Raw genomic sequence first — 62,397 nt, forward strand, 5'->3', positions numbered from 1 at the left:
GGTGTTGGTAGAACCATCAAGGGAATCACAGAATGAGGTTGGTTAGAAAAGGCCTCTGGGGTCCAGTCCAGCCCTTCCCTAACTGCCCAGGCTGGTGCTGTGTCCCTCAGCACCACACCTCTGTGGCTTTGAAACACCCTCAGGGATGAGGACTCAGCCACCCTCCTGGGCAGCCTGTGCCAGGCTTTGAGGACCTTAAAGCAAGAGTTTTCTTGCAGTGTCCAACCTCACCCTCCCCTGGGGCAACTTGAGGCTGTTTCCTCTTGTCCTGTCACTTCTCCTTTGGGAGCAGAGCCCAAGCCCCACCTGGCTCCAACCTCCTTTCAGGGAGCTGCATAGAGCCTCAGGGTCTCCCCTCAGCCTCCTCTTCCCCAGGCTGAACACCCCCAGCTCCCTCAGCTGCTCCTCCCCAGCCCTGTTCTCCAGACCCTTTACCAGTTCTCTGGCTCCACTCCAGCCCTCAGTGTCCTCCTTGGAGTCAGAGCCCCATCATGGTGCCTCACCAGCAAGACAAACACAGCTCAGGAACCTGCCAAAGGGAGCTCAGGGCAGGTTTTCACTGCCCTGAGAGCCAGCCAAGCCCCCAGGAGGGGCCTGTGGTTGAACAGGAAATGGTTTGAGCTTCCATTCTCACTGGATGAGAGCATGAAAGGAAGAAAATGACCCAAAATTGCTCATTGCTGTAGAAAATTTGCTAATCCAGAGAGGCTGAGTCTAACCCTGGAGTAGACAAGTGACTAACCACAGCCTGCTGAGAAGCAGCCTCTCTCACCTTCCAGAACAAGGGTTCCTGTTGCTGACAGCAGCAGCTTCTCTTTCCTGGCCCTCTTGACCTGTCTGCGACTACTCAGGCTGGTTTACAACGAGGTGGCTTTGCTGGTGGCACCAGGTTGGTAGCAGAGGGGGTGAAAAAAAGCTTCCAAGAGAGCCTTAGCTTCTCTGGGAAGCACTAGAAGGGAATTCCATGGGAGCAAGGATGGAGAGGAGGAGAGAAGAGGCTGGGAAGAAGGTGGCAGAGGGGCCGAGAAGCGAGCCGCGGAACACGGCGGGGCAGGTGAGGTGTCTGCAGCCACAGAGGGACACTCAGTGGCAGTATTTCAGGAGCAGGTGCAGGTGAGGGGGGATGCTGGCTCTTAAGAGCTGCAAAAACACCCCCCCTGCAATTCAGAGAAAGTTGGACAGCCTTCAGTTCAGAGAAGAGCTCAGAGGAGAGCAAACCCTGCTCTGCAGAGGGGAGTTTCCGTGTCTGTGCAGGCGGCGGCGTGTGCCTGCCACTCTGCCTGGATGCTCACCTCCCTTGGGTGCATGGGTGCGAGGTGCAGGGTGGGGGTCTTAACTCCAGGCCTCCTGTGGTTGCAGGTGAAGATGTTTTGCTCTTGAGGCCACGGAGGTCTCCAGCAGAAAGCTGCGGCGGGACGGCCCCGCGGCGAGGCGCCGGCAGGCTCCAGTTCCGCTTGACATGGCCCTGCTCTACTAGCCCTGCCATGACGGCATTCTTCCCCACTGTTCCCAACTGGATTCAAGATGCAAAGCAGGAGGAGGAAGAGACAGGCTGGAAATTAGTCCCCAGGCAAAGAGGAGAAGAGACTGAAAGTCAGGGAAAATGCCAATGTGACCTCTCCGAGACCTCCTTTGCCGGCGTGGACAAGCTGAGGGCTCACGCGCTTGCCCACGGCGAGCAGAGACCTTACAACTGCCCCCAGCTGCACTGTGGCAAAGCCTTTGCCTCCAAGTACAAGCTCTACAGGTAGGTACCTGCCGAGTGCCCCTGCCCACGGTGCTCCCTGCCACAGGGCAGAGGGGAAAACCCCTCCCTCCTGTTTTTGAGTTGAGCTTCTGAGAAGGTGGAGGAGGGGGAATGCCCCTAGTGCCTCACAGCAGCTTCGCTCCCAGACCTTACCGTACTTGGCATCTCTCTGAGCACCTTCTAGAGAGCCTCAGATGATGCTTTATCCTGGGCTCTGGCTGCTCTCTGTTTTACTAAGGAGGAAATGGAAGCAGAAAGTGAAGGTCAGAGATTGAAAAACACAATGAGAAGCAAGAGCAGAGCTGCCATGTCCTGAGCCCTGCCTCGAATCACAGCAGGGTTCCCCACGGCAGCTTTGTCCTTGCAGGACACAGAGGTTTTGCTTCTGCACTAAAATGGAGCAAAGAGTAACTCAATGATGTGGTCACCAGGAAGTGAGAATCATGGGATCACAGAGTCATTTGGGTTGGAAAAGACCTTTTAAGATCATGGAGCCCAAGCCTTAACCCAGCACTGCCAGGGCACCACCAGCCCATGGCCCTCAGCACCCCAGCTCCAAGGCTTTGAAACCCCTCCAGGATTGGGAACTCCACCACTGTCCTGGGCAGCCTGGGCCAGGCCTGGACAACCCTTAGGAGGAAGAAATTGTTCCTCATGTCCAACCTAAACCTCTCCTGGGGCAACTCCTCTTGTTCCTTGGGAGAAGAGACCAAGCCCCAGCTGATTCCAGCCTCCTCTCAGGGAGTTGCAGAGAGCCTCAGGGTCTCCCCTCAGCCTCCTCTTCCCCAGGCTGCACACCCCCAGCTCCCTCAGCTGCTCCTCCCCAGCCCTGTTCTCCAGACCCTTCCCCAGCTTTGTTGCCCTTCTCTGGACCTGCTCCAACCCCTCAATGCCCTTCTTGGAGTGAGGGATCCAAAACTGACCCCAGGGTTGGAGGTGCGGCCTCATCAGTGCCCAGTACAGCAGGACAACCTCTGCCTTGGTCCTGCTGGCCACACCAATGCTGGTCCAGGCCAGGATGAACCACAGCATCAGAGAGTGTAAGATCCAAAGAGCTCTTCAAGGAGAGATCAGTCCACAGTGGCTGTCTGCAGGCACTGCCACAGGCTGGTGCCTGCTGCTGAGCTCATCACCCAGGGCTTTCTCTCTCATTTCCCCCCCTCAATAACCCCAGCAGAGAGATCAGGAGCTGAGGGGACAACCAAGGGAGTGCTGTGGAGGTGGTGCCCTGTAGGGAGCGCAGAGAGCTGTGTGCAGAGAAGCTGCTGTGCAGAGAGCCAGCTGCAGAGGCTCTGTGGCCCCAAACACCTCTCCTCTCCCGCTGTGATCTGTGCCGGTGGCGCTCCAGGGCTGCAGAGCAGGGGGAGAAGGCTGAAGCAGCGGCCAGCGGGCTCCTGGCCGGGGAGGTGGGGAGGGGAGGGGAGGGGTGGGGGCTGCTTGCTGGTCTCAACTTGCTGCTTCCCTCCCCCCCCAAGGCACATGGCCACACACTCTGCTCAGAAGCCCCACCAGTGCATGTACTGCGAGAAGATGTTCCACCGCAAGGACCACCTGCGCAACCACCTGCAGACCCACGACCCCCACAAGGAGGCGCTGCACTGCCCCGAGTGCGGCAAGAACTACAACACCAAGCTGGGCTTCCGCCGGCACCTGGCCATGCACGCCGCCGCCAGCGGGGACCTCAGCTGCAAGGTCTGCCTGCAGACCTTCGAGAGCACCCAGGTGCTGCTGGAGCACCTGAAGGCTCACTCCAGGAGGGCCTCCGGGGGGGCCAAGGAGAAGAAGCATCCCTGCGACCACTGCGACCGGCGCTTCTACACCCGCAAGGACGTGCGCCGGCACCTGGTGGTGCACACGGGGAGGAAGGACTTCCTGTGCCAGTACTGCGCCCAGCGCTTCGGCAGGAAGGACCACCTGACCCGGCACATGAAGAAGAGCCACTCCCAGGAGCTGCTGAAGATCAAGACGGAGCCGGTGGACATGCTGGGGCTGCTGAGCTGCGGCTCCTCGGTGGCGGTGAAGGAAGAGCTGAGCCCCGTGCTGTGCGTGGCGCCCAGAGACGTGATCGGGGGCAAGAGCTTCCCCGGCGTGCTGCCCGTGGGCGTGTACGGCGCGCACCTCCAGGGCGTGCCCGCCTCGGGGGTGCCCCATTCTTTGGTCCCCAACTCCCTCCCCGTGGGGATGAGCTACCCCCTGGAGTCGCCTTCTCCCATCTCCTCCCCGCCGCAGCCTCCTCCAAAGTATCAGCTTGGATCTACCTCATACCTGCCTGAGAAACTACCCAAAGTCGAGGTGGACAGCTTCTTGTCAGACTTCCCTGGCAGCCTGTCTCTCTCCTCCGGCGAGCCTCAGTCCTCCTCGCCTCAGCCGCCCCCCCTGGACGAGGCTTTGCTTTCCAAGAGCCCTGCTAACCTCTCGGAGGCTCTCTGTGCTGCTAACATGGACTTCTCTCACCTCCTGGGCTTCCTGCCCCTCAACCTGCCTCCCTGCAACCCCCCGGCGGCCTCGGGGGGCCTGGTCATGGGCTACTCGCAGGGGGAGACGCAGCCCCTGCTCACCACTTTGCAACATCAACCTCAGGAGTCTCCTGGAGCCGGGGCCTCGCTGAACTTTGGGCCCCTCCACTCGCTGCCCCCCGTCTTCACCTCCGGCCTGGGCGCCACCACGCTGCCGCGGTTCCACCAGGCCTTCCAGTGAGCCGCGGCTGGGCAGCCCTCGCACGGCCCCCCCCGCCCCGGAGAGCCCTGAGAAGGCACAGCTGCCCTGGGGGGGGGGAAAAGCTTTTGCCAAGCTGTTGCAAACAGGAGGTTCCTGATCCCTGGAGGGAGAGCACTCGGAGGCTGGAGCAGCAGCTGTCCCCACGCCGAGCCCCCGGTGCCGGCCAGCGGCTCGCAGCCGAGCCCGGAGAGCGCCGGAGCCAACTCTTCAGTCTGTGAGCCAGGAGCCACGCTCAGCACTGCCCTTCCCTGAGAGCCTGCAGCTGCGTTCCTCCCTGGGAAGGGACTGCCCCTGAGAAGGAGCTGAGACTCTCTCACCTTGGGCTACTTAAAACTTTGCTGAAGAGTCCAGCTCCCGTTTCACCTCAGCAGGCTGCAGCTGTGGCCCAGCAGCCAACACCTCCGCCCGGAGGAGCCTGGATCCCCGCTGCGTTGGAAGCCCAGCGGGGAAGAGGCTGAGGCCTTCCCCTCTACCTCTCTCTCACCCAGCACCTCACACCACTTACTCCACAGAGTTCTCCCTTGCTCCACTCGTCAGTGTTACACAAGGAGACCGTTTACACCCGGAGCTCAGCGAGGTCCCCTCCCTCTCCCCGGCAGGGGGGGAAGCAGGAGGTGAACCTCCTCACAGTTTTCCTCATTGTTTACACAACCCAAACCTCTCTCTGCCATGACAATAACAAGGAGGCACCAGCAGACACTGGGTTGCTGGCTGGTGCAGCTGGAACACTGTTTACACAACCAAGTCAGGTTGCACTGATTTCTCCTCACTCACCATGATCTTCCCCCATGGGGAAATGGCTCTGCTCTTGGACCACTTCAGCAGCTTCCTCCCTTTTCCCCTCTGGTTTCCAGCCCCCCCCACATGTCAAGGGGAAGGAGCAGCTCTTGCAGCTTTGCTTGGGTTTGTGCTGTGCAGGTGGAGCCCTGGTAACCATCTCCCCCCAGGTTCTCCATCCGTGCTGGAAGCCAAAGCAAGTGAGGAAGCAAGGTTAGGAGCTCAGGGCTGGGGGCACCAGGTCCTGTTGTGCTAGGGAGGGCTGAGAACAGGCTGCAGGCCCCACTCTGTGGCTGCCCTTGAGAGGAGACACAGAGGGTGAGTTCCTGAGGGGTGTTCTACCCCCAGAGCCTGGGGAGCTCAGTACCTTCTTGGCTTCTCCATGGAGCAGTCTCAAAAGGCATTGCTTTTACCTCAGTCCTACGAGGGTAACATCCAGGACTTGGGAGGAAAGAGTGGTCCCAGCATCCTGTGCTCTCCAGCAGGGCATCTGGAGCTTCTTCCCCAACACTAACAGCTCCAGCAGGCCCAGAGGCCCGGGGCCTGCAGCCACCCAGCCACTCAGGATCGCTCCCGCTGCCCTTTTTGCTCTCCCCTCCTCCAGCCTTGCCTCCTGCACTTCCCCTGCTCCCTGCCCCCCGCTCCAGCTCCCTCCTGGACTGTCTGCCTGCCGAGGGCAGGGGGGTGGCACCGGGAAGTGGCACCATTTAGCAGCTGTCTCGGCTCCTGCTCTCGTTCCCTGGGTGCTGGCACAGCCAGAGGTCGATCCGGCCCCGGACGCAGCCCCACAGCGCTTCGTACCTCAGCCTGGAGCAACCCTCCCAGGCCAGCAGAGCCCGGGACCCCCACCCAGGACCCCCCCCACCAAGCCAGAAAATGCCAATCTACCTCTGATCTGTCTGCCAGCTCCAGCCAGCTCCCTCCCTGCTCTCCCAGCTCAGCCCAGCGCACGTCACCTCCTGCTGAGCCACCGACCCCCGCCCGCGGCGTGCCCGGAGCTGTGCCTCGGCTGCTCTCAGGCTTCTCCCCCTCCCAGCTCTCCTCCCCCCTCCCCCCCCCCCGGCCCCTGCTGCCTTTTGTTGTTAATTTAGGCGTAGTGATTCCTCCCAGAACGAGTCTGTAGAGCTCTCTCGATTCTCCAGCAGCTAGCTCGGTGGGGCCAGGGCCAGGCAGCCAACGCTGCAGAAGAGACTTTTGTATCAAAATGTAATATAAAGATTTATTTACCTCAGCCCTGCCCTGGGGCAGTGACCTCCTCTCCCCACTTGGGATGCAGTACTTCCTTCCTCTCCACTGTGAAACGTGGTGGTGGCCTTCCGACCTTCCAACGAGTGCCTTCGTCTCTAACACAGCAAAGGTGAAGGAGGGGCTGGGGGCGGCTCAGCCTCTCCCCTCTCCTCTTTTACCACCATGGAATACCTCAGCCTTGTCTTCTGGGCCTGTGCCCTGTGCAAATGAAAAAGTTTCACACTGCTGTCAGCTCTCTGCAGCCTTATCCCTGCCTTCACTTAAGAGGATTTCTATTTTTCTTTCCCTTCCTTTTTTTCCCCCTCCCCTCCCTTCCCCTCCTCCCCCTCTCTTTCTGAGCAATAAAAGGGTCAGAAGTGGTCCCTTGCAAGTAGGATTAGCAGATTTATGCAATGCCAGCCCACAACCTCCTCCTGCTCCACACTGTTCCCCCCTCTCTGGCCTGCCTTGTCCCCCCCCCCCCCCCCAGCAGATGCCATCACTGGAGCCCTTTAGCAGCAGTAGCTGGACTTAGAGCCAGGCCTCTCTTTCCTGCCAGTAGTCAAAAGAATAAATGGATTCATTTTGCTATGACTCTCACGTGTGGTTTGCTTCCCCACAGCCTTCCTCACCAGCAGAGCTGCACAGAGGCTCAGCCCTGCCCAGGGGCAGCAAACTGGAACCAGTGCCAGCTGCTCACTAGGGAATGAATTCAGTGTCCCCTTCTCCAGCAGAGCTTGGAGTCTGCAAGTGTTCTGTCTGCAGCTAGCAGCCTGCTGAGGGCTGAAAGGACACAACTCAGAATTGTTTGGGTTGGGGAAAGCCCTCTGGGAGCATCCAGCCCAGCCAGCAGCCCAGCACCACCAGGGGCACCAAACCCTGGCCCCAGGTGCCATGGCCACAGGTTTCCTGAACCCCTCCAGGAGTGGGGACTCCACCACCTCCCTGGGCAGCCTGGGCCAGCCCCTGACCACTCTTGCAGCTAAGAAATTTTTCCTCACCTCCAACCTCAGCCTCCCCTGGGGCAATTCCAGGCCATTGCCTCTCATTCTCTCACCTGAGACTGGGGAGCAGAGCCCAAGCCCCACCTGGCTCCAGCCTCCTCTCAGGGAGCTGCAGAGAGCCACAAGGTCTCCCCTCAGCCTCCTCCAGGCTGAGCAGCCCCAGCTCCCTCAGCTGCTCCTCCCCAGAGCTCTTCTCACGCAGCAACAGCTCACAAACGAATCCCTGCAGCCAATCTCTGAACGATTTTCACCTCTTTAGAGGCCAAGCCCTTGGAGCATCTGAGCTCCAGCCCTCGGGAATCCACATTCCTTAGGAGCTATGCCCTCAGAGCTGCCAAGCTCCTGCTGATGCTGGTGTCAAACCTGCCACAGGGTGAGGATGAACCTGGGAAGTGGTTCTCTGGGTGGGTGCAGGAGCTTTGGGCATGAAGGAACAGCAGCTGAGCCCCAGGTAGGTGATGGAAACCCCCCCAGGGTTTGTCCCAGAGAGGAGCTTGGGTTTAAAGCAAGGTTGAGGGCTGACCACACTGCTGCCTTCTGTCCTAAGCTCAGTTAGGGTAGGGAACAGGAGGCAGCAGGGCAGGCTGGTGCCTGGGGGACACTCAGCAGCTTGCAGATGACCCCAAACTGGGTGGCAGTGTTGAGCTGCTGGAGGTTTGGGAGGAGCCACAGAGGGACCTGGAACCTGAGAGGAGCCACAGAGGGACCTGGAACCTGAGAGGAGCCACAGAGGGACCTGGAACCTGAGAGGAGCCACAGAGGGACCTGGAACCTGGGAGGAGCCACAGAGGGACCTGGAACCTGAGAGGAGCCACAGAGGGACCTGGAACCTGAGAGGAGCCACAGAGGGGCCTGGAACCTGAGAGGAGCCACAGAGGGACCTGGAACCTGAGAGGAGCCACAGAGGGGCCTGGAACCTGAGAGGAGCCACAGAGGGACCTGGAACCTGAGAGGAGCCACAGAGGGACCTGGAACCTGGGAGGAGCCACAGAGGGACCTGGAACCTGAGAGGAGCCACAGAGGGGCCTGGAACCTGAGAGGAGCCACAGAGGGACCTGGAACCTGGGAGGAGCCACAGAGGGACCTGGAACCTGGGAGGAGCCACAGAGGGACCTGGAACCTGGGAGGAGCCACAGAGGGACCTGGAACCTGGGAGGAGCCACAGAGGGACCTGGAACCTGGGAGGAGCCACAGAGGGGCCTGGAACCTGAGAGGAGCCACAGAGGGGCCTGGAACCTGGGAGGAGCCACAGAGGGACCTGGAACCTGGGAGGAGCCACAGAGGGACCTGGAACCTGGGAGGAGCCACAGAGGGACCTGGAACCTGGGAGGAGCCACAGAGGGGCCTGGAACCTGGGAGGAGCCACAGAGGGGCCTGGAACCTGGGAGGAGCCACAGAGGGGCCTGGAACCTGAGAGGAGCCACAGAGGGACCTGGAACCTGGGAGGAGCCACAGAGGGGCCTGGAACCTGAGAGGAGCCACAGAGGGGCCTGGAACCTGGGAGGAGCCACAGAGGGACCTGGAACCTGAGAGGAGCCACAGAGGGGCCTGGAACCTGAGAGGAGCCACAGAGGGACCTGGAACCTGGGAGGAGCCACAGAGGGACCTGGAACCTGAGAGGAGCCACAGAGGGGCCTGGAACCTGAGAGGAGCCACAGAGGGGCCTGGAACCTGGGAGGAGCCACAGAGGGACCTGGAACCTGAGAGGAGCCACAGAGGGGCCTGGAACCTGAGAGGAGCCACAGAGGGGCCTGGAACCTGGGAGGAGCCACAGAGGGACCTGGAACCTGGGAGGAGCCACAGAGGGACCTGGAACCTGGGAGGAGCCACAGAGCGACCTGGAACCTGGGAGGAGCCACAGAGGGACCTGGAACCTGGGAGGAGCCACAGAGGGACCTGGAACCTGAGAGGAGCCACAGAGGGACCTGGAACCTGGGAGGAGCCACAGAGGGGCCTGGCCAGAACCAAGTGGCAGAACCACCTCTCTACAACCCCCCCAGGCCACACCACGCTGCCCAGCTCAGTTCACCAGGAGGAACCCATCCCAAGCTGTGCTGCTGACGGAGCCACACAGCACAGAGCACCTGGGGAGGTGCTGAGGACGCCGACAAAGGGGCAGGGGAAGAAAAAGCCAAGAGGTGGTGTAGGGGGAGGCAGGAGAAGCAGCACAACAGGACATTGGCAGATTTATTTACAGTAGGACACAAAGGATACATACATTAATTAAAAATTACAAAGGATACAGAGAAAACACTTTGGGGGTGGGGGGGGAGGAGGAGGGAGAGAAATCCCTGCTGGCTGAGCCTCTCCCCTGGGGCAGGGGCAAGAAAGAGAAGAGAGGAGGGATAAAAAAAAAACAAACCCCAACCAAACCAAAGCAAAGAAACAAACAACAACAAAAAAAAAATCAACCAAAATCTCAGAAAGTGACCTCAAAAACCAGCACTGCCAAGGCTCCCCTGCACAGCTTGGCTCTCACTGCCTCTGCTCTTGTTTGCCACCCTTGATTCCTGGCTGATTAAGACTTTGGCCTGATGGAGGGGTGGGAAGTGACAAAAGCTACTGGGGCAAGGCTGGGAGGACTCCAGAGCTGAGCCTCCCAGGTAGCCCCAGCCCCCCAGGAAGGTGCAAGGCCACTGGGAAGAGACACAGGACCTGGTGGAAGCTTATGGCAACTGGGAGTCAATAAGAAGCCACCCCCCAGCCACCTCCTCCCAAGCCCCTCAAAGGCTGCAGAGCAGTGCTGGTAGCAGGGAGGGCTTTGGACAGTGCTGGGTTGGAATGCTGGCAGCTGGTCCTTTGGGGACCTTGCTGCTCACCACAGCAAGAAGCAAAACAAAACCCCAAACAGCAGAAATGTCACAGATCTCACCAGGGAAAAAGAAAGAGAACCACAGAACCAAACCTCTGCCCTGGAGCCCTGACTGAAGCCAGCTGGTGTGGGGACACAGGGAGCCTGACCTGCAGCAGGGAACCTATCTCCTGGTGAAGTGACCAAGAGAAAACCACCTTTGACCTCTCACAAAGAGCTTCCTGTGGGCTGCTGGAGGCACTGAGCCATAGAAGAAGGGGAACCTGCTGCAGCAGAGCCCCCAGCAGCCCCCCCCGGGGTGGCCTTGGATCGCTTTGAGGAGAAGAACCAAAGAGCCCTGGGGGATGTGAACCATCTCTGCTCCCTGGAGGTAGAGTCTCAGAGGAGGAGGAGAGCAGCACGAGCAGCAGAGCTCCTGGCCCTGGGGGAGCTCCTGGGGGCTGCTCCCTCTGTCCCCAGCCCCTTCTGCAGCCCCCCACACACAGCCCAGGCCCAAGGCTGCCTCTGGGCACTTGGCACCGGAGCGGCGGCGCCGCTGCCTCCCCCCGCGGGGCTCCGCGCGGTCCCTGCCCTGCTCCCGGGAGGAGTCCTGCCCTGCTTCCTCAGGCAGCTGGAGCAGAGCCATGGACACAAACCACCCTGGCAGTTACCTCACACACATCCACGTCCTGCTGCAGCACTCCCACAGGGAGGGACTCCCACCCTCCCTCAGCCCCTTCCACAGCAGGTGTCTGCGGCAGCCCCCACGGCTGGGGGGGAGCAGAGCTGACGCTGGAGGTCGGAGTCCTCAGGCTCTTGGGGGGGGAATTGCACTTCCCAGGCTCCACAGGGCAGCTCCATCCCACTGCACACGAGCCCAAGGCAGGGATTCTGCGGGCAGAGCGCTCCAGGAGCCAGCTGGGGGAAGCCTTCAGGCTGCTCTGGTTTTGCCACAGCCAAGCTCCCTCTTCCGTGCAGACACCGAAGGCAGGCAGCAACCCCAGTCCAGGATGTGTCTGCAGAGTCTCTCTCCCTCAATCCCAGGAGCAGCCCAGGGGCTGGGAGGAAGCCTTTCCCCAGGAGAGTTTCTGCTGCTGCCTCGAATCCCTTGGGCATCAGCCTTAAACAAAAACCCCAACCCCCCAAACCCAAAGCCAAAAGAGGATGAAGTAGCAAAAGGCCTTTTGTAAGGGATGCAGAGGGATTGTTCTGTGCTGAGGAGAAAAAAAAACCCAACCAACCAAAACCACCTCCCTCAGGCATGGAACAGGAGAAGAAAGTTCAGGTGTGGGGTAGCTACAGTCCCCTTTGCCCCCTGAAGGAGCCCAGAGGCCAAGTCCACTGTGCAGGAGGAGTCTGCTGCTCTGTTGCTTCTTTCTCTTGCTGCTCTCCCATTGGATTGTTGTTTACTTGGGGGGGGGGACAAAAAAAAGAACCCAACAAAATAAAAAGAGAGGGGGGTGGGGAAAAAGACCCCCAAAAGGGAGCTGGGAGAAGCTTTCCCCTTGGCTGCCTGGGAGGGTTCCCCCCCCTGGGAGGCATCAGAGTCCTGCTGGGCTCCCTGCAGCCTCAGTCGATCTTGACGGCGGCGTAGATCTTCCTCACGAACATGTAGGCTGCATAGAAGCCAATGGTGCCAGTGAGGAGCCAGAAGGAGAGGACCATGAGGGCAGTGTAGCCAAAGTACAGCAAGGAAGGGATGAATTCCACAATGTCCAGCTGCAAGAGGAGGGCAGAAGCAAACACAGGAATCAGGCCAGGGAGAGGCAGCTCCTCAGAGCAGGCAGCGCCCCAGGCCAGGCAGCAGACTCTCCTCCCAGCTCTGCTCTCCAGCTGAAAGGAGATCGAAGGAGCCAGCAGGATCCCCCTCCCAGCTGCTGGGAAGGAGCCAGCAGGATCCCCCTCCCAGCTGCTGGGAAGGAGCCAGCAGGATCCCCCCTCCCAGCTGCTGGGAAGGAGCCAGCAGGATCCCCCCCTCCCAGCTGCTGGGAAGGAGCCAGCAGGATCCCCCTCCCAGCTGCTGGGAAGGAGAGCCAGCAGGATCCCCCCCTCCCAGCTGCTGGGAAGGAGCCAGCAGGATCCCCCCCTCCCAGCTGCTGGGAAGGAGAGCCAGCAGGATCCCCCCTCCCAGCTGCTGGGAAGGAGCCAGCAGGATCCCCCCCTCCCAGCTGCTGGGAAGGAGCCAGCAGGATCCCCCTCCCAGCTGCTGAGAAGGAGCCAGCAGGATCCCCCTCCCAGCTGCTGGGAAGGAGCCAGCAGGATCCCCCTCCCAGCTGCTGGGAAGGAGAGCCAGCAGGATCCCCCCTCCCAGCTGCTGGGAAGGAGCCAGCAGGATCCCCCCCTCCCAGCTGCTGGGAAGGAGAGCCAGCAGGATCCCCCCTCCCAGCTGCTGGGAAGGAGCCAGCAGGATCCCCCTCCCAGCTGCTGGGAAGGAGCCAGCAGGATCCCCCTCCCAGCTGCTGGGAAGGAGAGCCAGCAGGATCCCCCCCTCCCAGCTGCTGGGAAGGAGAGCCAGCAGGATCCCCCCCTCCCAGCTGCTGAGAAGGAGCCAGCAGGATCCCCCCCTCCCAGCTGCTGGGAAGGAGCCAGCAGGATCCCCTCCTCCCAGGATCCAGGGGTGCTGGGGGAGAGCAAGCTGCCCATCAGCCTGCACTGTGCCCTTGTGACCAAGATTGCCAATGGCCTCCTGGGAGGCATGAAGAGTGTGGCCAGCAGGGCAAGGGAGGTTCTCCTCCCCCTCTGCTCTGCCCTAGGGTTGTGACATCTGCAGTCCTGGGTCCAGTTCTGGGCTCCCCAGGTCAAGAGGGACAGGGAACTGCTGGAGAGAGTCCAGGGGAGGCTGCAGAGATGCTGAGGGGCCTGGAGCAGCTCTGGGAGCAGAGGCTGAGAGCCCTGGGGCTGAGAGCCTGGAGGAGAGCAGCCCCAGAGGGGAGCTGAGCAATGCTCAGCAAGAGCTGAAGGAGCTGTGGGGGGCAAGAGGCTGGGGCCAGGCTCTGCCCAGTGGTGCCCAGGGACAGCACAAGGAGCAATGGGCACAGAGTGGCAGCCAGGAGGTTCCATGAGGAGAAAGTTGTTTGGTGTGAGGGAGCAGAGCCCTGGAGCAGGCTGCCCAGAGAGGTTGTGGAGTCTCCTGGTGTGCAGAGCTTCCAACCCCCCCTGGGCACTGTGCTCCTGGGCAGGCTGCTGTGGGTGCCCTGCTGGGGCAGGGGCTTGGGCTGGGGGAGCTCCAGGGGGGTCCCATGCTGGGATTCCAAGGAGGACTCAGGGAATGCTCTCAGGTAATCTGGGCAGGGTCCCAAGGCCCTGGGCAGGGTCCCAAGGCTCACCTGGGCTGGTGGTGAGCTGCCTGGGTGGAGCAGGGGCACAGACCAGGACTAGTTAGTCCCATCCTTTCCTTTCCCAGATCCAACCACCCCCTCCAGCAGGGCAGCACTTCCAGACAGGGGCAGCAACAACTGTACCTTGTTGACAAAGTAGAAGACAGCATAGATGAGGACATAGAAGGCAGATCCTCCAGACACCAGGAAGGTTCTCCACCACCAGCGGTAATCCTGCCAGGGGGAAAAGCTTCATCATCCCACAGCCTCCCTGCCCCTCTGCCACTGCCCCAGGGCAGCTCTGCCCCTCCTGGGGCAGGGAGACCACCACCCACTGCCCTTCAGAGGGCAACCACAAGTCTGGGGCTGGGGAAAGGCTGCCAAAGAAAGAAGGCAAAGAGCTGAGGGCGAAGCCAAGCCAGGTCCAGCAGCACAGCAGCTGCTGCTGAGGGGCAGAGCCCACCCCTGGCCCTGCTTCTGGTTTGGGGCATGGCTGGAGTGAAGCTGTGTCCTTGTGAGGAGAGTCAGAGATTCATGGCATGCTTTGGGTTGGAAAAGACCTCAAGGATCATCCAGTTCCAAGCCCCCTGCCATGGGCAGGGACCCCTCCCACCAGCCCAGCTTGCTCCAGGCCTCACCCAGCCTGGCCTTGAACAGCTCCAGGGAGGGGGCAGCCACAGCCTCCCTGGGCAGCCTGTGCCAGAGCCTCCCCACCCTCACTGGGAAGAATCTCTTCCTCACCTCCAGCCTCAGTCAAAATGTCAGCTCAAAACCTCCTGCTGTGGAACCACAGCTGCCAGCCCAGCAGATGGCAAACAGCCTCAGCTGGGAGCAGCCACACTCCTGAGGCTGGGCCACAGCAGCAGCAGGAACAGCAGCAAGCTTCCCTGAGCTCCTGGCCTGTGGGCACCTCACCTCAGCACAGAGCTGGAAGTAGACCATGACAATGCTGATCTGGGAGCAGGACACCACCAGGATGATGAAGACCAGGAAGAGGAAGCCAAAGAGGTAATAGAACTGATTCTCCCAGATGGCCTGCAAGAAAGACACAGCACAGCCCTGGCTCCAGGCTCCTCTCATCACCAGGCAAGCACAAGGCAACCCCAAAAGGAAAATGAGGAGCCCCTTGTGGGGATGAAACCACAAACCTGCTGCCTTCCACAGCCTTCCTGCAGAGCAATCTGCTTGCAAAAAGGTGTCCAGAGCCAGCTCTGAGGTAGTTTGGTCATCCCACCCCCACCCCCCCAGCAATGGGACAGCAGATTCCTCCCCACACACAGAAGGTGACAGATGGGAGGCAGCTGGAATGGCTCAGTGAACATCTGCAGATCAGGACCCCCCTGGCAGGACACTGCTGCAAGCTTCCCTCTTCAGCACCACAGAGTGCCCCACAGACACCTCCAGGAGCCTTCAGCACCAGGACAGACTGCAGAGACCCACAGCCCAGCTGCCTCTGGAACCAACACTGAGCAGCCTGGCAGGAACCTTCCAGCCCCTTCAGCAGGTACAGGAGGAGGAGACTGCTCTGGAGGAAGCTCCCTCCCCTCCCAAAGGCTTTGGCATAGGGAGCAGCCTCCTGAGGAGGAAGGAGGGTGAGGTGCTTACACTGAAAATGAAGAAGAGCTCAATGAACATAGCTCCAAAAGGCAGGATCCCAGCCATCAGAATCCTGTGGGGTGAAGAGCAGCACAGCTCAGCTGCCTGGCCACCAGCAGTGCCCTGGCACCACCCCAGCAGTGCCCTGGCACCACCCCAGCAGCTCTGCAAGGCTCAGCTGCCCCCAGTGCTGAGCACTGCCCAGGCTGCCTCTGCTACCACCTCACCCCAGGGGCAGAGAGCAGCAGCAGGGGATGCTCAGCGACCCCAGGAGGCCAAGGGGAGGAGGGCAAGCAAGGGCTGGGGGATTCACTCACCCCACAAACTTGTTCATGTACCACCTCTGCTCTGGGATCTGCCTGGGGATCTGGTTGGTCCTCACAGGGTTGTCATAGGGCTGCTTCCGGAAGCCAAAGTAGTAGCCCAGGTAGACCAAGGGCAAGGAGATCCCAAACCACATGCAGAGCAAGGCCACCATGGTAGGGAAAGGCACCTGCAAGCACAGCCAGAGTCACAGAGCCACAGGGGCACAGGGGCACAGAGCCACAGGGGCACAGGGGCACAGGGGCACAGAGCCACAGGGGCACAGGGCCACAGGGGCACAGAGCCACAGGGGCACAGAGCCACAGGGGCACAGAGCCACAGGGGCACAGGGGCACAGGGGCACAGAGCCACAGGGGCACAGGGGCACAGAACCACAGGGGCACAGAGCCACAGGGGCACAGAGCCACAGGGGCACAGAGCCACAGGGGCACAGGGGCACAGGGGCACAGAGCCACAGGGGCACAGAACCACAGGGGCACAGAGCCACAGGGGCACAGGGCCACAGGGGCACAGGGCCACAGGGGCACAGAGCCACAGGGGCACAGGGGCACAGGGGCAGCTGTGCCTGCTCACCTGCCCTGCTCTCACCGCCTGCACCCAACTCTCCCTCCAGTCAACCACAGCCCTGCCCCCCCCCCGCCAAGGGGGACAGGCTGTGACCCCCAGGGTAGGCCCTGCCAGCCCCCCTCCTCCCCAGCAGCAGGCCCAGGGGCAGGTGGTACTCACAGCTCCAGAGGAGTGCTTCCCCCAGATGAAACAGTTCAGCACGAAGCAGATCCCGAAGACCACCCCCGGGTACAGGGTAGCTGTCTGCAAGAGCAAGCACAGGGGAAGAGAGCCCTCAGCACCCAGCAGCTCCTCCTCTGATGAGGCCACTGCTGGCCAAGGCACCTCTGGAGCACTGATGCACCACGGGCTGGGGCCCTGGGGAGGAGCTCAGGCGAGCCCCAGGAGGTGCTGTGGTGTTTGCCCTCATCACAGGCACTCAACCCACAGCCAGTCCCTGCCAGGCTGTGTGCAGCTGTGCCACATCTCCTGCCATGAGCAGCCCTGGGTGGGTGACAGAATCTTCAGGCTGGGAGGAGCCCAAGCCTTACCCCAGCACTGGGCACCTTGCAGGACACAGAGGTTTTGCTTCTGCACTCCAATGGAGCAAAGAGTAACTCCATGATGTGATCACCAGGAGGTGAGAATCACTTGGGTTGGAAAAGGCCTTGAAGGATCATGGAGCCCAACCCTGACCCCAGCACTGCCAGGGCACCACCAGCCCATGGCCCTCAGCACCACAGCTCTGAAACCCCTGCAGGGTTGGGAACTCCCCCACTGCCCTGGGCAGCCTGGGCCAGGCCTGGACAGCCCTTAAGGGGAAGAAATTGTTCCTCATGGCCAACCTGAACCTCCACTGGGGCAACCTGAGGCCATTTCCTCTTGTCTGTCCCTTGTTCCCTGGGAGCAGAGCCCAGGCCCCACCTGGCTCCAGCCTCCTTGCAGGGAGCTGCAGAGAGCCACAAGGTCTCCCCTCAGCCTCCCCTTCCCCTGCACTGAGCAACCCCAGGTCCCTTCAACTGCTCCAACACCAGACCTTTTCTCCAGACCCTTCCCCAGCTTCCTTGCCCTTCTCTGGAGCCCCTCAGTGTCCTTCCTGGAGGGAGGAGCCCAGCCCAGGGCAGCACTCACACAGAAGGCTCCCTTCTTCCACCGGTGTCCCTTCAGCGTCCGGTACAGGCGGCCAGCAAAGAAGCCCCCGAAAACCCTGGGGAGAAACAGGCCAAGGAAAGGCTCTCACCACTGGGGAGAGGGTGAGGAGGGCTGAGCAGCAGTGGAGGCACCTACCCCATGAACATGAAGAGAAAGCAGGCAGTGGTCATCAAGGCCCCCCGGCTGGAAGGCGACAGCATCCCCAGCATGGCCACGACTGCAGGGGAAGGACAAAGAGCAGCTCTGGGAGGGGGCAGACAGCCAGGGCCTGCCCACAGCTGCCTCCTGCCCACAGCTGCCTCCTGCCCACAGCTGCCTCCTGCCCACACCCCAGGGCCTTCAAAGCCCAGACACTTCCACAGCCTCCAGCACTGGCCAGGAGAGGAAGGCTCAGCTTTGATCTCAAGCCACAGAGCCTGTCCAGCCCCGGTCTCCCCTGAGATTCAAGCAGGTGCAGCTCAGAAGCTTCTCCACATCTGCAGGGGGCTCTCAGCCCTTCCCCCCCAGCCCAGGGCCTGCATCTTGCTCCCAGGAAACAGCAGCACAGGAAGCTGCCTTCAGCTGGGAGGTGCTCTCCAGAAAGCCAGGCCTGGCCCCTGCCTCAGCCCTGTGTGACCTCACTCAAGCCCCTCCAGCATTGTTCCTCCTCCTGGGGTAGAGAGGAGCTCCAATGAGCTCTGCCTGTCCCAGCTGAAGGCAGGACACCAGCCCATGCCAAGGTGTGCCACTTACAGATGACAATCAGGATCATACAGAAGAGCTGAATTCCAGAACCCAGGAGGGAGCTGAGGATCATAGGATACTGAGGAGGCCTGAAGACATCTCCATGCACCAGCTTCCACCCAGACTCCTCCATGGTATCTTCCTGCAAATCCAAGGGAAGGTTATTTAGGCACAGTGGAGGTCCTGGCACAGCCAGCCCAAGAGGTTCCTCTCCCTGGGCTCAGTTCTACAGAATTCTGTCACTCCCCTTAGGAAACTTCTCTCCTCCTTGGGCTCCAAACAGCTCAGAGCTGAAGTGCCAGGGTGAGGGCACCACCTGCAGTCATTACTTTGGTCTGAGGACATCTGACCTGAGGGTGGCCTACAAGAAGGCTGGGGAGGGAGTAGGTAGTGATAGGACTGGGGGGGATGGAGCAAAACTGTAAGTGGGGAGATTGAGATTGGCTGTGAGGAAGAAGTTGTTGCCCAGGAGGGTGGTGAGAGCCTGGCACAGGCTGCCCAGGGAGGTGGTGGCAGCCTCCTGCCTGGAGGTGTTTGCAGCCAGGCTGGAGGTGGCTGTGAGCAACCTGCTGCAGTGTGAGGTGTCCCTGCCCATGGCAGGGGGGTTGGAACTGGGTGATCCCTGAGCTCCCTTCCAGCCCTGGCAGCTCTGTGACTGCCACCGGACCCAGAGAGACAGAACTGCTCCTCCCATCCTCGGGGGGGAGGGCAAAGAGGGGGGGAGGGCAAAAAGGGGGAGAGCCACCACATGGCAGCCTCCTCTTCATGCCTGCTTGCCCTCAAGCCCAGCCCGGCCCGGCCCCCCGCAGCCCAGCCCAGCCCAGCCCAGCCCAGCCCGGCCCCCCGCAGCCCGGCCCGGCCCCCCGCAGCCCAGCCCGGCCCCCCGCAGCCCGGCCCCCCGCAGCCCAGCCCAGCCCAGCCCAGCCCGGCCCCCCGCAGCCCGGCCCGGCCCCCCGCAGCCCAGCCCGGCCCCCCGCAGCCCGGCCCGGCCCAGCCCCCCGCAGCCCGGCCCGGCCCGGCGCGGCGGCAGCACTCACGATGTCGTCCTCCTTGTTGTAGTTGGCGATGTCCTTGCGCAGGGTGCGGATGATGATCATGCTGAGGATCCCTGCAAGCAGCCCCGGCCGGCCTCAGCTCCCTGCCTGCTCCCTGCCAGCCCTCTGCCTCTGCACAGCCCCCACCGCCCCCCTGCCCCCGAGCTGTGCCTGGGAGAGGAGGCCCTGAGCCATTCACCACCTTCCCCAGCACACAAACACAACCCCTGGGAGCAGGGAGGGCACAGTCCCAGCAGGGGTCAGGCTCTCTGGGTTTCCTTGGGGGGGGGTTTGCCCACCACAATCCACCCCCTCAGCTCCCCCAGTCAGTCAGAGAGCAGAAGTGGTCATTCCCTGACCCCCTCCCCCACAAGGCACTGGCTGGACCTGGAGGTTTCTGCTCTCACCTTGGTTTCCTGCCCCCAAGGCTCAGATGTGGCCACAGCCTCCTCCTCAGGCCACCCCCTTTCAGCTGGGGCTGAGAGCAAGCTGCCTGCAGAAGGGTGAAGCCTCCTTCAGCCCACAGCTGACTCACCTGAGAGGAAGAAGACCACCACCACGGAGTTGATGATGGAGAACCAGTGGATCTGCACATCACTCATGGTCAGGTAGGTGTCCCAGCGGGAAGCCCACTTGATGTCGCTCTCCTGGAAGAGCAGGGAAGCTCTTCTCACACCAGCACAGTCCCAAGGCCTTCCCCAGCCCCCCCTGGGACACTTGGGAGCTGCACCTCCCAGCCAGGCAGCAGGGGGGTGGTGTGTGTGTGAGCTGCCTGCCAGCCTCCCAGCACTCCCTCACCTCCCAGTGCACAGAGTAGGTGAAGAGCAGCTGGTTCTCCTTGGAAGGGTCAATCTCCTGTGGGGCAGAGCCTGTGGCCTCAGGCAGGGTGCACATGCTCTTCTCATCAGCCTTCAAGTCTGGAAGGCAAAACAGGGCACAGCTGAGGTCAGCCCTTCCCCCAGGCACCACCCCCCCCAGGGCCCACCTTGGCACAGGCACCCTGGCACTGCAGGAGCAGTTCCTTGGGCCTCTCTCCTCTGCTTGGTGCAGTTCCCATCAGAGGTGGGGAACCATTAACACACTTTAAAGGCTTCCCTTAACTGGAGGGGTAAAAGCCAGAGGCTCTGAAGCCAAGGATCCAGGCCATGGATGAATCCTCTGCTTCAAGAGGCCATGCTGAGAAATGAGCCTTCTCCAGCCCAGCCTGCAGCCAGCAGGGGAGGACACACACCAGAGGATCCTGGAAGGGGTTGGCTTGGAAGGGAGGTCCCAAAGCTCACCCAGCCCAACCCCCTGCCCTCAGCAGGGGCATCCTGCCCTGCAGCAGCTTGCTCACAGCCTTCTCCAGCCTCCCCTTGCACAGCTCCAGCCATGGGGCCTCAGCTCCCTCCCTGGGCAACCTGCTGCAGTGTTCCAGCAGCCTCCTGGGGCACAACTTGTTCCTCCCCTCCAATCTCAATCTGCTCTGCTCTCATTTCAAGCCATGGGCACCTCCCCTTCACAACACCCATTCCACCTTTGGCTCCCTGAGGTAGTGTTTGCCCTGAACCATTATTTCTAACACTCAGGGGCCCCTTGCACCCCTCCAAACACTCTGTGGCTCCCTGGCCTGGCACACAGTGTCCCAAGAGCTGGGCCACAACAAGGCCTAGGCTCCAGCCTTTGCTCTGGACAACACAGTGCAAAAAAACCCCAAACCTCACCCTCCAAACCCCCAAATTCCAACCTTCTCCCACTCCCCATGGGCTGCATTTCCAGGAGACCTCTGCTTTTGGTGCTCCCTTAGTGACAGAGAGGTTTCTTGTCCTCACAATTCAGGCTCCCTCACTTCTGCGCCCTGAGACCACAGTGGAGGCAGCAGCTGGCAGCCTGCCCCATCAGAGGGGTTCAACTCTCGGCCCCACGGCACTGCAGGGCACCCCCTGGGCCCCACAGGAGGAGATCCTTGAGCCCTGTGCCCCTCCCCAGGGGTCTCTCACCTTCTAGTTTGATGCTCTGGGGAATGACCTCGAAGCGCACAACCCTGTAGGTGGGCTCCTGGCTCTCTTCCACATCCTCTCTGTGGTAGTAAAGGATGAAGGAGAGGTGGTTGTGCAGGTAGAACTACAACAGATGGACAGCAAACAAGGTGTTAGCACAGCCCCCAAGTGTAGAAGCAACAACTGCAGAAAGCAGCTTGGGGGCAGAAAGCCAAAGGCTCCCTCCCAACCCTCCCCAGATGCTGCAGGGCAAAGTCAGCCCAGGGCCACAAGGAGGAGAGGAGGGAGAGCAGAGCTGTGGAAGAGGAAAGCCCTCAGGCACAGCAGGCAGCAGGGTTTGGTCTCAGCAAGGCCAAATGCCAGGCCCTGCACTTGGGTCACAGCACTCACAAGCAGCACTCCAGGCTGCTGGCAGAAAGGGACCTGGGGGCTCTAACGGCCAAGCAGCTGAAGAGGAGCCAGCAGTGTGCCCAGGGGGCAGAGAAAGCCAAAGGCCTCCTGGCTGGGATCAGCAATGCTGTGTCCAGAGGGGCAGGGAGGGGATTGTGCCCTGGGACTCAGCTCTGGGGAGGCCACACCTCCAGTGCTGGGTCCAGTTTTGGGCTCCTCAGTGCCAGAGCTGTGGAGGTGCTGGAGCCAGGGCAGAGCAGGGCAAGGGAGCTGGGAAGGGCCTGGGGAATCAATCTGATGAGGAGCAACTGAAGGAGCTGGGGATGGTTAGAGTGAAACAGAGGAGGCTGAGGGGAGACCTCCTGGCTGCCTACAGCTCCCTGAGAGCAGGCTGGGGAGAGGCTGCTGCTGGTCTCTGCTCACAGTGACAGGACAAGAGGGAATGGCCTCAAGCTGCCCCTGGGGAGGTTCAGACTGGACAGGAGGAAACATTTTCCCCATCAAGAGTGGCCAGGGACTGGAATATGCTGCCCAGGGGGGTGGTGGAGTCCCCAAGCCTGGAGGTGTTTCAAGGTGGTTTGGATGTGGTGCTTGGGGCTATGGTTTAGGGGAAAGCCTTGCAGAGCAGGGCTCTGGGTTGGACTTGGTGCTCCCACTTGAGCCTCACACACCCCCAGGGACTCTACCTTGTTGCCATCCATAAAGCCAAGCCTGTATCCATGCTCAAACTGCACATCCTTCTCCTTCTTCTTCTCCTCTTCCTCACGATTGGAGTAGAACTCCAGCCGGGTGGCCACGGGGAGGTTATCAGCAATGCTGCAACACAGAGCCCAGCTCAGCCCTGGCCCCAAGCACAGAGCCCAGCTCAGCCCTGGCCCCAAGCACAGAGCCCAGCTCAGCCCTGGCCCCAAGCACAGAGCCCAGCTCAGCCCTGGCCCCAAGCACAGAGCCCAGCTCAGCCCTGGCCCCAAGCACAGAGCCCAGCTCAGCCCTGGCTGCACCACAGGGCCCAAGCCCAGCTGGCAGCAGCCCCAAACACAGAACCCAGCTCAGCCCTGGCTGCAACACAGACCTCAAGCCCAGCTGGCAGCAGCCCTGGCTCCAGCCCCAGCCCCAGCCCTGACCCTGGCCCCAGCCCCAGCCCCGGCTGCAGCCCTAGCCCCAGCCCTAGCCCTAACCCCAGCCCCAGCCCCAGCCCTGACCCTGGCTCTGGCTCCAGCCCCAGCCCCAGCCCCGACCCTGGCTCTGGCTCCAGCCCCAGCCCCAGCCCTGACCCCGGCCCCAGCCCCAGCCCCGGCTGCAGCCCTAGCCCCAGCCCTAGCCCTAACCCCAGCCCCAGCCCTGACCCTGGCTCTGGCTCCGGCCCCAGCCCCGACCCTGGCCCCAGCCCTGACCCCGGCCCCAGCCCCAGCCCCAGCCCTGACCCCGGCCCCGGCTGCAGCCCCAGCCCCAGCCCTAGCCCTGGCCCCAGCCCCAGCCCTGGCCCCAGCCCCGACCCTGGCCCCAGCCCTGACCCCGGCCCCAGCCCCAGCCCCAGCCCTGACCCCGGCCCCGGCTGCAGCCCCAGCCCCAGCCCTAGCCCTGGCCCCAGCCCCAGCCCTGGCCCCAGCCCCGACCCTGGCCCCAGCCCCAGCCCTAGCCCTGACCCTGACCCCGGCCCCAGCTGCAGCCCTAGCCCCAGCCCCAGCCCTGACCCCGGCCCTGGCCCCAGCCCTGACCCCAGCCCCGGCTGCAGCCCTGACCCCAGCCCTGACCCCAGCTCTAGCCCCGGCCCCAGCCCTGACCCCAGCCCCGGCTGCAGCCCTGACCCCAGCCCTGACCCCAGCTCTGGCCCCGGCCCCAGCCCTAACCCCAGCCCCAGCCCTGACCCCGGCCCCAGCCCTGACCCCGGCCCCAGCCCCAGCCCTGACCCCGGCCCCAGCCCTGACCCCAGCCCTGACCCCGGCCCTGGCCCCGGCCCTGACCCCGGCCCTGGCCCCGGCCCCAGCCCTGACCCCAGCCCCAGCCCTGACCCCGGCCCCGGCCCTGGCCCCAGCCCTGACCCCAGCCCCAGCCCTGACCCCGGCCCCGGCCCCGGCCCTGGCCCCAGCCCTGGCCCCGGCCCCGGCCCCAGCCCCAGCCCTGACCCCGGCCCCGGCCCCAGCCCTGACCCCGGCCCCAGCCCTGACCCCGGCCCCAGCCCCCGGCCCCAGCCCTGACCCCGGCCCCAGCCCTGACCCCAGCCCTGACCCCAGCCCCGGCCCCAGCCCTGACCCCGGCTCTGGCCCCAGCCCCAGCCCTGACCCCGGCCCCAGCCCTGAGCCCGGCCCCGGCTCACAGGTGGACGTAGTAGTCCTCCCTGATGCGCTCTGCCATCAGCTTGCTCTGCTGCACGGTGAGGGTGAGAGGCTTGCTGGGCAGGTGGCACAGCACCTCGCACTTCTTCTCCACGTTCATGGAGACCTGGAAGGGAGTGTTCACGATGCGGTCCCCACGCAGCACCTCCCCTGCCAGGAAGCAACAGCAGGGAGTCAGGGAACGCCTCCCACTGCCAGGGAACCTGCCAGAGCAGCCCCAACCCCTGCCCCGGGCAGGGACAGCTCCCACCAGCCCCATCCAGCCTGGCCCTGAACCCCTGCAGGGAAGCAGAACCCACAGCCCCCCCGGGCAGCCTGTGCCAGTGTCTCCCCACCCTCGCTGGGAAGGAGTTCTTCCTCATCTCCAGGCTCAGTCTCCCCTCTCCCAGCCCAGAGCCATTGTCTCTCATGCTGTCACCCCCAGCCCTTGTCCAAAGTCCCTCCCCAGCTGTCCTGGAGCCCCTTCAGGTCCTGGCAGGCTGCTCTAAGGTCTCCCTGAAGCCTTCTCCAGGCTTCACAAGCCCAGCTCTCTCAACCTGTCCCCACAGGGGAGGCTCTCCGGCCCTCTGATCATCTTTGTGGCCTCCTCTGGACCTGCTCAATCAGTTCCATGTCCCTCCTGTGCTGAGGGCACCAGCACTGGACCCAGTACTCCCAACAAGGAGGGCAAGCTGCAGCCTCCCAGCCCTCTGAACGCTGCTCCTGCCCCAGGGCTGGCAGCTGGGGAGTGACAACGGCAAACCCTCTCTGTGACCACAAAGACAAGATCCAAGGAGAGTTTAACTCTTCTGTGGGCAGCATCCAGCTCCACTCCTGAAGCAGCTGACATGCCCTCCCTTCAGGGAAGGCCTTTCCTCTGCCCAGGGCATGGACTCCCCAGTCTGCACGTGGCCAGCACACAAGGAGCAGGAGGAAGCAGGGTCTCCAGCAGCAGATGTTGGCAGCAGCCTTCACTCCTGTACACATCCCCTCAGCCAGGCCAGCTCCTGCTGAGGCACTGAAGGTGTTCAGCAGGCACCTACCCAGGTTCTCAGCCTTGTAGGTTATCTTGGTGGGCTGGCAGAAGGGCAGGGAGTAGTACTCATAGGGCAGCTGGGTGCGGGAGCTGGTGAGCTTCACAGCCTGGGGGAACAACCACACAAAGTCAGGGGGGGGAAGGGACCTCTGGAGCTCCTCCAGCCCAACCCCCTGCCAGAGCAGGAGCACCCAGGGCAGGGCACACACAACACACCCAGGTGGGGCTGGAAGCTCTCCAGAGCAGGAGACTCCACAGCCTCTCTGGGCAGCCTGCCCCAGGGCTCTGCACCCTCACAGGGACAAAGTTTTGCCTCCTGTTCCCCTTCAGCTGCTCTGCTCCAGCTTGCCCCCAGTGCCCCTGGTGCTGTCCTTGAGCCCTGAGCAGAGCCTGGCTCCAGCCCTGCACATCTTCATCCCCAGCACTGAGGGCAGCCCTCAGGCTCCTCTGCTCCCAGCCCCCTCAGCCTGGCCTCCCAGGGAGATGTTCCACTGCCCTCAGCAGCTCTGTGGCTCTCTGCTGGACTCTTTCCAGCAGTTCCCTGAAGCACTTCTTGAACTGAAGGACCCAGAACAGGACACAATATTCCAGATGTGGCCTCAGCAGGGCAGAGCAGAGGGGGAGGAGAACCTCTCTGACTTTCTCACCACAGCCCTTCTGATGCACACCAGGGCAGAGGGCTTAGCCCCAGGCAGAGCTCAGATAGTTTCCTACCCCCTCTGCACCAACCAGGAGCTGCAGCTTCCTTCCAGACCCCTCCCATAAAGCTGACTTTTGGGAGGTGCAGAGAGGCAGAGCTCCAGCTTCCCCCCCTGCTGCACAGCTCCTGCTTGTACCTTCTCTGTGATTGAGCAGCTACTCATTCACCAGCAGAGCAACCCTTGGAAGACAGAAGTGTGGTGGATTGCTTTCATAAACCTGTGCCTCAGTGGAGCTCTCAGAAGCAACAGAGAGCTCAGAAGAGCTCCAAGGGTCACATTTCAGCCAAGCCTGTGGGGATGTCTTCATCACAGCCCTCCTGCCTCACTGAGCCTCAGGGTTCTGCAACTTCCCCTCTGCAGGGCAAGCCCAGGGCTGGCAGATTGGGCAGCCAAAGGATGGTGGCAAACCCCAAACGCTCCTGGAGAGCTCCCACAGATCACAAGGCAGAAGGGAAGTGCAGGGAACACAACCAGGACAGCCAAGGGTGCTCCAAACCCCCCCCCCCCCCATCAAAAACCCCAGAAGGGCTTTGTCACAGAGCCAAGCTGCTTGCCTGGCAGGGCTCTGGCCAACAGGCTGACTTGCCTGATGGCTTGAGGAAGCATTTGGCTCCTGAAACCCCTTTGAGGGCAGCCATTGCAATACCCTCTCCTCCTTCTTCTTCTTCTGGGAAGCTGCCCTGCAGCCACAGGCAAAGTCTCATTAGCTTAAAAATAGCCAGAGCCTGGCAGCCTGTGGCCAAAGAGAAAACTCTGCAGGGCTTCACGTGGGAGCAGCCAACCTCAGCACCCCCAGGGGAGCTGGATTGTGCTGAGGCAGAGGCCACAGCTTTAGAAACATAAATGAAATGGGCTATAAATTGCTGATGCCTGGAAACAAAGCCTGGCTCCCTCCTGGAAGCAGCTCCACCATTCCCCACCAGCCACACTGAGCAGCTCCAGTGAGCCTGGCCTGGGCCATCTGCAGTGCCCAAGGACAAAAGTCTACCCTTGGGAAGGGCTTCTCCTGGCTTTCACTCCACCTGAGGATGCAACATGTGCAAAATGGGGAGGAGAGAGAGTGGGAAAGGTCTGTGCCAAACTTCTGTACTCCACCCCCAGGCCCAACCTCTGTAAGCACTTGGGAGAGGCAGTGCAGTGCTGGAGAAAAGACTCTGACACAGAATCCCAGACTGGTGTGGGCTGGAAGGGAGCTCAAAGATACCCCAGACCCAAGCCCCTGCCATGGACAGGGACACCTCCTACTGGGCCAGGCTGCTCAAGGCCTCAGCCAGCCCAGCCCTGAGCACTGCCAGGCTGGGAGCTCCACAGCTTCTCTGGGCAGCCTGTTCCAGAGCCTCACCTCTCCTCCTCTCCCCAGTGTCTGATCTCAATCCAGCTCCTTCCAGCCTGAAGCCACCACCCCTCACCCTGTCACTCCATGCCTTTGTAGCAAGTCCCTCTCCAGCTCTCCTGGAGCCCCTTCAGGTACTGGAAGGCTGCTCTGAGGTCTCCCTGGAGCCTTCCCTTCTCCAGGCTGAACAACCCCAGCCCTCTCAGCCTGTCTGCACAGGGGAGGTGCTTCAGCTCTCTTGAATTCACTTCAAAACTCCAGGGAGAGAAGACCCTTCTCCCCCTTTCCCTAACTCTTCTCCCAAACAGAGCAACATCTTGAGGGCTCTGGTGCAGCCACTGGAGGAATCTGGCTGAGGAGAAGTGAGAGAGATCCTCCTGATGGCAGTGCAGGGCGAGGCCATGGCGGTGACCAGCTGAGGGCTGCTCACCCCTGAGAGAGGCCAGCAGGGTCCCCAAACCTGCCTTAAGGCTCACTCAGCTCTTAGGATACAGAGCAGGAACCCCCCCCAAAGACAAGAAAAGGCAAACCAAGCAGGCCAAGGGCCTCAGCCAAGCCCATCCTACCTTGATCTCCACAGGGTCGTTGCGGTGGAAGTTGATGGGAGCCACCCCGGGCACGTAGAAGGAGCCTGCGCCGTGCAGCGCCAGCAGCACCACCAGCGTGCCCCTCAGCCTTCCCTGCGAGGAGAAGCAGCACTCAGCCACCACAGAAACAGGGCAGCCACGTGGGGAAAGGCCAGCAGGGGCAGGCAATGGCCATCCCAGGCCTCAGGAGGGCTGCAGAGCCAGGTGATGGAGCTGGCTGACGCCGCTCTTGGTTTGTGACCCTCAGCACTGCCACCCTGGCTCCTCCGCTGCAACCAGAGAAACATCCACCAGGAAAATGCACTTCCCCCCTCCAGCAGCTTCAGCTGGCTGCTGACAGCTGCCTCTCCTACTCCCACCCACCCCCAGCCCTGCCTTGGAGCACTCCAGGGACTACCAAAGAGGGCTGTGGCCCAGGGACTACCAAAGAGGGCTGTGGCCCAGGGACTACCAAAGAGGGCTGTGGCCCAGGGACTACCAAAGAGGGCTGTGGCCCAGGGACTACCAAAGAGGGCTGTGGCCCAGGGACTGCCTTTCTGTCAGCTCTGTGCACCAGGAGCCACCCTGCAGCCTCCCCTGCTGCCTGTGGTTAGTGCAGAGTAAGGTCTGACACCAAACCAACCACCTGCTGCCTCCAGAGGGATGGTCACATCCTGCTCCTCTTCTCCTCCCTCCCCACTCTATGCCACAGCACAGCCAAAGGTTTCCACTCCTTGTGCAGGGAGCTGGCTGAGGCTGGAGGCTTCACTCAGCCCCAGGAGGCTCCCACAGGAACCAGAACCTGCTGGACTCTGCTGCTTCCCCACCCCTGCCATCAGCTCAGGTAACCCAGGAAGGCTGTGAAATGGGAGTGGAGCTCTGAAGAGTCTTGGGGAGCAGCAGCAGCTGCTTGGCTGGGTGAGGCTGGCAGCCCTGGGGTAACCTCCAGCCCATCCTCCCCAGCCCCCTGCTGCTGGGAAGCCTGCAAGGCTGTGAGCCTGGGCTGGGACAGCTCTTGAGCTGCAGAGATGGTGAACCCAGCTGCTGCCTGCCCCTGCATGCCCCCAGCAGGGCTGGCAGAGCTGGTCCCTGGGACCTCCTGGCTGTCCACCTACACACAGGAGAGCTCTGCCACAAGGAGTGAGAGAAATGCAGAAGGGAAAAGGGATGAAGTGACCAAGTGAGGTGGGCTTGGACTGAAACAAGCTCCTGGCACTGCCAACAAACAGCTTCCTCCTGCCTGGAAGGGGCAGGGGCTGCCACAGCCTCTGTGCCTTTCTCATCATGGCACCAGGGCATGGTCAGCACACACACAGTGTCCAGGGATGCTCACAACCAAGAGCAGCTCTGTCACAAGGATCCTTCATCAGGTCAGGGAGGAAAAACACCCCAAAGGTAAACCCAACACAGCCTGTGGTTATTGCCCCCCACCCCCCTGCCTCTTCACCACCACCTCCTTGCCTCAGCCTGAGGCCACATTTGGCCCAGACACCAGTGAGGGTCAGGAGAGCAGCCAGAGTGACTGGAACTGAGCAGGGTTCAAAACCCAGCCACAAACACTGGGGACATTCAGCCTCAGGTGGGCTGAAGATGCCTCAGATGTGAGGCACCTGCAGGAAGTTTATTGACACCAAATTCCCAGCCCCATCTTCTAGCTCCCAAGGGAGCTCTTCAGAGCTGCTCTGAGCACAGCTCCCTGCAGCAGGCAAGCAGCTGGGCAGCCTCCTCCTCGCCCTGGACCTCAACTCTGATCTCCCTCAGAACACTCTGAAGCTTGCTTGCTGTGCTTCACCAGGTTTTGCCTCCATCCATCTTGCAGGAGAGCTCTGGGACACTGAGTGAGTGGGAAAAGGTCTCCTGAGCAGGGGAGGGAAGGGAGGGAAGGGAGGGAAGGGAGGGAAGGGAGGGAAGGGAGGGAAGGGAGGGAAGGGAGGGAAGGGAGGGAAGGGAGGGAAGGGAGGGAAGGGAGGGAAGGGAGGGAAGGGAGGGAAGGGAGGGAAGGGAGGGAAGGGAGGGAAGGGAGGGAAGGGAGGGAAGGGAGGGAAGGGAGGGAAGGGAGGGAAGGGAGGGAAGGGAGGGAAGGGAGGGAAGGGAGGGAAGGGAGGGAAGGGAGGGAAGGGAGGGAAGGGAGGGAAGGGAGGGAAGGGAGGGAAGGGAGGGAAGGGAGGGAAGGGAGGGAAGGGAGGGAAGGGAGGGAAGGAACTCCCCTCTGGGCCTGCAGCAGCTGCCTCACTTGGGCTCTGCAGTGCCAGGCACACAGAGCACAACACCACCTAACAAACCCCAACCCCACCCTGGTGCCACCCTGCCCTGGGGAGCTCCAAGAGGCCAAGGGGAGGACACTCAGGGGACAGGCAGGACACAGGAGATGGCATTTCTGAGGAGACCTTTGGCAGACATGAGGCTCTGTGCCTCCAGAGGGTGATGACTCAGGCAGCAGCAGAGAGAGGGACAGAAAAGGTGGGAGCAGGAGCTGGGCAAGCTGCCATGCAACAGGTAGGGAACTTCTGGGAATGACATTTGGAGGAGACTGCTCCAACACAGGCCCTGAACCCAGCAGCCTAAGGCCTACAGAGCATGAGGGGCCCTTCTCAGCAGGCTCTTTGCTTTCCTATTGCCTGAGGTGCTTCATCCTCCCCAGGAGGAGGCAGCAGCTCAGCACCACCACAGCCACACCAAAGCCTCTGCAGGACTCATGGGCCAGGCAACCAGCTCATGGGGGGAGCTGCCTGCAAGCCACATTCACCCCTCTGCATGGTCCCACCCTGCAGGGCAGAGCTCTGCTTCAGTGCCCCCATGGCAGCCCCCCAGGGCCCCAGCAGACAGGAGGTGTCACCTCTGGCATCAGTGACAGTTCAAGACACGTGCACCCAAACCACAGCAAAGTAAGAAAATCTCTCCCTGGGGTGAGAATCCTGCAGCTGAGGTGCCAGGGAATCCTGCAGGGGGGCAGCCAGGGGCACAGCAAACACACCAGGCCATAAACCCACCCCAGCTGCAGGCAGGCATCCACTCACAGCCAGCTCTGCCAGCCTGAAGAAACCTCTCAGCAGCAGCTTCAGGCAGCCTGTGAGTGCTCTCCTAGGGCTGGTCTTGAACCAGGGCTGGGCTGAGCCCTACAGTTTCATCACCCACTCAGGATGATCATGTTTGCTTAGAGGGAGGAGAGGGAAGGGAAGGAGGAAGGGACAAGGATGGAGCTCACATGAATGAGAGGGCTGGCAGCATCTCCTGTCTTCTGAGGGACATCAAACAGCCACAGCCAAGAGCTTTTAGCTCCCAAAAGGCTGTTTGGAACAACAGGGGAAAAGCCAACCTGAGCAGGGTGCTTTAGCCAGCAGGGTTCACAAAGCTGCTCCACTTGAAAGAAGACCTTTGTGGTGCAGGAGAGGACAGGACAGGGCAGGCCAGGCCAGGGCAGGCCAGGACAGGGTAGGCCAGGCCAGGGCAGGGCAGGCCAGGCCAGGGCAGGCCAGGCCAGGGCAGGCCAGGCCAGGATAGAATAGAATAAACCAGGCTGGAAAAGACCTCAGAGATGATGCAGCCCAACCTCTCACCCAACACCATCTAATCAACTCAACCATGGCACCAAGTGCCTCAACCAGGCTCCTCTTAAACCCCTCCAGGGATGGGGACTCCACCACCTCCCTGGGCAGCACATCCCCAGGGCCAATCTCTCTTGCTGGGAAGAATTCCTTCCTCACCTCCAGCCTAAATATGGTGACAGAAAGGGAGGAAAGGCAAAAAAGCCTCCAAGTGCAAGAGAGCAAACAAACCCTCTCCCACGTGGAGCACCACTTCTGCCCTCAGGCACATGAAGAGGGCTAACAGGAGCTGCTCTTCACCCCCAAGCTGCCAGCCTGAGGCCTGTCCCCCTCTCTGAGGGCTGCCTCTTTGGGTGTTCCTCATGACTGCCTGGACAAGCTCATCTTTATGGCCTCCAGCCCAGCTCCCCCCCAGCCTGAGGAGTCAGCCCTCAGGAAGGAGACAAGTGCTGCATTCACACTGACTGCAGAGAGCTCCTTTGACTCCCAGAGCTGCTCTCAGTCCTCTCTGCCTTTCAGGACAGAGCAGGCTGCAAGAAAACTCCCAGCAGGAGCAGCTCCAGCTCTCAAAGCCAGCTCTGAACTCTCTCCTCCCAGCCTGGGAGAAAGCCAGCAGAGTGTGAAGATGCTTAAAGCACTGAAACCTTCCACTCCTTGCAGTCTCCCTCCCAGTTTCTGCCAGGCTACAGGAGTCACCTCACCCCTTCCCAGCCAGCAATGACCTTTGCCTCCACACACATCACTGCCTCCCACAGCCTTTGCTGAAAGCACCCAGGACAATCCAGCTGTCTACCACAAGACTTCAGGCAGACAGCTAACATCTCACCAGCTCATTCTCTTCCCTGGGAGGTGCTGCTGATGCTTGCCCACCTCAGCAAAGCCACCACCAGAAACACCTTCAGCTCTCCAGGGATTCAGGCAATAACTCAGTGCTAAGCACAGAATGGGTTTGGCTGGAAGAGACCTCCAAGATCATGGAGTCTAACCATGGTCACCACTAAACCATGGCCCTCAGCAGCACAGCTCCATGACTTCGAAACACCTCCAGGGATGTGGACTCCACCACTGCCCTGGGCAGCCTGGGCCAGGCCTGGACAACCCTCAAGGGGCAGAAATTGTTCCTCCTGTGCAACTTAAACCTCCCCTGGAGCAACTTGAGGCCGTTTCCTCTTGTCCCATTGCTTGTTCCTTGGGAAAACAGAACAACCCCCACCTGTCTCAAACCCTTCAGGGAGTAGCAGAGAGCACTGAGGTCTTCCCTCAGCCTCCTGAACACCCCCAGGTCCCTCAGCAGCTCCTCACCAGGTCTGTTCTCCAGGGCCTTCGCCAGCTTTGCTGCCCTGCTCCGGCAGTAACAGCTCAGCCAGAGGGGAGCTGCCCACTCGCCCCCAGCTCGCTGCCCACCACGCAGCAGCCTCTGACCGGGCACAGGCAGCGCGTTCAGGCTGGCGTCCCCCTCCGACAGAACGAGCTGCCCGGTGCCCCTCACTCCGCAGCGGAGTCCCCGCGACCCCCCTGCCCACACACCGCCGCGTACCGGAGCCGGCTTCGCTGCCGGGCAGGGCAGGGCCGGGCTGGCGGGGCAGGGACCCCACAGGCACAGAGCCCTGCCCTCCCCTCCGCTGACACCGCCCGAGCCGCGGGGGCGCCCACGGGGAGACGCTGAAGGGCTCCAAGGCCCCAGGCAGAACCGGGGGAGCTCTCTCCAGCCAGAGACCGGAGCGAGGGGAGGCCGCCGGGGGCCGCGCACAGGGCTCCGCGCCCCTTCCCAGCGCGGGGCAGGCCCGACGCGGAGCCCCCTGCCTGCTGCCGGCTGGCCGGGCGCGGCCGGGGCTGCGCGGGGGGCGGGCGGGCCGCGGCGGGCGCCCGGGGCCGCAGAACTCACCAGCGCCGCCGCCATCTTGGATCCACGTGTCGGGGCGCGCGTCACCGGAAGCGGCGCCGGTTGGCTGCGGGGTGATCGCCATAGCGACCGCGCCGGGAACGGGCCGGGCCCGCAGCTCGGCGCTGCCGGGGCCGGCGCTGCCGGGACCACGCTCGGCCCGGCCCGGCCCTGCTCTGCTGCCGGGCGCGCCGCGGCTCGCCGCTGCTCCGCTCCTCAGAGAGTCACCGGCCCCGCAGGACGGCCACGGGAGGGGCGGCGGGGAGCCGGCGCCGCCATGTTTGTTGAGGGCAGCTGCCGTCGCGCGGGGTATGGGCGGGAATGCTGCGGCCGCCATGTTTGGTGCGGGCAGTGCGACGGTGGGGCAGGGAAGCCCGGGACGGCTCGGCCCGGTCCTTTCGGTCCAGCCTTTCCGTTTCACGGGCATGCGGGCCTTGCTTGGCCCGAGGGATGCTGCGGGCTCTCAGCCTCACCCCACTCGCGTCCCCTCTCACCGGGGCAGGGGATGGAGAGGAATGCCCCAAACCCGAGAGGTTGTTTATCAATTCTTTATTGATTACAGAAAGAAGCCTCCAAAGCTGGCATCAGAGCACGGGAGCGACTGGGTCTGTCTCTTTGGGTGAGGGAAATAGAACGGCAGGCCCAGCAGCTAGAAGAGGCAGAAGGCGAGCTTGAGCACGAGCTGACTTCCGCCGCCGCCGCCCCTGCGTTAAACGCCAGCGGTGAGCGGCGGCGGCGGCGAGCGAGGGCACGGAGCGCCTTGCTCCCTGCCCCCCCTGCAGCACAGCCCCCCGGGCAGGCTCCCAGTCCTGCCTCTGGACACGGCAGCGGAGCTGTGCCTCAGCGGGAGAGGGCTTCCTGGGCTGGGGCTGCCGCAGGCGGTGACCCTGAGCTGGGGAAGTTCCTCCTAAGGCAAGAGGAGGAGAAGGAAGCACCCAGGACCAGGGCAGGGATTGCCCCCCAGTACTGGGCGCTGGCGAGGTCACACCTCCCAGTCCGAGTTCACTCCAAGAAGGGTAGTGAGGGGCTGGAGTGTGTCCAACGAAGCTGGAGAACAGGTCTGGGGAGGAGCAGGTGAGGGAGCTGGGGTTCAGCTGGTGGTGTCCCCAGGGATCAGTGCTGGGCCCCGTGCTCTTTAATATCTTTATTGATGACTGGGACGAGGGGATTGAGAGAGGGGATTTAGGCTGGATGTTAGGAAGAGGTTCTTCATAGAAAGAGTTATTGCCCATTGGAATGCACTTCCCAGGGATGTGGTGGAGTCACCATAATTAGAGGTGTTTAGAAAGAGACTGGATGGGGTGCTTGGTGCCATGGTTTAGTTGATTAGATAGTGTTGGATGGTAGGCTGGACTCGATGATCTCAAAGGTCTCTTCCAACCTGGTTAACTCTGTTCTGTTCTAAAAAGGAGGCTGAGCAGAGACCACCTGGTTCTCTACAACTCCCTGAAAGGAGGCTGGAGCCAGGTGGGGTTGGGCTCTCTCCCAAGGAACAAATGGCAGGAGAGGAGGGAACAGTCTCAAGCTGCACCAGGGAAGGTTGAGGTTGGACATGAGGAACAGTTTACTGCAAGAGTGGTCAGGCAGTGGAAGAGGCTGCCCAGGGCAGGGGTAGAGTCCCCATCTCTGGAGCCTCCCCAAAAAGCACTGTGGGAGATGGTGGTGTTGGCCAGAATGATCTCAGAGCTTTCTTCCAACCTTCATGAGCCTGTGAGGCCATGGTTGGAGGAGCTGCCTTGTAAAGCACCATCTCCATACCCAGCCAGGTGATGCAACACACGCTGCCCCCCTCACCAGGAAGAGTACTGAGGAAGGAAACCCAGGAGGGTGAGGAGAGGGAGAGGTTTTTTTTGCCATACCTGCCATTCAAAACCCAGGTTCCTGTGGCAAGGATGAGCCAACACCTGGCAGGGATGAGCCAACACCTGGCAGGGATGAGCCAACACAGGCCCAGGTGGGAATCCACTGGGATTTCCCCAGTGTGGACTGGGGGGGGTGGGGGGGAAACACAGGCATACAAAAGTATTTCTCCACCACCACCCCAGCTAAAGCACCTACTTCTGCAAATGACCCTGATAAGATCTCAGAGCACTGAAAGAAAATCCTCTGGGTTCTTTCCACTGTAGCTGAAAGAGGCCCAGCTCTGCCCCTTCCTCAGGTGGTGCTGCTGGTGTGGGCAAGCAGCCTCCAGCCAGCACGGCTGCCTCATGGGCAGGCTGGAAGGCACAAGGTTTGGCCCCGGGGTGGTTCTCTCTCCCTCCACCGGCTCCAGAGCGGGGTTGGCCTGAGTGTGGCTTCCTCCTGCCCCTGCTTCCAAGCCCAGCAGCACCAGGAGCGCTTCAGTCCTGGGCCAGGCTGGCAGAGGAAGGCGTGCGCTGGCAGGGGAGGAGCGGGGGTGCCAGCGAGGCGCCCGCTGGCTTCGCCCAGCTCCCTGCCTCACAGCTGCTGCTGGTACTGGCTCTCTGTAGCAGTGAAGAAGTCCTCCAGAATGCTCTGTGTGGACTCAAAGGTTGGGCGATCCTCTGGTCTGGTTTTCCAGCACCTCAGCATGATGGCGTAGAGCTCCTCGGGGCAGCTCTCCGTGCGGGGCATCCGGTAGCCGCGCTCCAGCGCCTTGATCACCTCTGCACTCGACATCCCTGGAGGAGCAGGGCAGGGAATGTTTAGCCCTGCTTTGTTTAGAGGCTTTAGCCCTGTTCTGGAGCCCCTATTACAGGAAGGATCTGGAGGGGCTGGAAGGTGTCCAGAGAAGAGCCACGAGGAGGAGCAGAGGGCTGGAGCTGCTCTGCTATGAGGACAGACTGAGGGAGTTGGGGTTGTGCAGGATGGAGAGGAGAAGGCTCCCAGGAGACCTCACTGTGGCCTTCCAGGATCTGCAGGGGGCTCCAAGAAAGCTGGGGAGGGACTTTTGAGGGTGTCAGGGAGGGATAAGACTGGGGGGGATGGAGCAAAACTAGAAATGGGGAGATTCAGATTGGATGTGAGGAAGAAGTTGTTCCCCAGGAGGGTGGTGAGAGCCTGGCACAGGCTGCCCAGGGAGGTGATGGAAGCCTCATCCTGGAGGTGTTTGCAGCCAGGCTGGAGGTGGCTGTGAGCAACCTGCTGTGGTGTGAGGTGTCCCTGCCCATGGCAGGGGGCTGGGACTGGCTGAGCCTTGAGGTCCCTTTCAGCCCTGACAGTTCTATGATTTAAAGGCTAAACAAACCCAGCCCCCAAACGAGCCACCCTCTGGGCAGGGTCACTGGGGAGAGAAGGGCGGTCAGAGGAGTTGCAAAGAGGGAACTCCTGCTCAGGGAAATAAAGGCTGATAGAATGGTGGTGGTGGGGGGAGGGATGTCCAAAGGTCATGTAGAAGGAGATCCCCTGGTCTGGAAGGTGGAGCAGGTCAGAGGAGGCAGTGCAGCTCTTTACCTGGGTAGGGGATGCGCCCGTAGGTAATGATCTCGGTCAGGAGGATCCCGAAGGACCAGACATCTGATTTGATAGTGAATGATCCATAGTTGATGGCTTCTGGTGCTGTCCATTTAATGGGAAACTTGGCCCCTGGACAAAGGGATCCGGTGGGAAACGTGAGTTCCAGCCCAAGAGCTGAGAAGTGGGCGGTGCAGTGCGGGGAAGAAGAGACAAGCAAGCGGAAGAGGAAGGCCTGAGGTGATGCAAATGAGGGCAGCTTCCCTCATCTGCCTGTTCCCACATCGCTGCCACCACAGTCACACATTGATAGGTGGTTCTGAGGGGACCCCACAACCCTTCACCATCCCACAAAGCATCCAGATGCCCCCCAGCAGACCCTCACCTTCCCGGGCCGTGTACTCATCGTCCTCAATGACTCGAGCCAGCCCAAAGTCTGCAACCTTGCAGACCAGGGTTGCTGCCACCAGGATGTTGGCAGCTCTCAGGTCTCTGTGGATGTAGTTCCTCTTCTCAAGAAAAGCCATTCCTTCTGCAATCTGCACAAAGGGGGAAGAGAGGCATGCAAAGAGCCTGTCAGACGAGGGAGGTTCTCCTCCCCCTCTGCTCTGCCCTGCTGAGGTCACATCTGGAGTATTGTGTCCAGTTCTGGGCTCCCCCAGGTCAAGAGGGACAGGGAACTGCTGGAGAGAGTCCAGGGGAGGCTGCAAAGCTGCTGAGGGGCCTGGAGCAGCTCTGTGACAAGAACAGGCTGAGAGCCTGGAGAAGAGCAGCCCCAGAGGGCAGCTGAGCAATGCTCAGCAAGAGCTAAAGGAGCTGTGGGGGGCAAGAGGCTGGGGCCAGACCCTTGTCAGTGGTGCCCAGGGACAGAACAAGGAGCAATGGGCACGGAGTGGAAGCCAGGAAGTTCCACCCCAACATGAGGAGAAAGTAGTTTGGTGTGAGGGAGCAGAGCCCTGGAGCAGGCTGCCCAGAGAGGTTGTGGAGTCTCCTTCTCTGGAGACTTTCCAGCCCTGCCTGGATGTGTTCTGTGTGATCTGCCCTTGGTGCTCCTGCTCTGGCAGCAGGGTTGGACTGGATGATCTCCAGAGGTCCCTGAGGGTAAGGGGGAGCTGGTCCCCCTCCTCACCTGGGCAGAGAAGTCGATCAGCCTCGGGAGTGGCTGCTTGTTCCCTTCATCACTCTTGAGGAAATCCAGCAAACTCCCTGTGGGCAGGGAATGGCACCAGGGCTGAGCCTGTGCCCACCCTCGGGCTGGCACAGGGCCCTGGGGAGCTGAGCATTCACTCAGCACCAAAGAAACACCCCCGACCCCCTACCCCCAGCCCGCTCATGTGGGTCAGGCAGAGAGGCTGCTGGGGGATCCTTGCTGCCTGTCCCCTGGGTGGCAGGAGCCAACCCAGCTCCCAGCAGCTGGCACAGAGCCCACAGCTGAGCCCCGGGGTGCAGGAGGGGCTGGATCCTGCCCTCCCTGACCCACAGTGGCCACCAGCACCTTTCTCCATGAACTCAGTGATGATGTAGATGGGCTCCTCCTTGGTGACCACGGCGTGCAGCTTCACCAGCTTGTCGTGCTGCAGCAGCTTCATCAGGTTTGCCTCCTCCAGGAAGGCAGCCACGGACATGCTGCCTGGCTTCATCGTCTTCACGGCCACCTTGGTGTGCTTGTTGTAGGTAGCTGGGGAGGGGCACCACAGACCATGCCCGGCCCCCAGGCACCTGGGGGCAACTGGGCTTGGGAGCTAAAGCACCCAGTACTGCAGGTGGAGCTGTTGCATGAGGGCTGGAGAGCAGGCACAGCCCAGGCCCTCGGCAGTCCTGGCGTTAAGGCCAGGGTCAGCTCCACCTCACGGAGTCATGAAATGGTTTGGGTTGGAAGAGACCCCGAAGAGTCCCTTACCCCAGCACTGCCAGGGCACCACCAACCCATGGCCCTCAGCACCACAGCTTTGGAATCCTTCCCTGTGCTCCTCTCCCACAGGTCACTCCCTCCACTTCCTCCCCACCAGCCCTCACCCTTCCTTCTTCACCATCACCTTCCTCTTCCTCCCAGCTGCCTTCCCCTGGCTCTCACCCATCCACACTTCTCCAAACTGCCCAGCTCCCAGCTTCCTCTCCAGCCTCAGCGATTCCCGAGGGATCTCCCAGGCATCCTTCTCCCAGGGCTGCTGTGGTCTGGGCACGCAGCAGGGCTGGGTGAGCCTCTGGCACAGGCCATCACCCTGTCCTGTGGGCAACACCACAGCCCTCAGCCAGCCTGCCCCGCCTGCCGTGCTTCAGAGCAGAGCCCACGGCAGCCTCCACAGCCGGGGGGCATGTCAGGGCACCGGCCTGCCCCGGGAGGGGGAGTCCTGGGCACCGGGGGCATGTGGGGACACTGACCCCTCCAGCACGCTGTGAGAAGGTCCTGGAGCCACTGCTCCTCACAGCAGCGACAGGCAGGAGCCCCTTGGCCTCTGCATGCCCCCAGCTGCCCTGCTCAGGGTGGGAGGAGCGGGCACCCCGGGGCTTACCCTGGTAGTGCTGCACCAGCTCCTGCAGCGTCTGGAAGCTGCAGCGTGAGGAGATGTAGAAGCCCCCGCTGTCCAGGGTCCGGATCCTGTAGTGCTTCACGGAGCCCCCCTGCACGGTGTCCCCGTCCCGCACCGACAGCGAGTAGCAGCCTGGCCAGGGAGGGGGCAGCTGCCAGGCCCCACACCCAGGGCACTGCGCCCAGCCAGCTGCAGTGCCACCACCCAGCAGAACCTGCAGCCCCCGCCACGCCGCCACCACCCCAAGCACTAAAAGCAGCCTCGGAGGGGCACATCCCTGTCCCCTCGCTGGGCTCGAACGCAGGACCTCCAGTCGCTACCCCACAGCAAAGCGGAGGCTGGGGAAGCACCTCCCGAGCTCCTCTGCCGGGCGAGAGTGGGCAGCCGCTCCCCACCCCACGCCACAGACCCCCTGCAGACCTTTGGTGGTCTCACTGTCCCGAATCATGAAGGAGCCGACGCGGTTGCCGGGGCCGAGGAGCTGCCGCTCTGCGTCCTTCCTGCTGATGCTCCGGAAAAACCACCTGCGGCAGGAGCCACCAAACGCTGCTGGGGCTGGCGAGGGGCAGGAGCTGGGGCAGGGCACGGCGCAGCCACGGCCCGGGGGCACCACGAGGGGCTGGGATGGACTCACTCCTCCGTCTCCAGGGAGTCAGCTCGGGCAACGTAGTTGCTGGGGATGAAGCCTTCCCGCCCTGTCGCCAGCGACCGCGCTTGCCACCACTCCCCTGACCTGTGCCAGAGATGGAGTTGGCTCAGCCTCTGGCACCGGGCACTGCTGGCTCCCCCTGGGGCAAATTCCAGACAGGCCCCCACCGGCCAGGTCCACGTGAGCCTGCAGGAGCCCCCAGGCTGGCAGCACTTACTCCTCCAGCACCTTCAGCCTCTCCCCCTTCTGGAAGCTCAGGTCCCCAGCGTGCATCCCCTCGTAGTCATAGAGTGCCAGCACCGTGGTGCCCCCTGAGCCTGCAGTGAGAGAGCTCCCTGGGCACCCCTCTCCATGCTGCCACACGTCAGCAACACCAGCCAGGGCACCTCCAGCACCTGGTGCTTCCGTCTTCATCACACCACGGCCGTGTCTGGCCTCTGAGGCAGCCCAGAGGTCACATCCCATGGGAATGAGGTTGGAGAGGACCCAGGCACGTTCCCCCTGCACACTCCCACCCTGGGCACTCACTGCAGCCCCCCTCCCCTCCTGCTGTACCTACCATCCTCAGGTGGGGACACAGCCACGCTGGGGACATGATTGCTCTGGAAAGGACAGAGACCAGAGAGTGATGCCAGGGCTGGCAAAGACTCCTACCCTGTGGGGGTCTCAGTCTCACCATGGCCCAGGTCCCCAACTCACCTGGCAGCTGCCACTCACCTTGCTGTTGGGGGCTGTGGGGTCCCTCACATAGTGGCCCTGGGGGAGGTTGGGGTCAGGGTCAGTTTTTATCACCTTCTCTTGGACCCCAGCTTCCTTTGACTTCATGCAACCCATCCTGCAGCCACAGGAGGGGAAGTTGTTGTTGTTGCAACAGAGGTGAAAGCCCCATTCCAGTCCCTCCCTAACCCCGCTCCAGTCCCACCCTAACCCTGCTCCAGCCCCACTCCCAGCAGCTCCTGCCCACCCCAGCACTGGCACAAAGTGAGTGGCAGCTGCAGGGCACTCAGGTGCCCAGCAAAGTGCATGATGGAGAGAAAAACATCTCCTGGTGCAGAGAAAGGAGAAGTCACCGAAGGCAAGTTCTGGGTAGGCAGCAACAGCTGTCATGGAGCAGCTGCCCTGAAAAGGCCTTTCCCAGGTGGGGCTGAGGGGCACTGAGCATCGTGGTGGGAGAGAGCAGCTTGGCTCGAGGGAACTCCCATCCCTGAGGGGCTCCCTGGCAGCTCAGGGTTCCCCCACCCGGCATCCATCCTTTGGCATGGCCAGAGCCCCCCTGCTGCCATGGGTCACTGCTCACCACGGCTCCCCAGCTGCTCTGTGCCAGGGTGGAGCTGCCCAGGAGCAGCCATGGGCACAGGGCAAATGCTCAAGTTTTTCCAGCCCCTCGAGAAACAGCAGCAGGAAAATGAGCTGCAAGAAGCAGTGGGCACAGGGGAAACCCACCCCCCACACCCCCTCAGAACCCTTCAAGCTCATCGGCCCAGAGCATGGCTGCCTGGGTCCCCATCCCTTCGCTGTCTTTGTTGCCCTGTCCCCTCGTTGTGCCCCCGCTTCGCTGCCCTGTCCTCTCTCTGCCCTGTCCCCCCGCGGCCAGGGCAGGTCCCCGACAGCCCCTGCAAGGCCACTGCCAGGGACGACCTCCCCTGGACTGCACCGTGCACTCCCGGGAGCCCCCGGCATCACCTTCCCGGGACACCCAGGAGCCGCCGCACCGAGAGGGACCGGCACGGAGACCGACCGAGGCAGCGGCGGCTGTCCCGAGGCAGAAACGGACCTCCCGGGCTGCCCGGGACAGGCACCAGGGCTCCTCCCGTCCGACCCCGCCGCCCTCGGGGCTCAGCGCCCGGCTCGGCTCTTACCTTCGCCGCCGTCCCGGGGCGCGTCCCGGTCCCGCAGCCGCAGCTGCTCCCGTCGCTGCGCTCTACCCGGCTTCACTCCCGCCACCCCGCCCCGGTAACGCCCTCCCGGTAGGGCCCCGCCCCCCGGTACCGGCCCCACTCCTACCCCGCCGGTGCTGCATGACCGGGCGGGTACGGCCGCGACCTCCCGGTACCGATCCCGGAGGATCCAAAAGGGGGTGAGAGCAGGGATCCCCATCACTCACCGAGCAGGACCCCTCCGGTCTCACCGGGACCCCCAAGGACAGAACCAGCTTCCGAGGGCTCCCGTGCCCCCTCAGGGTCATCCTGGCCCCCGGACTGGTTCCTCTGGGGGGCAGTCGGGGGCATGGGGTGAGCCTGGGCTGGCCACGGCATGAGCCTGGCTCTGTGTCCCAGGGAAGGAAAAAGAAACCCTGTGGGTGGTGGAGGGCCTGGGGGGCGTCCCCCCAGCTTGAAAGGGCCTTGGGGGTCCATGGGCTTCACTGTGGCTCTCCTGGCCCTGGTGTTCCTGTGCCAAACGTGCCCCCCCAGGCGTTTTCCCAGCCCCTCCCTGCTCCACTCAGCCTTTGCTCTGCTTTAACTCAGAGCACCCCTGAAGTGGGGCTGGGGCCAGCAAAAGGACCTGTGGCTCCTCCGTGACACTGGCCACCACGGGTGGCTCAGGAGTGGCTCAGGAAGCGGTGAGCAGCTCCGTGAGCATTTGCATATGCAAATTTTTAGGAGGCAAACATTAATTGTTGCAGGCAGCCCCCAGCATCTGCAGAGCCATGCACAGGCCCCTGCCAAGGGACAGGGGCTGGGGGACATCAGCCAGGAACCATCAGGCCAGGGGACAGTGGCTGGGGAACACTGGCAAGAGGACAGTGGTTGGGGGCTACTGGCCAAGGGCCATCATCACAGCACACCAGGCAAGGGACCCTGGCCAGAGGACAGCTGCTGCAGGCCATCACCTGGGGACCCTGGCCACAGGATGCTGGCTGGGGAGCAGTGGGGGGAGCCAGGGACATCACTCCTGGGAACTGGGGGCTTCTGACAGCAGCATGGCTGGTGTCTCAGTGTCCCCCAGCCCCCACTCCCCACACCAGTACCCCCTCAGTGGCTCCCCTGCATTACTCTGAGCTCTCTGGAGTGCCACACTGCCAGGAGCATCCCCCCGAGGCCAGCCTGAATCAAGGAGAGACCTGCGTGTGGCACTGGGGTGGACAGGGTGCACAGAGCGCCTGGCAGGACTGCCAGCAGCCTCCCCAGCCCAGCTTGTCCCCACCCCAGCAGCCCTCCCACCCTGGCTCCTCCTTTCCCCAGGATCTGCTCCACTCCCTGCACTGGCATTTAATTGCAATCCACAGAAATTCATCACCTGGCACTGCCAGCTGGAGAGGTCCCCCCCAGCCATGGCCACCCTGTGATGCCATCAGCCCTGCCCAGAGCTGCCAGGACAGTGCAGAGCCCCTGTCCCCTCCTGTGGTGCCAAAGGAGGGGATACCTCCCCATTTCCAGGCACCAGGGCAGAGCTGGGCACCTGATGAGTCTGAGCTCGGAGGTGCCCACCATGGCACTGAGCTGCTGGAGCGTGTCCAAAGCTGGAGAAGGTCTGGAGAAGAGGTCTGGTGAGGAGGCACCTGGGGTCGTTTAGTCCAGAGAAGAGGAGGCTGAGGGGAGACCTCACTGCTCTCTGCCACTCCCTGAAAGGAGGTTGGAGCCAGGTGGGGCTTGGTCTCTTCTCCTTAGTATCAGGTGACATAACGAGAGGAAATGGCCTCAAGCTGCACCAGGGGAGGTTTAGGTTGGAGATGAGGGGAGAGTTCCTTGCTGCAAGAGTGGTCAGGGACTGGCACAGGCTGCCCAGGGAGGTGGTGGAGTCCCCATCCCTGGAGGTGCTCAAGAGAAGTGTGGCCATGGCACCTGGGGGCTGGATGCTCTCAGAAGGCTTTCCCAGCCCAAGCGATTCTCTGATGCGATGTTGGTGAGCAGCGAGAGGACTGCTGGGCTTCTGAGCTCTCTCACAGGTAGTTGTCTTCTTCCTCCTCCTCCTCTTCATCCCTCGCCAGCGCCTCGATGTCGTGGGTGATGTCAGTGATGATGCGGTTGAAGGACTCCGCCTCGGAGCGCAGGGAGGCGCTGTCGTAGCTGCGCACGGCCGAGGCCGAGGTGTTGCTCATGCTGCGCTTGATGCGGCCGAAGCTGTCGGTCAGGATCCCACCCTCCCGGATCCCGATGCTCTCCAGGAAGGTCTCGAAGTACCCAATGTCTTGGTCGGGGATGAAGGGCCTCATCCCTGCCACGGGCACCGCAAGCCGTGGGGTCAGCCCGGCCGGGGTGGGCAGCGCTGCCAGCCCCACCGGCCGCTTCCGTGGGGGCTCATCTCACCCTGTCCCCAACGAGCTGTGGAGCCCCCCCCGCCCAGCGTCCCCCGGCAGCGGTACCCCATGCCCAGGGTGACGCGGGGGCAGAGGGTGGGCAGTGGGGGAACCCAGACACTCACCCAGCAGGAGGAACTTCCTGCGGTCCCCGTAGAGGCGGAGCAGCTCCGCGCAGTACTCCTGCACCGGCGTGCCCAGGCGGTACTCGCGCAGCAGGAGGGCGAACTGCTGGATCTCCTGCGGCGACAGCTTGTTGCGCAGCTGGGGTGGCACGGGGACGGCTCAGGCTTGGGGGCATCGCTGGCACGCAGCCCCATCCCCTCTCTCTGTGCCCTACCAGCTGGTGGGGAGCTCAGACCTGCCCACTGTGGCCCATTCACAGCCATTGGCACAGAGAAGGGCACCCTGCCCTTTGCCATGGCTGCACCCTCACCATGCCCACACTGTCACCGTGCCCACACTGTCCCCATGCCCAAACCATCTCCCTGCCTACACCATCTCCATGCCTGCACTCCCATACCCACACTGTCCCCATGCCCACACTGTCACTATGCCCACACCATCACCATGCCTGCATTCCCGTGCCCACACCATCCCCATGCCCACATTGTCACTATGCCCACACCTTCCCTATGCCTGCACCGTGCCCAAACCATCTCCATGCCTACACCATCACCATGCCTGCACTCCCAGGCCCACACCATCCCCATGCCCACACTGTCACTATGCCCACACCATCTCCATGCCTGCACTCCCATACCCACACTGTCCCCATGCCCACACTGTCACTATGCCCACACCACCCCCACGCCTACACCATCCCCATGCCCACACCATCCCCGTGCCCACACCATCACCGTGCCCACACCACCCCTGTGCCCGCACCGTCACCATGTACTCCTGCAGCTGCTCCAGCCCTGTGCCACTCTGGTCGCTGCCGCTGCAGGCAGTGGCCAGGCTGTGGTGGGACCGGTGGAAGGAGGGCGAGGAGGTGCCACTGTAATAAGCCTCAAAGGTCTCATGGGAGCCATTGCTGCAGGAGGATGGGGGTCAGCATGCCCTGGCACCCCCCTGTGTGCCTGGCTGGCCCCTGCCACCGCACAGCACCCACCGTTAGGCAGGTCTAGGGCATCTCTGCAGCAGGGATGGGCACCCACTTGGGTGCAGGGGCACCCACCCCAGCGCCGCGGCATTTACCCTGTGATCCACCTCAGGACAGGGGCACCCATCCCAGTGCAGGGGCACCCACTGGGGTGAAGGGCACCCACTGGGGTGAAGGGCACCCTGAGGGGCCCAGACTCACAAGGAGCTGCAGCAGCTGAAGTCTGCATCGTAGCCATAGGTCCCATCTGTGCGGCAGCTGTCACCTGGGGAGGGAGGGATGAGGTCTGCCAGCGGGGCCAAGGCTCTGCCGCGGCACCTGATGCCCATGCTGTGCCCACACACCCCGTGCCACCCCACTCGGTGTCCCCAGGCCTGTCCCTGGCTACTCACTCCTGCTGGAGAGCCAGGGCCGGGTGGGTGTGGAGGTGTAGTGGTACCCGGCCCGGTCCACGCACTCAATGCTCTGGTCCCCGTAGATGATCTGGAAGACCTGGCAGATGAGGGCACAGGACTCCTCACCAGCGTCCTGCAGGGGCAAGGAGGGAGCGTGGGCAAATGGGTGGCTGCTGCTTGGTGGCCATGAGCCAGCAGGTGGGCACAAAGAATCAGAACTGTTTTGGTTGGAGGAGGCTTTTGAGCCTGCCCAGTCCAACCCTTCTCTGAGTGCCCTGGCGGGTGCCATGCCCCTCAGCACCACGTCTGCCTGCCTTTGAAATGCCTCCGGGGTGGGGATCCAGCCACCTCCCTGGGCAGCCTGTGCCAGGTTTTGACAACCCTTTCAGGGAAGAAGTTCCTTCTAATGCCCAACCTAAACCTCCCCTGGGGAAACCTGAGGCCATTTCTTCTCATCTTGTCTAGGGAGAGGTGCTCAAACCCCACCTGGCTCCAGCCTCCTTCCAGGGAGCTGCACAAAGCCAGAAGGTCTCCCCTCAGCCTCCTCTTCTCCAGGCTGAACGCCCCCAGCTCCCTCAGCTGCTCCTCATGACCCTTCCCCGGACCCTCTCAAGCACCCACATGCCAGCAGGTGGGCACATGCCACCTGCACTCACCCTGTTGGGCACGGCAAGGATGATGAGGTTGGAGTAGGCATCGGGACAAGGCTCCTGGGGGTCCAGAGGGTTGCTGCCAGCGTGCCGCCGCTCCCAGCTGCCGAAGCCGGTGCCACGCTCCCAGCTGCCACCCGCGGTGCCAGCTCTCCTCCTCTCCCAGCTGCCGCCGCAGGGCTGCCGCCGCTCCCAGCTGCCCGAGGGCCTCCCGCGCTGCCTCCTCTCCCAGCTGCCACCCCGCCGCCGCTCCAGGCTGCCTCCCTGCCGGGCCTCCTGCCCGCCCCGAGCCACCCTCCAGTCCAGGCTGCAGATGGTGTGGCGCCGTTCCATGGCGCCCCCCAGCCGCCCGCCCTCCGGCCACGACCCCCCCGGACGCTTCTTGTCGGGGAAGGCTTCTGGCAGGCCAAGTGGAGCCATCTCGGGGTGCGCTCCGGCGGGCACGGGGTCCACTCCCAGGCCTGGGGCAGCGACAAGAGACCAGGCATGAGTCTGGCACCCAGCCCCTGCCCTGGCTGCCCGCGGCTGGGGGTGATGGGGTGGGGAAGGGGCAGCCCCGCTGGGTTGGACGCAGTGGGGCTGGGACAGGGGGATGAGGGACAGCGGGGCAGGGGATTAGGAACCTGCTCCATGTGCAGATGGAGCCCAGCCTGGTGCAGTCCCCTCCCCAGGGACCCTGCCTGCAGCTGGCAGCTGAGCCCCGGTTTGCTGATCAAAGCACCAGAGCCCAGCACCCCCCTGGGAATCCATGCGGGGTGGGGGGGACAGGCATGGGGGTCACCTCCAGGCTCCTCTCCTCCTGCCATTAAAGGCAATTTGCGCTGGGAGCACAGCTGGGACCTGCCTCGGGCTCCCCTCCAGCCCTGGAGGCAACACCAACTTTTGCGCCCAGCTCTTGCTGCCTCCCCAGCTGGACGCACAGCATCCCCCCCAGCGCCCTTCAGGCTCCAGCCCCTCATGCCCGGGGGGCCTCGAGGTGCTCGGGGCTGGCTGTGAGCCTAGCTGGTGACCCTGCCCGGATGCCCACACCGGTTTTGAGGATGAGGAGGTGCAGGGCATCGTCGCGCAGGTAGGAGGCGGCGGCGATCTCATGGGTGGGGATGCGCAGGATCAGCTCCTCGTTGTCGCGCCAGGTGAGCAGCAGGCAGCGGGCAGAGAGGCTGAGGATGCTGTCCTGCTCGGGTGTCGTCTGCAGGGGCAGCTCCTTCAGCTGCTGCAGGGACACAGAGCGTGTGCCAGGCACCCAGCAGTGGAGGGGTGGCACACCCGGTGACCACCCTCTGGACAGCACCCGGGGGAACCTCAAGGAGTGGGGACCCCTCTTACCCTGGCTGTATCCAGCAGCTGCAGCACCTCGTCACGGCTGGAGGGGTTCAGGGAGGATGTCACCCATGTCAGGTGGCCTAAAAACTGAGAGGGGACAAAGCCCAGGGTGGCTGGGAGGGGCTGGCCCTACGGCCCAGAGCCCTCCCTGGAGCACCCCACATCCCCAAGGGCAGGATGCCCCTCCCTGGGTGTGCAGGCAGAACCTGCAATGGGGATTGTCCCTGCACCCCCAGCCCACTGCCCATGCAATGGGGATTGTCCCTGCACCCCCAGCCCACTGCCCATGCAATGGGGATTGTCCCTGCACCCCCAGCCCACTGCCCATGCAATGAGGATTGTCCCTGCACCCCCAGCCCACTGCCCATGCAATGGGGATTGTCCCTGCACCCCCAGCCCACTGCCCATGCAATGGGGATTGTCCCTGCACCCCTAGCCCACTGCCCATGCATTCCCAGCCTGCTGTCCCTGCAGTGGAGATTGTCCTTGCAGCCCCAGCCTACGGTCCCTGAACCCCCAGCCCACCATCCCCTCCCTGGGTGACTGCTTTGGAAGGGAGGGGACCAGGACCCTGCTGACCTCCATGGCTGGTGGCTCTCAGCATGGAGTGGTGGCTCCAGGTCGCCCTTCCCAAGCCAAGCAGGGACCTTGGGCATCAGGGAGGAACCCCCCTCCCCCTTTACCTTCACCTCCTTCTCCACGTAGTCGTGCAGCAGGATCTGGGGGTCGATCAGGTAGTCGGGGGGGTAGAGGGGCACGGAGTGCAGCGGGCGCCGGTAGGCGCTGCCGCGGGGGGCGGGCCGCCGCGCCGCCTTGGGGAACACCAGGCGCTTGATGGGCGACACGAAGCCCTGGCAGCCAGACCGGGCACGGGAGCAGCTCAGCGCCGGGCACACGCAGGCTCCGCAGGCAGCTCTCTGCTCCCTGTCCCCCACTTTGCACCAGCTGCGGGGGGGGGCAGCTGGAGGGGATGTGGGGTCCTGGCGTCCCCGCGCATCTCGCCTGCTCCCACCTTCCCTCCAGCCCCCCCCCCTACCCCCCCCGGGACACCGGCCCCAGCCCCACGCACCTTCTTCCCCTTCTTGGCCTCGTCGTCCATGGTGGGGGCCCCCAGTGCAGCTGCCTCCCAGTGCAGCTGCTTCCCAGTGCGGCCACCCCCACCCCCCCGCTCGGCGCCGCGACCTTTTCCTGTGTCGGAAACTCCACCAGGATGGGCTGGGATGTGAGTTCCTGCCCCTCCTGGGGGTGCTGGGACTGGGCTCGGCTGGGACTAGATCGGTGCTGAGCTGGAGCTTGAGCTAGGACTGGATTGGTGCGGGGCTGGAGCTTGGGCTGGGCAGGAGCTGGGGCTGAAGTAGACCGGGATGGGACTGGGGATGCCCACAGGGCCCAGCTGCAGAGCAGCCCCTGCCCCTCACCGCCCCAGTGCCCCCCACTGGCTCCATGACCCCACACCAGCCCCTGCCCCTCACTGCCCCAGTGCCCCCCACTGGCTCCATGACCCCACACCAGCTCCTGCCCCTCACTGCCCCAGTGCCCCCCACTGGCTCCATGACCCCACACCAGCCCCTGCCCCTCACCGCCCCAGTGCCCCCCACTGGCTCCATGACCCCACACCAGCTCCTGCCCCTCACTGCCCCAGTGCCCCCCACTGGCTCCATGACCCCACACCAGCTCCTGCCCCTCACTGCCCCAGTGCCCCCCACTGGCTCCATGACCCCACACCAGCCCCTGCCCCTCACTGCCCCCCATGCTCCCCACTGTGAGACCGTGACCCCACACCAGCCGCATCCTCCCTGAGCAGCACTGGGGGCTCCAACCCTCACTGCTCCTATCCTGCCCACTTGAGGCCCTGGCACGGGCAGTGTCACCGCAGCAGCACCCAAGCACCCCATCCCCACGGCCACCCAAGGAGCCCAAGCCCTCCAAGGGTCTGGGCACGGATCAAGGCTTCTGGCAGGGTGGGGGCTGGCCCGGCAGTGGCCACGTCCGGCCGTGTCCAGCGGCTTCCTCCTTGGCACACATCCTGCCCGCACACCCTTTCCTTGCCAGGGCCACCAGCACCAGGGCCAGCAGCGGCCAGGGCCACCAGCACCACCCTGCTGCAGCCATCCCGCTCCATCTCCCAGCATCTCCAGGCCCACCCGGAGAGAGGAAGAGAGGGGCGAGGGGCCGGGGCGAGAGCCGGGCAAGGAGGGACCCCCGCGGGCAGAGCTTATTGAAATGAATTTAATAATTAATTATCTCATGTTGCAGCAAAATTAAAAATATACAAAAAGTTTGTGGTATACAAAAAAGTCTCAGTCCGGCCCCCGGCCCCCGCTCGCCCCTCCCCCGCCCGCGCCGAGGGTCCCAGAGAAGAGAAGGTGGCACACAGAGTATTTACAGTACGTGACAGCGGCTGCTAGCTCCCGGCGCTGAGGGGGGTGGGGGGCCAGGGACGTGGCTGACAGACACCCCCCGGGCAGCCCCTCCCCCCGGGCAGGAACAGCCCCAGCCCAAACCGCTCCTCACTCCCTGAAGCCAGGGCAGCTCTGCTGCCACCCCAGGCACAGCATCCCCAGGGGCCAGGACCCTCCTCCCCCCCCTGGGAGCTGGAGCACCTCCAGAGCTCCCCCACGCCGTAGTGCCCGGCTTGGCCCCCCGGCCGTGCCCCCTCACCATGGTCAGCTGTCACCATCCTGGCGCTGCCGCTGGCATCGGGCCACTGGGTTCGGCTTCCCCTGTGGCGCAGGCTGGGGGGGTGGCAGCAGGGTGGCTAAGCCTGTGCTCGGGGGGCCCATGGCTGTCACCCAGACCCACACGTGGCCGGGGTCCCCACACCGAGCAGGGCAGCACCGCGGGACAGGGGATGGTGTGGGGACCCCTGCCCGGAGCAGCCCGGGGCTGAGGGTACCGTGGCTTGAGTGCATAGAAAAGTGTCCCTCTGTCCCACTGGCATGTCCCCGGGGTCCCCACGCCAGCCCCGGGGGTGAAGGGCAGCAGGGGGAGTGCAGATCACCCCAACTGATGGCTCGTCCCTGCCCTCGGGGAGGGGACACAGGGGGAGCCCAGAGCAGCCACCTCCTGCTGGCATCTGGTCCCCACACGACCCCTCCCCATCCCTAGTGGCTTCGGAGCTCCACGAGTGGGACTCAGTGAGGGCCCAGCCCAGCTTCCCCAGCAGCTACCTCACGACCTTCCCTGAGGAAAAGATTCCCCCGAGCCGAGCCGAGACCTCCCCCAGAGCCACCCCACACCTGGCACTGCCCCCAGCGCGCTCGGCACCCACCGCCGGTGCCCGCCCGTTACTGGCAGGGAAGGAGTGGGGGGCGTGGGGCACCGCCCAGCCCCAGTCACGCTCTGGACCCTCCTCCAGAAGGCTTTCCGAGGCTTCCAGTTAGCACCAGTTAGCACCAGTGACCCCAGCAACAGCCCCCCCTCCCCCCAGCCTGCCGCCGCCGCCGCAGCGCTCTAGCTACAGAGAAATGGGAAAGAAAAAACCCAACGCGATGCCACCAACGCCACACCCACTGCCCACCCCAGCCACGCCCCGGGGCTGGGCACCCGCCCTGGCACAGCGGGCAGCAGCAAGAGCCATTCCCAGGGGCAGCCCCCCAGCCTGAGCCCTTCTCGCGGCCGGCACGGTGCCTTGTGCCATGCCTCATGCGATGCCCCACGGCACCCGGGGCTGGTGGTTCTGCCCAGGCTCCTCGGCCCTGGGCAGGGCTTGGCACCATGGCACCCTGTGTGGCAACGCTGGGGGGCACAGGGGGTGCAGGGAAGGCACCGGGGCCATGGGTGCATGGCTGGGGGGGCCCCACAGCTCCCCTGCCCCACAGAGCCCTGCCAGCCCCCTCCACATACACACACAGAGGGCACCCCCACGGGCCACGCCTGGCACCAGGGGACACAGGGTACATTCAGCACAGCCCTTTGGGTCCAGGCAGGACCAGGGACACATTCAGACCCGAAGCCCAGGGGCAGGCAGGGACTGGCAGCAGGGAGGCAGGGCAGGATCCCAGTCAGGTTTACAGTGGGGAGCTGGAAGGGGATGATGCCCATGGTGGGGTGAATGGAAACGTTCCTGGATGGGAAGAGATGCCCAGCCAAGATGGGGAGAAGGGGGGTGTGGGGGTGTGGGGGGGTGAATCCCACTCTGAAGAGCCCTGGGAACAGCGGTGACCCCACATGACCCCCCTGCAACAGTGCCAGCCAAGGCCCTGCCCTGCCCCCCCCCGGCCACAGCGGAGGTAGAAAATGTCACACAAAATGTCACAGGTGAAAAGAAGCCCAGGGGGATGGAACAGCTCCCAGGGGATGGGGCACAGCCAGAGCCAGGGCTCAGCTCCAGCTGGGGGCAACAGAGTCTGTGCCCACCCACAAATGGCACCCCCAACCCCGGCCAGGGTCTGCACCCCGCAGGTGAGCAGGGACCCCACGAGGCTGGGGACATGGCTTGACCCTGAGGCAGGGACACTGAGGGTGGAGATGAAGGGGCTCCCCTGGGACCAGCACTGCAGAGCATGGGGGAAGCAGGAGATATGGACCGGCGGGGGGAGGCTGGCTGGACCCCTGCTGTCCCCTACCCAGGAGTGACAAGCCCCACACACACCCCGGTGCAGCCACACTCCAGCCCCACCGCCCTGCCATGGCACAGGCACCCATGCCCCCGTGCGCTGCCCTCCGTGCCCCTCACATCCGCCAGCCCCCAGCCTGGGGTGTCCCTGGTCCCCACCCTTGCCCCACCGGCATGGTCGGGCCACAGCAACCCCCGCTGCAGGCTCAGGCACCGTGAGGTATTTTGGCAAGGACAAACCCCGGGGCGGGGAGCCGCGGTGACCACCCTGGGGTGGAACGGGGGGGTCTCGGCTGCGGGAGGGTGGCGCAGGGTGGAGGTGGGGGGGATAGCACCAAGAGACCTCCCCGTCCCCCGCCCGCGGGGCGGCGCGGCGGCGGCGCCGGCAAACCCAACAGAAAGGCAAACAGCTGCGAAGACGCCGGGATGGCACCGGGCGGGAGGGTCCCCACCGTGGCGGTGTCCCCCTCCCCACCCCACCCCCCCCCCACTACCCTACACGGTGGTCTCGTACTCCAGCACCTCTTGGGGGGCCCCGGGGGTGCGGTACTGCAGGCGCGGGGTGGTGGGCGAGGCGTACTCCAGCGCCAGGATGGTTTTCCGCAGGCGCCGGTCGATGAAGTGAGCATCCCAGGCCGGGTACTTCTTCCTGGGCAGGTCAATGCGGATGACGGGGCCCTCTGTCCGGGGGGCGCGGGCGGCTGGGGCCGGCGGGGCGCAGGGTCTCACCTGGAAGACCGGCACGCAGCTGTCCCGCTCCCCCGGCGCCCCCTCCCGCTCCCCCCCTGTAGTCCGCGGCAGCGAGCGGGGGGGGCTGGTGACGGCGTCCGCCGGAGACCCCGGCACGGGGTGGGGGGGGGGAGGCGGCTGGCGGAAAATGCAGCCCCCGGCGCGGGGGCTGAAGATGGGGCCGTTGGGGTGCAGGAGGCAGTAGTAGATGAACATGAAGAAGATGCCGAGGGCGAAGCTGGAGCTGAGCAGGCAGACGAGGATTAAGGCCTGGAAGTCGGAGGTGGTCTGGCGGTCGTAGTAGAGGAACCAGAGGGCGGTGAGGGCGGCGTTCTCCCCCAGCGTGATCACGTAGTAGATGCACATGCGGTAGCGGCTGCGGCCCTCCTTGACGTTGAACCAGCAGAAGATGTAGATGATGCCCACCACCATGTTGTAGATGATCTCCTCCCACTTGGACATGCAGAAGTCCGTCTCGCCCTGGATGATCCAGAAGGTCATGACGCACCAGTGGGTGACGATGAAGATGCCGAAGTAGAGCTGGAACACCGAGGCGAAGAGGGCGAAGGCGATGGCGCGGGCGGCGATGGTGAAGAGGTGCCAGAGGATCTGCACCACGGCCCCCTTGTAGGACATGGGCAGCTTGTCCTCCCGGGAGTCCCGCAGCACCTTCTGGTAGGAGGCGATCATCCAGGCCAGGGACACCAGCGAGGCCGAGGCTGAGAGCCCTGCGGAGGGTGGGGGGAAGGGGAGGTGAGAGCCTGCGACGGGCTGGGGTCTGGAGGGAGTCCAGCAGAAGCTACAAGGCTGCTGAGGGGCCTGGAGCAGCTCTGGGAGCAGCAGAGGCTGAGAGCCCTGGGGCTGAGAGCCTGCAGAAGAGCAGCCCCAGAGGGGACCTCAGCAATGCTCAGCAAGAGCTGAAGGAGCTGTGGGGGGCAAGAGGCTGGGGCCAGGCTCTGCTCAGTGGTGCCCAGGGACAGCACAAGGAGCAATGGGCACAGAGTGGCAGCCAGGAGGTTGCAGGAGGAGAAAGCTGTTTGGTGTGAGGGAGCAGAGCCCTGGAGCAGGCTGCCCAGAGAGGTTGTGGAGTCTCCTGGTGTGCAGAGCTTCCAACCCCCCCTGGGCACTGTGCTCCTGGGCAGGCTGCTGTGGGTGGACTGGGTGATCCCCAGAGGTCCCTTCCAACCCCACCACGCTGGGCCTGGGGCATTCCCTGCCTTACCCTGCAGGGGCTCGATGCTGTTCTGCTGCACCATGATGCTGAGCTGCAGCACCAGCTGGGGGGCACTCTTCAGGAAGGTCTCCAGCAGCCTCAGCATGCTGATGTCTGCGCTCTCAAACATCATCCTCCAGTAGAAGTGGCGCCGGCGGTGCTCAGCCTGCCAGCGGCTCTGCAGCCCCAGGTACAGCGTGCGGAGGTACCTGCGGGGGTGGGATGGCAGGGTGAGAGCGGCCCCCACCGAGCCCAGCAGCTGGGCTCACTTCCCTCTGGCATGTCCCATGGCCACCCCCGCTCCAGGCCAGCAGCTCCCCGCTGATCTGGGGCCGCAGGAAGCCCCTCAGGCTGGGGGCGGAGGGCAGTGGTGATGCTGAGCACATCCCTGTCCCACCACCCCGGGAAGGGGCAGCTTTGTGCAAAGCCACCTCAGCCCCCTGCTGCCCTGGAGCCCACCTGGCCATCATGGTGCTCACCTGGCCCATCACAGTGCCCACCCAGCCATGATGATGCTCACTTGGCCATCACAGTGTCCAGCTGGCAACCACGGTGCCCACCCAGGCATCAACCCCATCCCTCCACCACCCAGTGTGGCCCCTGCCTCGCTCCTCCCCCAGGCCAGGGATCTCATCCCACAGCTTCACTCTCTGGCCACTCAGGGATTTGGGGTCCCCAGACCCCAGCCCCGCATCTGGCTGCTTCTCAGAGGGATATTTTGGTCGCAGCTGGCACAGAGCCCACCCTGCCTGCCCCTGCCCGGCCAGAAGGGAGGCACCAGCTGGTCTTGCCGCGGTGCCCGCGGGAGGCTCTGGGGTGCTGGTGCCGGTGCTGCCGCGGCTCTTGGCAGAGCTGTGGGCACAGGCACAGGCCGGCCCTGGCCATCTGGTGGTCGGCCGGGGGTCAGCGGAGGTGTGCGTAGCACCAACGCAGGCGGCAGCTGAGTCACCACCACCAGAGACCCTTCCCTGCGGCACGGGGCCAGATCCGGGCACGATGGGAGGAGACACCGGGGCCAGAAGGGCAGGAGATCCCCAGGAGGAGAACACGGAGAGGAAAAAAGAGGATGTTGGGCCACGAAGCTTCCTCCCAGCACTGCCAGGCTGAGCTGTGGCCTCTCTGTCAGCTCCAGCCGGCGCTGCCAGCCGGCCCCTGCAGCCGGGAGCGCCGCAGAAAGCCTGATCCCAGCACTTTCAGCTCATCCATCAGCAGGAGGAGGCAGGAGCCAGCCCTGCTGCCACTGTGGGGACAGCTGGCTGCTCCCACCTCTGGGCTGCACAGCCCCAAGACCACGGTGGGGGCCATCAGCTGGAGCAACCGCGGCCCCTGTGCCACCCCGCTGCCATCTGCTCCCACTTCAAGCAGCCCCACTGCCACCTGCCCATCCCCTCCCACCACCCTCCTGGGAACCCCCAAAAGCACCCCCCTGAGCCCAAGAGCTGGTGGCTGGGCAGGACACTGCTGTCAGCAAACACCACCAGTGGAGAAGTCCTGCCCCAGTTTCAGGAGGTGCTGGTGGCTGTGGGGACCAGCCCAGGGCCCCGTGGCCAGCCCAGCTCCCAGCCCTCCGCAGCTCCTTTGTGCTGCTGTCAAAATGCTGATTGAATGTCCCCCGTGGGGCAGGGGGCAGCTAATTGTAACCTTTGCTAAGGCACATCCCTGGCTGCTGGGGAGAACAGGCTGTTGCCACCCAGCTCCTGCCACCCTGGTGTCATCTGCTTGTGACCAGCCAGGCTACCACTGCTGCCATCGTGGCACCAGCCAGGCTACCACTGCTGCCATCGTGGCACCAGCCAGGCTACCACTGCTGCCATCGTGGCACCAGCCAGGCTACCACTGCTGCCATCGTGGCACTGTCTCAGCCACTGTCCCCCACCAGCCCAGGTTGCTCAAGGCCTCATCCAGCCTGGCCTTGAACACCTCCAGGCAGGGGGCATCCACAGCCTCCCTGGGCAACCTGTGCCAGCCTCTCCCCACCCTCACTGTGAAGAATTTCTTCCTCATCTCCAGTCTCACTCTGCCCTCTTCCAGCTCAAAGCCATTGCCCCTCGTGCTGTCATTCCAAGCCCTTGTCAAAAGCCCCTCCCCAGCTTTCCTGTAGCCCCTTCAGGTACTGGATCAGCACACAGCAGCCCCCTCCCTGCCCCCAGACCCCCGAGCTCCCCATCCCCAGGGCACAGCCAGCAGCGACCACAAACCACCTCCCGGCTCCCCCTCGGCTGCTCGGCGAGCGGCTCGCACCCTGCCCCGGCTGCTGCCGGCAGGACGCAGCTCCCCTCCTGTCTCCCCATCAGCTCCACAGATCTCATTAAACCCAAGATCTCATCTCCAGAACGGGAGGTTGGTTCTTATTTGCTCTGCATTTGATCATCCCTGTGGCGGTTCCAGCCCTGGGAACCATCCCGGCGCTGACAGCCTGCGGCCGGCGCCTGCCGACCCAGCGCCGCCGAGGCTGCAGGGGAGGCACCAAATCAATCACTGGGGGGAGGGGGGGAAAGAAACAAAACATCATTTCATTTTCACCAAAAAACCCCCAGCAAACCAAACCCTGATGATGAGGCAGAAGCTGCCAGCAAGAGCTCTCCAGGCTAATTGCTGCTGCTGGTTGTGTTACACAGAGCCATCTAACGAAGGCCCTGCAGCAGGAAGGTGGTGCCAGAGCCCCAGCGTGGATGGGTTTGCTAAAGCCCTGCCAAGGATGGGTTTACCAGAGCCCTGCCACAGCCAGTTCTGCCAGATCCCCACCGTGGAAGGGTTTACCAGAGCCCTGACACAGCCAGGTTTGCCAGAGCCACACCACAGCCATTTCTGCCAGATCCCCACCATGGATGGCTTTACCACAGCTCTGCCACAGCCAGCTTTGCCAGAGTTCCACCACAGATGGATCTACCAGAGCCACACCACAGCTATTTCTGCCAGATCCCCACCATGGATGGATCTACCACAGCCTGCCACAACCAGCTTTGCCAGAGTTCCACCATGAGTGGATTTACCAGGGCCCTGCCACAGCCATTTCTGCCAGATCCCCACCATGGATGGATCTACCAGAGCCACACCACAGCCATTTCTGCCAGATCCCCACCATGGATGGATCTACCAGGCCCTGCCACAGCCATTTCTGCCAGATCCCCACCATGGATGGATCTACCAGGTCCTGCCACAGCCAGCTTTGCCAGAGCCCCACCACAGATGGGTTTGCCAAGGCTCTGCCATAGCTGGGTTTGCAAGAGACTCACCACGGTCACGTTTGCCAGAGTCCTGCCACAGTCAGATCCACCACCAGGGTCACCATTTGCCCTCAGATCCCAGCTCCTGACCCCAGGTTTTTCAGTGGTGGGACAGCAGCAGCACAGTTTGGTTCTGACCAAAGCTGCTCATAGTTGTGCTCAGCTGGGGAGGGATGAGGCCCTCCTGGTCCAGGAGCAAGTGCCAGGGCTGTGATTTTCCTGGAAGGTAATTGGGGCTCTCATCCCCTGATCCCTTCGTTAAGCAAAGGGAAAATCACTTCCCTGGTGCAGCCTTTTTATTCCCTTACACATCCTGCCCCAGCAGGTCCCCAGGGAGAGCTGCACCTCCCTGTCCCCACACCGTGGCAGGCCCTGTGTCCCCAGGGTGGCCAGGAGCAGCCAAGGCCACTAATGCTCAGGTAAAGGCTTGCTCTGGCCTTGGCTCCTTGTCCTGCACCCCAGGACCAGGCAGGGACCCCTGCACTTGGGTGGAAGGAGCTCACCCCACAGTCTGGCTGCTCCCAGGGCAGAGAGAGAAAAGCCACAGAGGGGCACAAGGGGGGCAAAATTTGTGGGCCCCAATTCCTCCCCAACCTTCTGAATTCACCCAGAGACCGGCATCAGGGCTGAGGGGTGGCACTGGGTCCCCAAGCCAACAGAGATGGGGGGACATGGTCTGGTGGGGGACTTCTGGGGGTGGACAGAGAACCTCAGGTCTGGCCCCCAGTGACCCCCAGGCAGCCCAACCAGGTGAGGCCCCAGGCTAAAGCTGACAGAGTGGTCACAGGGCAGGGCTGTCCCCAGCAAAATGGGACCTGCAGAGACATGCCAGCAGCTGCCAGCCCACGGGGGGTGAGTCCCTGCTGTGACAACCCCTGAGCTGCAAACCCACCTGGGCAGCAGCCCCTGAGCACAGCGGTGGCACAGTCCTGGCTGGGGGACAGGGACAGGTCTGTGTCACTGCTGCTCACAAGCTCGTGGCCGTGCACCCAGGCACCACTGGCAGCAGGTTTGCACACCCCTCAGTGTGCTGATGGGAACCAGCTCCAGCAGCTGGAATTTGGGATGATCCCAGAGCCGGAGCTGGGAGCTGCCCCCCGGCTGGGCACTGGCTGCGTTCCTGCGCCCCGGGGTCGCTGCCAGAGCTGGGGGCTGGGTTTGGTGGGGCTGAGACCTGCAGAGGTGGATTGCCAGGCCAAGGAACAGGGGCAAGGGGCAGAAGTTTGCCCTGGCCAAGGAAAAGCCTTCCCTTCCACCCTTCTCCAACTGCCACATCCACCTGCACCGGCTCCAGCGGCGCTAATGGGTTTAGCAAACTGCATTAAAGTGGCCGCCCCAGATAATCCCAAATCCCGAGATTAGAAAGAGCCTCAGCTGCAGCCTGAGCCCAGCATGTCCTGGAGGGTCAGTGCTGGCAGTTCCAGCTTTAATTGGCTTAAGAGCAGCCGTGGTGCAGCAGCTCAGAACGTGGCTGACACCACCCGGAGCAAAGCTCCCGGTGGCAGCCCGGCCCCAGCTCAGCCCAGGATCAGGTAGTTGCCCCCTGGGCACCGAGGCCAAGGCTCGGCAGCCAGCAGGCCAGAGCTGTCCTCCCCTCCCTCACCAGCTCCCCCAGCACACCAAGGCAGGGTTTGCACCCACCCCCCACCTCCTGCGGACCCCGAAAGCTGCCGTGGGGATGCAGGCACAGCCAGGGGACGGCTGTGCCGGGCAGGGAAGAGGCAGAGCCCCTCCAGCACCGGCAAACAAAGTTGGGCAGCCCGGGAGCAGCCCGGGAAATGCAGCAGCAGGGCTGAGGCGTGCAGACAACGGCAGGGAGTGGAGGAGCCTCCGGACCCAGCCGCTCGGGAGGGGAAACAGCTCCGAAACCCGAGACGCTGCCTGCTCCCTGCATTGTTCCCGGAATTTGCCATTGTCTGCGCTCCCTTCCCGGCACCAGCTCGGGGTCGGCGCCGGGGACTTCCCTCTTCATCCCAAGGATGGATCTCGGTGGAGCAGGGAGGGAGTGGGGCTGGTTCCACAGCACAGGGTGGGAAGGTGCCGGTGAACCATCAGCTGAGGCTCCTGGAGGGTCTGCAGAGACCCTGTGAAAAGGGCCTTGAGCTTGAGTCTGCCAAGCTGCCACCCACCCCCTGCCCACACAGCCTGCCCAGAAAGGGACAGGCAGCAGACCCTGGCCAGGCCTCTCTGGCACCTCTTCATCTGCCACCCTGCAGTCTACAGCGAGCTCCAAGCAGGACCACAGGGAGGTGCAAGGGAGGAGGATCTGAGACCAAGATGTTTGGGGCCTGGGAAAAGCATTTCACACACCCAGGACCTGGCTGCTGTGGCCAGGCAGCACCCCCAGCACTGCCTGACTGTGGGGACAGCAGGCCTGTGCCACCCAGCAGGCCTGTGCCACCCAGCTGGGCTGCAGGATCCTCATGCCAGCTTCTGCCCTCACCCACATCTCCAGCCCACACCCACCCACTCCCACAGCTGGGCTCTGCTGGGGACTCTCACCCCCAGCTCCCATCCTGCTGTGGTGCCAGAGGAACTGATGCCCATGTCCACCCCACCCAGACCCCCCTTGCCATCTCTGTGCCCTCTGTGCTGCACCCAGCTCCCCACCCCCCCCTCCATGTTCCTGCTGAACCCTCCCACCGGCCCCAACCTGGCCCCATGGCCTGTGTCCCCAGACCTGCCCCAGCCAGAGGAGGCAGCTGAAGCCCTGCAAGCCCATCCTGACCCTTGGTCTCCCCACTCCCTTGCACCTCCAGACCTACTCTAGCTGCAGGAGGTGGATCAGGCCCTGCAGCCCCTTTCTGACCCTTGGTCACCCCACATCCCAGTGCCTCTGCACCTCCAGACCTGCCCCAGCTGCAGGAGGTGGATCAGGCCCTGCAGCCCCTTTCTGACCCTCGGTGCCCCCACATCCCAGGCTCTCTGCACCTCCAGACCTCCTCCAGCTGCAGGAGGCAGATCAGGCCCTGCAGCCCCTTTCTGACCCTCGGTGCCCCCACATCCCAGGCTCTCTGCACCTCCAGACCTTCTCCAGCTGCAGGAGGCAGATCAGGCCCTGCAGCCCCTTTCTGACCCTCGGTGCCCCCACATCCCAGTGCCTCTGCACCTTCAGACCTTCACCAGCTGCGGGAGGCGGATCAGGCCCTGCAGCCCCATTCTGACACCCACCCTCACCCACCCCGTACCCCGCACCCCCGTACCTCCAGACCTGCCCCAGCTGCAGGAGGTGGATCAGGCCCTGCAGCAGCCAGACGCAGAGGCGGCAGCAGCCGCGGGGCCCTCGGGCGCTGTCCTTGGTGCTGCCGGCGCTGTCCTTGGTGCCGGCGGCGGCGAAGTCGTAGACGAACCACCTGAAGCTGAGCAGCTGCACCACGAGCGAGGGCAGCAGCACGAAGAGCAGCGTCAGCCCGAACCACCAGCGCTGCCCCCGCACGTAGTAATGGGCTGCCAGCCACAGGTCCGAGGCACCGTCCGCGAAACAAACCAGGAGGGCGCAGAGCACCCAACAACCGTCCCGCAACCGGTAACGCCGAGCCGGGGGGGAAGCGCCGCCCGCCTGCCTCCCGCCGCCGCCGCCGCCGCCGCCCCCCTCCGGGCTCTCCAGCAGTACGGCCGGGCCGCCGCCTCCGCCGCCGCCGTCCGACTTCGCGGCCATGTTGTCGGGGGAGAGGAGGAGAAAGGAGGGAGCGGGAGAGACTTCCGGAGGGAGGACGGAGCCGACGAGACCGCCCCGGCAGCGCCCGCCCCTGTCGGCCTCGCCCCGCCGCCCGCCGGTCGCCACCGGACGAGACCCCCACCCTCTGAGCCGGCTACGGGAGCTCCCGGCCCGCCCCTGTCGCTCCCCGGCTCGGCACCCACCTAGCTCCCCCCACCCTCCCTGTCCCCGAGTCGGCCCCGAGAGCCCTCAGCCCGTCCGCGCCGAACCCCCCCCCGCGACACACACACTCTCCCGGCCGGCACCGGGAGCTCCCGGCCCGCCCCTGCCGTTCTCCGGCCCGGCACCCGCCGAGACCCGCCCCTCCGACCGGTACCGGGAGCCTCCAACAAGCTCCCGCCGCTCCCCGGCGCCCGTCGGCCGAGCCCCACCTCGGCCGGTCCCGCTAGCCCCCGCCCCGCCCGACGCTGCTCCCCTTCCAGTAAGGGCAGCTCCCCCCGCCCCGATCCCCCCCAGCGGCCGCCGCGGGGGTCCCAGGGAAGCGCACGGTGCCGCTGGGCGCCTCACTCCACCGGGAGGATCAACCGACGCCTTCCCCGCCTGGTCCCCGCCCGCTGCCAGCCGATGGCTCCCTGCAGCCCACCCGGGCGCCGGCAGACACCCCCGGGGCAGCTCGCCAGGGACCGGAGCTCCCCCAGCCCCGAGTCTCAACCCAGGCGAGACCTTGGTCCCGAGGCCCGGGCGGTGCGACGCCCCCCGAGCCCAGCTTCCCAAGCGCCACCAGGCTCCTGCCCGAGGAAGTCCTAGCAAGGACCTGCCGGGCTGGACCCGAGCCCAGCTTTGGAGGGAGAGCCCCAGCCTTGGGGGAGTCCCTGAGGAGCCACACAGCCGCTGCCAAGGTGTCCATATGGACCTGAGGAGCTGCACAACCTCGGACGAAGTGCCAAGACAAATCTGCAGGTGGCCCTGAGGCACTGGTGTGTGGGTGCCCAGATCCTGCCCTGCTCCCCAGCTCTGCCCCACAATCCCTCCTCTCTTTGTTGCCCACGTTCAGAGGGAGCATGACCCAGGTTTGGATGGGGCATGTCCCAGGCTTCAGAGAAAAGCAGCACAGAATTCTGTGGGTTGGGAAAGCCTTCTGAGAGCATCCAGCCCAGCCAGCAGCCCAGCACCACCATGGCCACCAAACCACGGCCCCAGGTGCCATGGCCACAGGTTTCCTGAACCCCTCCAGGGATGGGGACTCCACCACCTCCCTGGGCAGCCTGGGCCAGCCCCTGACCACTTTCAGGAAAGAAATTATTCTTAGTCTCCAACCTAAACCTCCCCTGGCACAATTCCAAACCATTTCCTATCATCTCATACTAGAGAGAAGAGCCCAAGCCCCACCTGGCTCCAGCCTCCTCTCAGGGAGCTGCAGAGAGCCACAAGGTCTCCCCTCAGCCTCCTCTCCTCCAGGCTGCACACCCCCAGCTCCCTCAGCTGCTCCTCCCCAGCCCTGCTCTCCAGACCCTTCCCCAGCTTGGTTGCCCTTCTCTGGGCCTGCTCCAGCCCCTCAGTGTCCTTCTTGGAGTGAGGAGCCCAAAACTGAGCCCAGGGTTGGAGGTGTGGCCTCACCAGTGCCCAGTACAGAGCTACAATCACAGATGGAACATGCCCCATGGCAGAGCCCAGGCTGCCCTGGCAGTGCCAGCAGCTGGCACCCCATGGGACACACACTCAGCAGCTGCCCTGTGCTGGCATCCCTGGCACTGCCTGGAGGAGAAGGCTCTTTGCTCCCTTGCAGGGGGCAGGTGATGATCACAAGCAGGCAGCTGCCTGATGAAGGCAGCTCAGGACCTCTGGATGGCCTCTGGGTTTTAGCCACCCTGCTCAGCCCCGGGGCTGGAGCCTGGAGCAGTGAGCAGGCAGCAGAGGGAGGGGAGTTCATCCCGGGAAACACTGCCAGCTTCCCAGCTGGCCCCACCTCCCAGAGCAACAAGGGGGAGCTGCTCAAACTGGGGCCGAG

The 62,397-nt window shown here is 63.4% G+C and overlaps 5 protein-coding genes across 5 annotated transcripts; 1 reads left to right on the forward strand and 4 right to left on the reverse strand.

Moving 5' to 3' along the window:
• Positions 1-1,386: 1,386 nt before the first annotated feature.
• On the forward strand, positions 1,387-4,458 carry PLAGL2 (PLAG1 like zinc finger 2). Its single transcript, XM_009901828.2, has 2 exons — positions 1,387-1,747; positions 3,223-4,458. The coding sequence occupies exons 1-2, from the start codon at positions 1,485-1,487 to the stop codon at positions 4,442-4,444; spliced, it is 1,485 nt and encodes a 494-aa protein (XP_009900130.2). The 5' UTR covers positions 1,387-1,484; the 3' UTR covers positions 4,445-4,458.
• A 7,285-nt stretch (positions 4,459-11,743) lies between these two features.
• TM9SF4 (transmembrane 9 superfamily member 4) lies at positions 11,744-32,757 on the reverse strand. Its single transcript, XM_054173449.1, has 18 exons — positions 32,707-32,757; positions 27,277-27,390; positions 24,684-24,783; positions 23,643-23,811; positions 22,012-22,141; positions 20,936-21,059; positions 19,755-19,873; positions 19,492-19,603; positions 18,960-19,030; positions 17,932-18,064; positions 17,335-17,416; positions 17,179-17,254; positions 16,228-16,311; positions 15,495-15,670; positions 15,187-15,250; positions 14,497-14,616; positions 13,726-13,815; positions 11,744-11,983 (listed from the first exon to the last, which is right to left on the reverse strand). The coding sequence occupies exons 1-18, from the start codon at positions 32,719-32,721 to the stop codon at positions 11,834-11,836; spliced, it is 1,929 nt and encodes a 642-aa protein (XP_054029424.1). The 5' UTR covers positions 32,722-32,757; the 3' UTR covers positions 11,744-11,833.
• Positions 32,758-35,135: 2,378 nt separating this feature from the next.
• On the reverse strand, positions 35,136-40,128 carry HCK (HCK proto-oncogene, Src family tyrosine kinase). The gene is made up of 12 exons (XM_054173433.1): positions 40,012-40,128; positions 39,854-39,896; positions 39,512-39,611; positions 39,280-39,378; positions 39,066-39,169; positions 38,628-38,777; positions 38,189-38,341; positions 37,610-37,792; positions 37,244-37,320; positions 36,500-36,653; positions 36,115-36,246; positions 35,136-35,342 (listed from the first exon to the last, which is right to left on the reverse strand). Exons 1-12 carry the CDS (start codon positions 40,126-40,128, stop codon positions 35,140-35,142), a joined length of 1,515 nt encoding a protein of 504 aa, XP_054029408.1. The 3' UTR covers positions 35,136-35,139.
• Positions 40,129-43,076: 2,948 nt separating this feature from the next.
• CCM2L (CCM2 like scaffold protein) lies at positions 43,077-48,128 on the reverse strand. Its single transcript, XM_054173554.1, has 10 exons — positions 48,074-48,128; positions 47,688-47,855; positions 47,008-47,091; positions 46,711-46,894; positions 45,688-46,142; positions 45,029-45,164; positions 44,838-44,901; positions 44,420-44,567; positions 43,657-43,795; positions 43,077-43,449 (listed from the first exon to the last, which is right to left on the reverse strand). Exons 1-10 carry the CDS (start codon positions 48,101-48,103, stop codon positions 43,175-43,177), a joined length of 1,683 nt encoding a protein of 560 aa, XP_054029529.1. The 5' UTR covers positions 48,104-48,128; the 3' UTR covers positions 43,077-43,174.
• A 3,929-nt stretch (positions 48,129-52,057) lies between these two features.
• Positions 52,058-60,389, reverse strand: XKR7 (XK related 7). Its single transcript, XM_054173568.1, has 3 exons — positions 59,935-60,389; positions 53,514-53,713; positions 52,058-53,019 (listed from the first exon to the last, which is right to left on the reverse strand). The coding sequence occupies exons 1-3, from the start codon at positions 60,387-60,389 to the stop codon at positions 52,058-52,060; spliced, it is 1,617 nt and encodes a 538-aa protein (XP_054029543.1).
• Positions 60,390-62,397: the final 2,008 nt, after the last annotated feature.

This window comes from Dryobates pubescens, chromosome 26, assembly GCF_014839835.1.
Source record: "Dryobates pubescens isolate bDryPub1 chromosome 26, bDryPub1.pri, whole genome shotgun sequence".
Classification (NCBI taxonomy): Eukaryota; Metazoa; Chordata; class Aves; order Piciformes; family Picidae; genus Dryobates; species Dryobates pubescens.

Bases quoted from the DNA above. Each gene is read 5' to 3' on its own strand.
- PLAGL2 (XM_009901828.2), top strand. From the start codon at position 1,485: ATGACGGCATTCTTCCCCACTGTTCCCAACTGGATTCAAGATGCAAAG. The intron at 1,748-3,222 runs GTAGGTACCTGC...TCCCCCCCCAAG, and splicing joins TCCAAGTACAAGCTCTACAG to GCACATGGCCACACACTCTG.
- TM9SF4 (XM_054173449.1), bottom strand. The intron at 17,417-17,931 runs GTAAGTGGCACA...CTTCCCCTGCAG, and splicing joins TATGATCCTGATTGTCATCT to TCGTGGCCATGCTGGGGATG. The intron at 16,312-17,178 runs GTGAGTGCTGCC...TTGCTCTTGCAG, and splicing joins GGAAGAAGGGAGCCTTCTGT to ACAGCTACCCTGTACCCGGG.
- HCK (XM_054173433.1), bottom strand. From the start codon at position 40,128: ATGGGTTGCATGAAGTCAAAGGAAGCTGGGGTCCAAGAGAAGGTGATA. The intron at 36,654-37,243 runs GTGAGGAGGGGG...CCCTTTGTGCAG, and splicing joins TGATCGACTTCTCTGCCCAG to ATTGCAGAAGGAATGGCTTT. The intron at 35,343-36,114 runs GTAAAGAGCTGC...CTGCTCCTCCAG, and splicing joins CGGGCGCATCCCCTACCCAG to GGATGTCGAGTGCAGAGGTG.
- CCM2L (XM_054173554.1), bottom strand. From the start codon at position 48,103: ATGGACGACGAGGCCAAGAAGGGGAAGAAG. The intron at 47,092-47,687 runs GTAAAGGGGGAG...GTCCCCTCTCAG, and splicing joins ACGTGGAGAAGGAGGTGAAG to TTTTTAGGCCACCTGACATG. The intron at 43,796-44,419 runs GTGCGGGCACAG...GTGCCACCCCAG, and splicing joins TGCAGGAGTACATGGTGACG to CTGCGCAACAAGCTGTCGCC.
- XKR7 (XM_054173568.1), bottom strand. From the start codon at position 60,389: ATGGCCGCGAAGTCGGACGGCGGCGGCGGAGGCGGCGGCCCGGCCGTA. The intron at 53,714-59,934 runs GTACGGGGGTGC...CCACCCCCGCAG, and splicing joins CAGCTGGGGCAGGTCTGGAG to GTACCTCCGCACGCTGTACC. The intron at 53,020-53,513 runs GTAAGGCAGGGA...CACCCTCCGCAG, and splicing joins CAGCATCGAGCCCCTGCAGG to GGCTCTCAGCCTCGGCCTCG.